Raw genomic sequence first — 72,089 nt, 5'->3', positions numbered from 1 at the left:
AGGACCTCCTTGCACTCCTCACTTGTAAATTATAATTGTGAAGTTTCTCTTTATAGATGTCATAATGAACCTGGAGGTTTGTTTTTCTCCATCTGCGCTCAGCTTTCCTACACTCTCTTTTTTCTTTTTTCACCAGTGTGGAGTTTCTCCATGGAGACTTTTTCCTTCCAGAGATAACCTTCACCTTAATGGGAGCAATAGTGTCCATTACATTTAACATTTTAGCATTGAAGCTATTGACGAGCTTATTGACTGAACCTCTGGACAGGTCAGGTGTTAATGGGAAGACCTGGTTAAAGATGTCACTACTGTATTCAGTTATATACCGGTTTGTGATCACTGCTGTTGATATATTTGTGTGTGCTGAAATTTTACCTTCAAAGAAAACACAGTAATTATCAGACAGTCCCACATCCAGTAGCGGTTTTAGATACGGGCGACACGGGCGGTTGCCCGGGGCGGCATCATGGTGGGGGGCAGCATCACGGGTATCGGCAAAAAAAAAAAAATGCTCCCACCCCCATTCTCTGCGGCCTGCTGGAGCGGGAGGGCTAGTAGGAGGAGTTGGCCGTCCGACTGCGGTCTGGGGTGTGGGGCCTCCCTGCTGCTGCGGAGTCGGGGTGGTCTGCCTCTCCCCACCGCAGGGAAAAGGGTAACACCACCTGGGTCTGGGTGCAATTCCCCCCTCCAGGGGCAAGGGTACCTAGACCCGGTTTGTAGAGTACGCTTGGGGAGTGTGATTGTGTGTACAGCGTCTCTTTATGTCTGTCTCCACGTTGGTTGAGTGTGGAGTGAGTGCATATGAGAGCATGAGGGTGGGAATGGATGTTTGTGTCTGTGTGTGCCTGTATGTCTGTGTCTATATGTCAGGTTGGGTATCAGACGCCACCTCTCTGGGGACACCTCAGGCCCTCCAAGGTTTGGAGGCCTATCTCCACCCACCACCACTTCCCCTGCCGGTGGCGGACTCCCTCAGGTGTCGGTGTGTTGGTGGTTCTTTGTGTCTGGGGGTGGGCGTCCGGGTACACACCGGCTCACTCCTTGGCGGCCGCTTGTCGGGGCCTGGAGCCTGGGGCTCGCTCGGGCCCCTTTGGAGGTGGGGTGCCCCCGGCCTCTCGGCCTGGGGCTCGGTCACTCAGGCACAGCTGGGGGCCGGCGGAGCTCACGGGCGCGTCACTGCAACTCCCCCTGACTTCTGCTCCGCGGCTGCTGGGCGAGCCCTCATCTGGGACTCTCCTCAGCTCTTACTGGAACAGTGGCGCGGCTGCCCCTCTGTTGGTCTTCCATGGTCTCTTGTGTTCTGGGGGCCTCTGGATGTCTGGAGTTTTGATCTCCTCCATACCTGCTTCACACCCTGGAGGACGGGGCTGTGGCCCCCCCACACTCCCTAGCAGATCATTACATGGAGAAACCTTTGGAATGCAAGCATGCTGATCCACACAGGTATGCACACATGGGTATTCACAGACGCGGACTAAAGCTTTCTTGGCTGCTGCCTCAAAGCACACTGTGCGCTGTCTATCTTGCGTGCTGCACAATATCGTTTATTATTTAGTAAATATTGATATCTATGACTAGCTAGTTTATTGTGATGGTGCTTTGTTTTCTCTATTATTATGTTGCTCTTTGTTGTTTGCTGTCTCCTCTGTTTGTTTTTTTTGTTTGTTTGTTTTTTTTTCTCCATACAGGTGACCCAGGAGTTCTTTTTTTTTTCTCTCTCTCTTCCCCCCCCTTCTCACCGTCTCTTCTCCCCTTTGGTTTTCTTTCTTTCTCTCCCCCTCTTTCTCTCATTCATTCCCCCTGTCCTATTTATTAAAAAAAAAAAAAAAAAAAAATGACAAAGGATGAACTGAAGCTCTGCCATCATGTAATGTCGCATACTGTTGTTTCTGATGTCATTTAAAAAAAAAAAAAAAAAAAAAAAAAAAAAAAATGCTCGTAATCATGCTGCCCCGACGTCATGCCAGCGCATATTGGGAATGGCATAGGCACCGATCGGTTTTCTATCACCCATTTGCTGGGTGTAAGGGCGCCCTCCGTTTGCGAGGTGCGCCTGCTGCTTGCGGCACAGGCAGGAGAGGGCGGGGCGGCGGGAGATTCACTGACCGGCTGGAGCGGCATCTAAAAACCAACTCGCAAAATAAAACAAAATAAAAACAAACCAACAAACACAAAAACACCAGACATTATGATACAGACTTATAATTTGCACCGATGTTTTTTCTCTCCGCTACATACAGTCCATCATATAGAGAGACAAGACGACGAGGCTCCAGTTACAGCATACAATATATATAAGAAGAGTAAGAAAATAAATATACACTTTAGGACTAGGGGTAAAGGGATCAATAACAATTTATAATTTACAGTTTGCTTTAAAGTCTCACACACAACCCGTCGAAAGGGGAGGGGGGCGGCTGCTTCCAAATAGAGCACATTTCATTCATAATGATGTAAATCCAAACCCATCATGTATTCATGATTTGAATCCTGGGTTGTGTGAAATCTCAGAAATAAACCCTAGACAAAGTGAGTCTGTGAACTAAGGTGTAGGTGTATTAGATTATGTTGTGGTGATCCTTGGGTTGAGGGATGGGTATTCATACTGGAGTGCAAATAAAACCAGTGGAAGATGGACTCTGGCCTCACTGATAAAACTGTAGTTAGGAGGGGTCGTCTCGATGAGAACAGCTCCACTGTTACTTTGTTCCAACCAAGTTTCAGGTAAAAACATAAAATCAAGGCTGTGCTCAGTGATTAAATCACTTAATAAAGCCAACTTAAGCGTTTTAGAGGTATTATTTGCCCCCTCGTGTTTGGGAGCAGCCTGTGGCACACAAGGTATGTTTACTATATTTAAAGATCTTTTAGAGTGCAGCTCTCTGTGTTTTGACAAGGCCACATGTCTCCTTCTGTCACCTAAAAGTAATTTTAAAAAAGAAATTTTAAAACCTTCTTGTAAACAGGGTCCCAGCTTCTCCTGGGAAAAGTCACCACTGCCATAATCCTCGCAGCCCGGACCCTCCAGACATCACACATCAGACTGCGGAGACAGAGCATGAAGGTGGTAAGGAGGAGCTAAAGGGGGCGGGGCCGGGCAATGGAACTCCGATTGCTCTGTTGGGGGCGGGGCTCGATGGTGAACCTTTGGCTGCTCTAGTGGGATTGGGCCGGGGGGTAGATCTGAGCCCAGCATTGACCCACTCCATCATCTCCTCAGTGAATTTCAGGTGTGGGGAGGAGGGAGAAAGGGAGGGGGAGAAGGGTGATGGCCTGTCTAGCGACTTTTAGGAAAACCAATAGCGATTTTCCTTACTGAGGAGATGGCAACACTGAGCACAAGGCTCGCGTGCGGAGTGAAGCGGAAAAAAAGTGCGAGAGAGAGGGTGAGAGAAAGAAAAAAAAAAAACACCACCGCTCCTGTTGTGTGGTGTTAGTTAAGCAGGCATTACACACACACGCAGGTAGGAACAGAGGATTACCGGCGATAACTCCTTTCTTTATTTTTATTTTTCTTCTTCAAAAACAACAACCAGAACAACATACTCACTAGCGCCCTCTAGCGCTTCTGGTAAATGCATCTACAGAACAAATGCAATAGTATGTGTGGACACAACATCTCCCCCTTTGAACAAGGATTTCTTATATGAACCTGACTTCATCATTCTGATGTATGTCACCTAATACACGTTTAACATATTTCACATTACTCAGTAACATTCACTTTCCCATGACAAAGTCTTGGGTCCAGCAAGGTGGGTTCCTCATCCTGGTGGGCCTAAGCCTACTATCGGACTCAGAGTTAGATGCTAGATCAGTTCCTGGTTTATGACAGTCCATTCTTGTGTCAGAATCAGTACCTGTGTTCAGCTCTGACAGAGCCGATAAGTGTGAGGCGTTCCAGGTCCGTCCATCATCCAGCAAATAAGTGTTTGGTCCTTTCCTTGTCATGACAGTCCTTGGTTTGGAAAACTTTAACTCGCCTTTCTTTACCTTCCACGGCTTCCTAACCCGTACCTTGTCACCAGGCTGAAAGTTGAATGGTTTGGCGTGTCTGCGAGCATCAGTGTATTCTTTCATGTTCATTTGCTTATTCTTAACTCTTTCGCACATGGTATGCCTCTCTGTCTGAGGAACAGGCATATCCATTACCTGTAACTTTGTTCTCATTCGTAGTCCATGGAGCAGTTCTGAAGGGGAAACTCCAGTTGTTGAATGAGGGGTTGCTCTGTAGTCCATCAGGTAAGTTCTCAGGAACGATTTCCAGGGTTGTCCTTGAATCGAGGCAGTCTATAGGCAGTCTTTAACGCATCTATTGAATCTCTCAACTTCCCCATTAGCTCTTGGGTAATACACTGAGGATCTCAGGTGTTGGATTCCCCTGCTTTTCAGGAAGTCAGCGAACTCAGCAGAGAGAAATTGAGAGCCATTGTCACTTATCAATGTCTTTGGATTCCCTTCACGAGAGAAAACTACAGAAAGGAACTGAATGATAGTAGCTGCATCAGCTCGGGAAGCAAAAGCTTCTTCAGGCCACTTACTAAAGTAGTCTACCAATGTGATGGCAAATCTACAGTCAGAAGGGGCTATTTCAAAAGGGATGTCCACAGACACCTTTTCCCAAGCAGCAGCTGGTAAGGGAATGGGTTGGAGTGGAGCATCATGGGTGACAGTGGACTTGTTATTCTGTCTGCACGTTGCACAGTTCTCTATCAGTGTCTCTATGTGACAATCCATTTTGGGCCACCAGTACAATTTCCTCAGGCGTTGTTTGGTACGTACAATGCCTTGGTGAGTTTCATGAGCTATATCAGTGAGTTTTTTCTGCAACGACTCAGGCACTAGCAATCGATGTGTACCTCTGACAATGCACTCGTTCAAGACCGCGAGTTCATGGCGGATTGGGAAGTACGGCTGTAAGTCAGGTTCCAGTGACGTCTTCCTTGTAGGCCAGCCTTTCTGTATCTGCACACAGAGCTTTGTGAATACTGGACAGGCTTTGCACTCTGACTGGAAGTCATCCTCAGACACAGCACTCAGATCAGTGAGGATGGCTGCAACTGACTCCACATCCTCTGCACATGCCATGTCTGTCTCGGAAAGTGGGAGCCTAGAAAGACAATCAGCAACATGGTTCAATGACCCAGTTCTATATTCCACTTCATAGTCAAACTCCAACAGGCGAGCTGACCATCTGGCTATGCGTAGACCAGCTCTGTTATTGCCCTTAGTAGTCAGCAGTGTTGTAAGTGCTTGGTGATCTGTTCGTAGGAGAAATTTTCTGCCCCAGAGCCATGTGCGCCATTTTTCAGCAGCCCAGACGCAAGCTAGAGCTTCCTTCTCAACGATTGAGTATTTCCTCTCTGCATCAGACAAGCTGCGAGATGCAAATGCAACAGTATGTTCTGCATCATTACCGTCAAGTTGAGTCAAAACAGCACCTACACCGTAGTCTGAGGCATCTGTCGAGACTATGGTTGGCTTACTGGGGTCGAACATCACCAGGGCAGAGCTGTGCACGATTAACTGCTTGACTTGATCAAACTTGAGCTGCTTTGTTCCAGTGGAATGAACAGTCCTTACGCAGAAGAGCTCTCATAGGTTCAACAACAGTCACGTAATTTGGCACAAACTTGCTGTACCATGCACTCAAGCCAAGAAATGAGCGCAGAGTTGCAGGATCAGTAGGGGGCGGAGCCTGCAGGATAGCAGTGACATGAGAGTCATCTGGCAGCAGACCTTCTGGACCGATCTTTTGACCCAAAAAGCTCAGAGTAGTTTGATGGAGTTGACATTTGTCAACATTAAGTTTCAGTCCTGCATTGTTGATTCTGTGTAACACAGCACGCAGGTTGGCCTCATGTTCAGCTTCTGAAGTTCCATATATGATGACATCATCAAGATAGCATTGCACCCCTTTCTGGCCACGTAGGAGTTGTGTCATCATCTTTTGGAAGACTGCAGGTGCTGAACTCAACCCATAGGGAACTCTGCAGTACTGGTACAGTCCTTCATGTGTAATGAAAGTGTAACCAATATGTCTACTCACCAAAGAATGAGTGAAGCAATATGGATAACAGCAGAGGACAATTTATTTAGGGTCTGATGGCAATTTACCATCGGTGTCCAGCACTTTAAAGGATTGGATGGACTGGAGCACATCTGTCCTTAACTTCTTCCTCCTAGCGTTTTTCCCGCTCGGTTGCAGGGTCCGCTTTTCTCCACTTGGGTCGGTCAAGGGCGTCGGTCAGATCGGCTTCGATCTTCTTCACGTCGTCCTTGATTCGGTCCATCCATCTCCGCTTTGGTCTGCCTCTAGGTCGACGTCCTTGGGGGCTGAGCTGCAGTGCTGTTCTCACCACTGAGTTCTCATCGCTCCGTACCACATGTCCGTACCACCGCAGCCTCGCTTCTTGCATCTTATCTGTGATTGGTGCGATTCCCATCCTCTTTCTAATGTCGGTGTTCATGACGTGGTCCCATTGTGTTAGGCCTAGGCACCATCGCAGCATCCGCATTTCCATCGTGTGAAGGGCTTGTTCGTGCTTTGCGGTGGCTGGCCAGCACTCGGATCCATAGAGGGCGACGGGGCGCACTACACTCTTGTAGATCTTTGACTTGAGGCGATTGGGCATTCTTCGGTCACACAGGACGCCAGTGACTTGGCGCCATTTCATCCACGCTGCGTTGATCCTGGCTCGTACATCTAGTAGGATATCGCCGTCATTGCTGATCATCGATCCGAGGTATTTGAAATGAGGTACTTTCGCCAGATCTTCTCCATCGACGCTGATCGTGCCGTCGGTCTGGGGGCCAGCCTCTAAGTATTCGGTCTTGTTGGTGTTGAGCCTCAGGCCGAAGTCAGCTAGGCGAGTCTTCCACTGCTGCGTTTGGTATTGCAGTTCTATTCGCGATTCATCGGCCAGGAAGACATCGTCGGCGTAGAGAAGTGTCCAGGGATGGGGTGACTGGAGATCCACCGTCGCAGTGTCCATGCAAAGGATGAAGAGCAGCGGGGAGAGTGCCGAGCCTTGGTGGACGCCCACATTGATGTTAAAGGGCGGCGATGTTCCCACTGGGCTTCTGACCACACTGGTGACTTGTCGGTAGAGGAGCTTTGTCCAGTTGACGTAGGCTTCAGGAACTCCATGTGATCGCAGGGAGTGCCAGATGAGGTCGTGTGGGACACGGTCAAACGCCTTTTCCAAGTTGAGGAAGGCCATGTGGATGGTCTTGGACTTCTCTCGGTGCTTCTCCAAAAGCAGGCGGGCAGCATGGATGGCGTCCGTCGTGCCACGCCCCCTGATGAAGCCACATTGGTTGGGCGTTAAGTTGACGATTTCTCGCATCCTGGCGTCGATGATCCGTTCGAAAACCTTCATGGTATGGCTTAGGAGTCGGATCGGGCGGTAGTTGGAGCATTCAGCCACATCGCCTTTCCCTTTCCAGATGGGCACCGTTATGCTGGTTGACCAGGCTGCTGGGATGGTCCCGTCTCTGATGATGCTATTGAACAGGCTGGCGAGGACTAAGGCGCCTTGGCGCCTGAGCAGCTTCCAGACTTTGGCTGGTATGTCGTCTGGTCCGGTCGCTTTACCATTCTTCATATTTTTAACGACTGTTTCCACTTCCTTGATGGTGATTGGCGGGACAGGTCCTGGGACGGGCGGGGCACTGTGGATTGGCTGGTGAGGGAACTCCATGTTGCAGATATCGGAGAAATACTCGCTCCAGCGATTGAGGATGGCGGGCGGGTCGCGGAGGGTTTGATGGTTGGCATCCTTGATGTGTTTGACCTGGCCAATATCCTGTGTTGCTCGATGGCGGCTGCTGGCAAGGCGGTAGATTTTGTTCGCTCCTCCGGGCGTGTCCAACTCTTCATACAGTTGGTCATAGTGCGATGCCTTTGCCGCTGCTACCGCCTTTGCGGCCGATCGTAGGGCCCTGTATTGCTGGTAGTCGCCATCGCTGCGGGATTGAAGCCACACTTTGAGTGCCGACTTCTTTTCCTTGATGGTTTGCTGCACGCTATCATTCCACCACCATACTTGCTTGTCGATGAAGTGCTTCCCTGGCTTCGTCGCCCCAAGGGTGTTGCCTGCTGCGTCACGTATTTGACTGGCGATGTTCTCCCAAGCCTTGTCCACTGGCTCATTGGAGTCCACGTCGAGGTGTTCAAGGGCGTCCATAAGCTGCTGTTTGCACTCAGGGAGGCGCCACCACTTGATCTTCTCCACCGTCGTGGTTGGTGTTCTTCGTCGTCGTTGGCCAAGGTTGAGTCGGAGATCCATCACAAGTAGCCGATGTTGAGGGCCAATATTGGTTGATGGTATGACTTTTACGTTCGTGACTAGGCTGAGATGGGGTCTTCGGACTAGCCAGTAGTCGATTTGGGTGTCTCTGCCGCCGCTGGAGTACGTGATGAGGTGTGCCGGCTTCTTTTTGAAGAAGGTGTTGGTCACGGCAAGATCGTGGGCCTCTGCGTAGTCCAGTACCCGGCAACCGTCGTCGTTTCTGGTCCCAAATCCTTGGCCGCCATGGAATCGGTGATATCCGTCTCTCCCCTTGCCTACATGTCCATTTAGGTCGCCGCCTACCGCCACGTGTTCCTCAGGGCTAATCGTTTGCAGGTGGTCGTCGAGGGCGCGCCAGAATTCTGTCTTCTCCTCGTCGGGGCAGTTGGTCTGTGGTGCATAGCAGGAGATAATCCGTAGGACGGTCGGGTCGGCGTCGATCTTCACTGACATGATGCGATCCGATATGCGGGTAACTTCGACCACGTTGTCCCGGAGCTTTTGACTCACCACTATGCCCACTCCATTCTGGGCCCGGTTGCCATTGTAGAAAAGCTTGAAGCCTTCTCCAATGTCCCGTGCCTTCGCTCCCTTCCACTTGGTTTCTTGAATGCACGTGATGTCGATGCGGCGGGTCTTGAGGGCGTCAGCCAATTCTCGACTTCTTCCGGTCATTGTTCCGATGTTCAGGGTTCCAAGGCGGATTTGGGCTTGCTTCTTCAGCCCACTCCCTCCATGAGCAGGTAGCCTTTGTCCACTTCTCACGTCGTTCAGGCGGGGACGACGCGCGTCGCCTGCGGGGGACGCCCTAGCTTTTTGAGACGTCATTGCATGGGATGTGACTGTGGAATACATCGACCGGCGCGTCACTCCACCTGACGTCGAGGACCCTCACCGTTAGCCAACTTCCCGAGGGTCGTTGTTTCCAGCTGGCACCGCGAGGAGGTGGTGATGGGATTTTGCCAGCCTATCTGTCCTTAACATACCCTCTTAAACATCAGCTTGACACTAATACATCAAAGGAAACTTAACAGACTCTAAGTGCAAATGTTTCAACCTGAACAACTTAAAACTTCTCTGGGATACAATGTGAACAAAGACAAGAAGAAGAAAAATATTTCCATCAATAGTCACTTCTCCTAACCAGGAGACAAGTGAATATATTATGTAAAGAGTCCTTTTTCTCAGTCCTGGGGTTGTAACACCACAACCTCCTCAGTCCATAATCAGAGAGTGTCTATTTGACAATAACCAAAATGTCTTTGGATAGTCTTTGTGAATGCAAAAAGAAAAAAAACAATGATGTTAGCTGGCCAGCAAAATAAAGAGACTGTATGGCACTGAGTGCGGGCGTGTGTGTGAGTACTTCGGTCCAAATAATCGAAGTCCGGATGGATGAATGGATGGCAGCCGCTTGTCCTTTAATGGCATCAGCGAGGCAGCACAGCAGTAAGGCAGCACAGCAGTAAGGCAGCACAGCAGTAAGGCGTCTGGCAGGAGAACGAACAATAGTCCTTTTTAAGGCTACTGCAGAAGGAGATATTCCCCGCTAGCTCACCCAAGCTTGCTCTCTGGCACAGCTACAAGCCACGTGAGCTCATAGCCCCTACAGTGACATACGAACTTGGCTACCAACGTCCGCTTAGCATGGCGGCTAATTGTCGAGCTTGCAAGCTTAGCCTCGATTAGCGATTAGCACCTTAATAACCATTACTACACATCACATCATAGCAAACACATGATAACACATGGAATAGTATAATATACATACGAAACAGAGTTTTACCTGGCAGGAGAACGAACAATAGTCTTTTTTTAAGGCTACTGCAGAAGGAGATAATCCCCGCTCGCTCACCCAAGCTTGCTCTCTGGCACAGCTACAAGCCACGTGAGCTCATAGCCCCTCCCGCTAGGATGTACTACCACAGTCGACTGTCGTAAAGCAGCCGCAAACCAATAGCAATAAAAAAAAACAACTCAAAATCATTGAAGAACATTTTATAACACCCAATATAGATATATACATATATACTGAATATCACACAATATCAGATAACCAAATTAACACTGGGTTACATCAGCAGTGAGCCCTCTACTCTCTTCATGTAGTTTCAGCTGATGGTAGGCGGATTTAAGATCCAGGGTGGAGAACATGACAGCCCCACGCAGCTCAGACAGTATGTCCTCTATCTGTCATGGTCGCTGTGTGGCAGGCAGGATGAGGACCCAAAATGCAAACTCACGGACTCAGGGGATAAACTCAAAATGCAGCTTTATTGCTGACAGGTGACAAACGAAAGCAGTGATACCAAAGCAATACAAAACTAAACTACACTGGGAAAAGCTAATTGTAACATATACCAGAAGACACGGGGAGAACCACACACAGCATGAGGGAGAACGCGACGCCGAACAGAGGGAGACGCAGACAGAAATACACAGAGGGTTAACGAGGAAAGTGGGAACACACGGGGAACACAGCTGACACAGATAACCATAACGAGACAGGGCAGGGTGAACATAACACTGACGGGAGACGGGCAGAGTCAAACAGGAAGTACACAGACATAACAGGCTGGGGAAAACATGGAATAAAACACGAAAGGGGACAAGGGCTCATGAATACATAGAGAGGCACACAGGGGGTGAGAGTCACAAAGGGAAAGCACACAGGGAACCACATAACAGGGCAACTCAGGAAACAGAACCTAAACAGGGAACTGAATACAAAAATACAAGAGAACTAAGAATACTGGGCCAACACGGCCCAGGACCATGACACTATCAGTGGCAAGGGATGACTGTCAACGACCACCGCTTTGTTAGGTTCTCTCAAATCAAATCATGCATATGCCACCAGTCTTCCTTCTAGTGACTACAATCGGGGAGACCCATTCAGATGTATCGATTTTCTCTATGATGCCATGTTCCTCAAGGTTCTTGAGTTCTGCGGAAACAGCATCACGGACTGACAGGGGTAAGCGTCGAAGTTTCTGCTGTATTGGCTTCACTTTATGTACGAAGTCCTTTGCACATCCAAATGCAACTGGAGACACACATTCCTGTTTACATTGAGTGGGCAGAGCAGAGGTTTGCTGAAGTGTAGCACAGACCTTGGGACTGTCAAGAACTAATTGTCCCCCTTTTATGTGTAGCTGGAGGGCAGTCACCAAGTCCATTCCCAGTATGGGTGTTCCTGTTCTCACAATGTAGAGATCTGTGGAGGCACTCCTGCCATTGTAAGTAATATCAGCTCTAAGACACCCTAATACATCCAGTTTCTCTTTTGAATATAACAGCTGGATTACTTAACTTAACTGAGCCAAAATTTGTGCTGTAAATATGTTCAGGCAGTATGGAAACACCAGACCCTGTGTCTACTAGTAGCTTAACAGTACATGCCTGTGCAGTATTTGGTACAGTGACAGTAACAGTGCACATCAGTTTAGCCGGATCACCACTGACACAATTGTCAACAGTTAAAACACACATTTCAGGCACAGTCACTTCATTAACAGGCTTATGAGAAGATTTACACACTCTCGAAAAATGTCCGATTTTCCCACACGTATTACATTTGCAGTCTTTTGCAACAGGCTTTGTTTCACCAACAGCAATGGCCTTTGCATCAGCTATTGCAGCCTCTGTACGCCTAGCAATTTCCAAAGCTCGATCGAGCATCAAATCCTCCTTCATTAGCAGTCTTTCACGTATACGAGCATTATTTGTCTTCTCTACAAGTTGATCCCGCAACATTTCATTCTCCATATCCCCGAACTTACATTGTTTCACGAGCTAACGCAGTGCTGCAACGTAGTGATCTGTAGACTCACCGACAGCTTGGGCTCGTTGCCTGAAACGGTATCTCTCAGCGACAACATTGACTTTAGGATGAGATATAGGAGAGGTGGAGGAAGATCTCAGCCTGGGCGTCTATTGTCTTGTGTAGTCTGGAAGATGAGTGGATGACGGGGTGGGTGCAGTTTTCTCTGTGGTGGGGTCGGGTGGGCTGTCCCGGGCTCTGTGGGGCCAGGCGGCGCTGCCGAACTGGGTCCCGGTCCGGATGGGCCTGGGCCCCCCTTACCTGGCGGGGTGCAGAGTATGGGGGTGCCTACTGGGGTCATCGGGGGAGCTGGCGCCAGGGAGGGGTCACTTGCCCCTTCCTTCCTTCCTTCCCTCCCCATCTCCAGCTGCCTCCCTCTTCCCGCTCCACCACAATCACCCACACATGCAGGGCCTTGGGGTAAAGGTGTGTCACCAGGGTGCAGGGGAGGCTACCCCCCCTCTGTCCCCTTCTGGCTGCCTGTGCCTCAATTTTATCCCACAACTTAGACATTCACATTACTCACACTCTCATAACACATACATATAGGACCTTGGGGGTGGGCACGCTACATGGAATCCAAAAGACCATCAGGGTGTACACCCCACCCCTGGCATCGTTGCCCACCTCTCAATTTTAAATACACGTAGACATTGAGGGCTAGCAGGAGGGACCATGCGCTTACCTGCTGCTGTCTGGCAGGTAGCTCCAAGCCCTCCTGGGTTTTAAATGCACCTTAGAACACACATGCATCAACACTACATATGAGCGGGCGGAGGGAGGTTTGGAGTCTTCATACACTCCCGTTCTCTGCAGCCTGTTGGAGCAGGGGGTCTGGGAGGAGGAGTCGGCCATCCGATTGGGGTCTGGAATGTGGGGCCTCCCTGCTGCTGCCGAGTTGGGGCAGTCTGCTTCTCTCCACCCCAGGGAAAAGGGTAACACTACCTGGGTCTGGGTGCAGTTTCCCCCTCCAGGGGCAAGGGTACCTAGACCTAGGGTATAGAGTACGCTTGGGGAGTGTGATTGTGTGTACAGTGTCTCTTTGTGTCTGTCTCCACGTTGGGTGAGTGATGAGTAATTGCATATGAGAGCATGAGGGTGGGAATGGATGTCTGTATCTGTGTGTGCCTGTATGTCTGTGTCTATATGTCAGGTTGGGTATCAGACGCCACCTCTCTAGGGACATCTCAGGCCCTCCAAGGTATGGAGGCCTATCTCCCCCACCACTTCCCCTGCCAGTGGCAGACGCCCTCAGACATCGGTGCGTTGGTGGTTCTTTGTGTCCGGGGATGGACGTCCAGGTACACACCGGCTCACTCCTTGGCGGCCGCTTATCGGGGCCTGGAGCCTGGGGCTCACTCGGGCCACTTCGGGGGTGGGGTGCCCTCAGCCTCTCGGCCTGGGGCTCGGTCACTCTGGCACAGCTGGCTGCCGGCGGAGCTCACGGGCACGTCACTGCAACTCCCCCTGGCTTCTGCTCCGCGGCTGCTGAGTGAGCCCTCATCTGGGACTCTCCTCAGCTCTTTCTGGGACAGTGGCGCGGCTGCCCCTCTGTTGGTCTTCCTTGGTCTGTTGTGTTCTGGGGGCCTCTGGATGTCTGGAGTTTTGATCTCCTCCATACCTGCTTCATGCCCTGGAGGACGGGGCTGTGGCTCCCCCACCCTCTAGCAGATTATTACATGAAGGGACCTTTTAAATTAAAGCGCGCTCATGCTCACAGGTGTACACACGGGTGCTCACACACACAAACTACACCCTTTTTGGCTCCTACCTCAAAGCACACTGTGCACTGTCGATCTTACGTGCTGCACAATAATATTCAATATTTAGTATTTACTGTTATATTCACATAGATCATCACGATGATGTTTACTATGTTGCTCTTTTGTTTTCTTCTGCTTGTTTTCTCTTTTTTCTTTCTCAACAGGTGATCAAGGTGATTGATATATGTATTTTTTGTCTGCTTATTTTGTTGGTTTTTGTTTTTTGCCCTTTATCCCCATCCCTCTTCCCCGCTGTTTTTCTTTCCCTCTTTCTTTCTCCCCTTTCTTTTCCCTAGTCAAATCTGTCCCATATTTACCAAGTGAAAATAAAATAAAATAAACAATAAAAGGTGAATCAAATAGACCATTACGACAAGGCTGGGATGGTCCATTTGGTAAAGTAAATCCGTTGGGCATCTTTCTTCGCCTTTAGACAATAATTCTGATGGCAAAAGAGCCAAACAGGACAGGCAAAAAAAAACCCCAAAAAAACCCCAGCTCCCAATAAGGAGCCGTCTCGCGTCGTTCACTTCAAAGAGTCGGCCATTTCGTTCGCGACCGACACATCACTACACTGCATTTTGTATTTCCCCAAGTCGTCTTTGCCTAATATTACATGTTGTTTGATCCAAAACATTTAATTATGACAAATATGCACATAAATAAAGACAGGGGCAAGTTCTGATTCACAACACTGCCTCTGGAAGGGGAGATTGGGTAAGCAGCCTGGCTCAGGCTCTGGGTAGGTCTGATGTTCCTCCATCCTGAAAGGATGTACTGTAATCTGCCTGCATACCTAGCCTGCCTCCTATATCCTGTGTGAGGTGCTTCAGGCATGCTCAGACAGGACAGGCATTGTGATTGTGTCTCTCAGTTGTTTAGGACTGTCTCTGGATCCACTTGGAATTGAGAAAGGGAAGTTTTTGCAGTTCCACTTATACAACTGCTGGACTGAGTAAGTGGGTGTTGTAGGCTAAGAAGCTATGGCTTATTTGAAATACCCTTAAGTACAAACAAGCTAGCTGGGTAATGCAGTCACTAGGATGGCTTTTCCAGTGGACTAATTTTTATGTTTACTGTCACTCATAGTTAATGAGTGAAAGCAAACAATATAATTTCTTTCTGTTACACATATGCTGTTACAGTGCTGCAAGCAAGGCCAATGTTTCAAATCAAGAGATCAGCTTAGGGTGTAAATGTGTACAGTTAGTTCCATAAATATTTGGACATAACTTTTTTCTAATTGTGGCTCTACACACTACGACAATGAATATTAAATTAAAACTAACTCAGATGCAGTTGAAATGTAGACTTACAGCTCAGTGGGCTGAACAAAAAGACTGGATAAAAGTGTAAGGAACTAAAGTGATTATTAACACAATCCCTTCATTTAATGGGCTCAAAAGTAATCAGATAAATTAAATAATTGAAACTAAAATGCTCATTACTAATACTTGCTTGAACACCCTTTGTTGACAATGACAGCATGAAGTCCTGAACTCATGGACATCACCAGATGCTGGGTTTCCTCCTTTTTAATGCTCTGCCAGGCTTTACTGCAGCAGCTTTCAGTTGCAGTTTATTTGTGGTTTATAAGTGATGTGGTACACTTTGGATAATGAGCTATTCCCCACCTTCTCCATACTTCTTTCTTGCCATCATTCTCATAGAGGTTGATCATCATTTTGTCTTTCCAAAGAATGTTTTTCCAGAACTGTGTTGGCTCTTTTGGATGTTTTTTTTTTTTTTTTTTTTTTTTTTTTTTTGCAAAGTCCAATCTAGCCTTTCTGTCTTTGAGGCTTATGAATGACTTGCCTCTTGCAGTGAATCCTCTGTATTTACTTTAATCCAGTCTTGTTTTTATGGTAGACTTGGATATAGATACATCTTCCACCTGGAGAGTGTTGTGAAGAGGTTTCTGTTTATCATGGAAATGATTCTGCGATTATCCAAAACTGCTGTCTGTTAGGATGCCTGGGTCGTTGACCCATGGTTTTTGAGTTTATTATATTATTTATATTTCTAGTCTTTGGTTTCTTTGAGTTCTGTCTGATGGTTTATGTCTCTGTCTTTTCTAGTTGCTCTGTCTCCCCTGTCAGCTGTATTCCCTTGTCTAGTTCGCGTCTCTGTGTATCCTTAGTTGCTATATCCCCGTGTCCAGTCAGTATCTGTGTCTGCCCTAGTCCCACGTCTCTTTTCCCTCTGTTGCAGTGCGTGCGAATCTGTGTCTTTAGTTCAGTCTGTGTCATGTTTCCTGTTTTATTTTGAAAGTCCATGTCTGATGTTAATGTATCTGGTTTCGCTTCCCCTTGTCTTGTTAGGCCTGATTTGCCCCAGCTGTGTTTCCCTCCTGTTACCCATTCCCTGATTGCTCCCTCTGTGTATTTAAGCCCTGTGTTTCTCTGTGTCTGGGTTTTGAGTTTACGACTGTCTCTGGAGTCTGCACCTTGGGTCCTATTCCTGTCTACACACAGCCGTCACTTAACAGAAGATCGCGACCAGAACATGGACCCCGCAGACTCTTTTTCCTCGGAGTACAACACTGAGATGGAGCGGCTGGTGAGCCTGCAAGGAAGCGACGCCACCGTCACTCCTCTCCTCGGTCATCCGTCCAGCAACCTGCCTCCGCTGGAGGGTCCGAGGGACTGCTTCAGCCGTCTGTTCCCGCTGGAGGGTCCGAGGAACCGCTCCAGCCGTCTCCTGTCTCCGCTGGAGGGTCCAAGGGGCCCGTTCAGCCTCCCGCCCGGCAGGCCCCCTGAACTCTTTTCTGGGCTCTTGGGCCGTCAGCCTCCGGGCCGCCCCCTTGAACTGTTTTTCCTGGCCCCCTGCGCCTGTCGTGAGCCTGTGTTTTGTTATGTTGCTTTCCGGGCTCCGGTGTTTGCACTTTTTTTTGTTTCTGGCTCCTTGTTTGGTTTGTCTGGGTTGTGATCTACCGTTTACCTAGCTGTGTGTTCTGTCAGTCCTCCGGTTTAAGTTTATTTTGATTTTTTCCAGTTATGTTATATTTTGAGTATTACATTAAAGCTGTTTTGAGTTCACGACTGTCTCTGGAGTCTGCACCTTGGGTTCTATTCCTGTCTACACACAGCCGTCACTTAACACTGTCTTCCATGGATGTCCAGGTGTTTTCAGGTTGCTGAGTTCACCAGTGCTTTCTTACTTTCTCAAGGTGTATCAAATGTAGATTTTGCTTCTCCTGATATTGTAGCAATTTCTCGGATGGGTTTTTTCTGTTTTTGCAGCGTAAGAAGAGCTGGTATCTCTTCTGAGTTCTAAATTAAGCACATACCAATAACCTTTTTGTCTTTGTTTTAATGTAAATGGGAGCAGGATTTGCAAAATGAGCATCGTGCTTTAGTCATTGCTGCTTGGGGTAAGGACAAGCTCACATATACCCTTATACATCAATATTTTCCCCTCTTGGTATACCAACATGGAAATAATAATCTGGACTAAGTGCTAAAATGCAACCTAACCTTGTTTAATGATTGGCTGGGTATGTGGTGGATGTCATGAGGCTAAAAGCCACTAAGTCCATGCCAGTGTTTCCTGAGAACATGTTATTTTTTTTAATCATATACTTGTTTTTGAAACCACGTGTTTCTGAAAGCAGAATCAGAGGTATAAGGCACATCTCTATCAGTTTTCAGACTACAAGCCAACACCTGTTTCTGTAAATGTAGCAAGTAGATGCCATGACTAAGACTTTCTGTGTACTACTCAATATTTTTGTTTGACAAAAGGTAACAAAAATCTCAGTTATTTCAGACTACATCTGTTGATATTGAGATTGGCTCTCATAACATCTGGTTTTCTGGTTTCCATATGATTTCCTTAATTATAACCACAACTGTTTAACTTTTACAATTTTTTTTAACCAAATCTAACAACCTTTATTGGAAGGAAAAGAATAACAAACAAACTTCTGCTGAGCATAGTCAACCAAGAAATGCAATATTTCTTTCATATATTTGCAAGAAACAACACTGACCATATATTTAAGAAAACTGCTGTGTTCTTAAAAAAACTAAATTGTGCAAGCAGATTCACTTCCTCTGCAGGAACATTGCTGTGCTTATCAGTAGTGTTATATTTTGATAAAATTCCTGTTCATATCTGCCAGGGTGTCTCCAAACATCGTCATGTTAAATGATCTGGGTAGAACTTGAGTCTGCACAGACAAGTAAAATGTAATCAGGATATTCACTTTTCGCTGCAGACAGTTTTTCTATTTGCATTTTCAATTGCATTTTGATGCCAGGTCTCTCTTGGAAATGAGATTTTTAATCTCAATGAGATTTCTTTTACCTGGATAAATAAAGGATTAATAAATTGTGTGTATCCTGGTAAATTAATCTTTTAGCTATTTAACTTTTATTCAATGAGAAGTTAATTAAGTTGATTTTTTATGTCACTGTAAAAACAAAAATCACTGGCAACCTTTCGGCATGTTGTCCTTACAGGTGCACCACAAATGACAGAGGCGATGGGCTAAGCTTGGGGCTGCTGATTACAGTTTTTCTCGATTGCTAAAACACATTTCTTGAAACTACGCCTCATATCCTCACAACAGTAAACACAAATCCATAACATCTCACTCAATTTCCCAAACATCCTATTTCCAGGTCAAAATGAAGCTCTACACCCAAAACTATTCACTCCTGCTGAAAAACCAAACTTTGCCCTCAGACATCAAACACAAGCCCTCAAAAACACACACACTACAACAGAGTTTTGCACACTGGTACAATTAATTCAAAACAATAGTTCCAAAACAAATAGGTTGCTTATGGTTCTCCCCTTCAAAACCCTTGTCACATGATAAACACAAAAGACGCAACCAATGTATGTACAGTGGCACATTGTCATTCATGTACTATACAGTACAACACACACCAGAAACATTATCCCACCTCAGCATCTTGTCTTTGGTCTGGGTCAGGCCAGAGAATCTCATCCACATCACAGGCTATATTGGCCCCAGCCAGGCAGCGGGGGTAAAATCCTCTTGCATGCCTGATCCACCCCTGGCATGCATCTACTGATATGTCTAGGCAGGCCTCTTCCATGGCCTGAAGGAGGTGAACACGGACATAAGGTTCTCGGTCATACACTTTCCACCGCCATGCCGAAAATAACTCCTCTATCGGGTTTAGAAAGGGAGAGTATGCAGGCAGAAAGATATTAGAAAACCTTGGGTTATTGGTAAACCAGTCACGAACCAGAGCAGCGCGATGGAAGCTGACGTTATCCCACACAACAACGTAGTGAGGCTGCTCTGGCTGTGCTGGTTCCCTGTAGTCCAGCTGGAACATATGTTGTCTTAAACCATCAAGAAAAGCAAGGAGAAGCATAGTGTTATAGGGTCCTAGTACGGCATGGCGGTGGAGTACCCCTCGTTGGCTGATGGCTGCGCACATAGTGACATTCCCCCCACGCTGACCAGGGACATTTACAATAGCCCGATGGCCAATTATGTTCCACCCCCTTTTCCTTCTTTTGGTCAGGTTAAAACCTGCCTCATCCACAAAGATTATTTCATGGGGAACAGGCCGTCCTTCAATCTCAAAGATTCTCTGCAAAACACATAACACAGTAGAGTCAATCGGTACCCTGAACCACAGTTCAAGAGTGCTGAAATGGCAGCATAAACTGCCATGCTGTGATGGTACACAATACTTTATACAGTATCAAAACTCATACCTGAACATATTCCACACGTTGGTTCTTCACTCTGTCAGAGTTTCGTTCGAAAGGGGCTCGGTATGCCTGTTTCATCCGGAATTGATTCTTTCGGAGGATGCGGCCAATTGTGGAGAGGCTGATGGCATTTATGCCTCGAAAAAGATGATCATCCTCAATCACTCTCCTTTGAATCTCTTGCAGGCGGATTACATTATTTGCAATTACCATGTTTACAAGTTCCCTCTCTTGCTCCTCCGACAAAAGCCTTAACCTGCCTCCACCAGGTGGTCGTCTCTGTGTCCTACAAAAATAGAAGCACTCATTACTGTAACTGTCACACATTCATTTTACAGGCAAATAATGGAAACATACTGAAACTCAAGACACATAAGTTCAGTAACTTAAACGTTACTGTACAAAGCAGTCTTACTGCAAGTACACCTACCTGTTTTCCTCCCTGAAGGCTCTGATGATGGAGGCAACAGTGAAGCGACTCAAATTTGGTTGTACTCGTTGCCCAGCCTCCCTCATAGTCATCCCATGGACAAGGACATGGTCAACTAAAGTGGCTCGAATTTCATCCGAGACTGACTGTCTTCTTGCCCTTGCTCTTCCCCTTCCTTGTCGCCGTCGTTCTCCACCTCCACCTCCTTCACCGCGTCCTCCTCCTCTTCCACCACGTCCTCCTCCTTCACCACGTCCTCCTCCTTCACCACGTCCTCTTCCTTTGCATCTCTTTGGATCCATTGTTTCAAACCTGAATGAGCTGACTTTGGCCCTTTTATCTATCCATCGCAGGTTCTGATTGGTGTGTGCTAAATTTTGACTCCTAGTGTTTCCACCTGGTTAATTGTGTGCTAATTGAGCTCAAGCTATGCTGACTTAAGTTAACATTATTGCATGCTAGTGCTTTCTAAATGACTACATGGTGTAAGCACTGTAAAATGTAGGGATTTATGTGTAGAGTTTTGCAGTAACAGTTCACCAAATTTGAGTCATGTGTCAAAGCAGGGAATAGTGTTTATAGTTCAGGGAAATGGGTGAGCTTTTTGAACAATAGCGTTACGGTTTTGAAATTTTAGTTTAGAGGCCTGGTTATAGTGTTTAAGCAATCGAGAAAAACTGTAAAACCAAATAACAGAACTTTAATCTTTTGCTTTATGCTTACTGCAGTTTTATAATCAGCCTTTTTTCTGCTTTGTTTCCAGTTTTCAAGCTCCAGTTTAAAGTTGAGTTTTTTCTATTAGTGCATGTCTGAGGAGGCTGTCCCGTACACACAAGGGCTTGGCTACAGGGCAGCTCTTTGTGTGTTACTTCCCCTTACATTCTCTGTCTGCGGAGTTTATCAGAGCACGCAAACCTGTACATCATTACATTCTGAGCTACAACCTCACTGCTTCACCTCCTGTGAGACACTCTCTAAAAAGTGAAAATGGGGAAAATTAATGGATGCATCAAGTGCATTTTTATTTTCTTCAATGTGCTGTTTATGGTAAGTCAAAACGTTCTTTCTAATTTAATTTTAAACTTTAAAAAATATTTTTGTGTTTTGTTCAGTTTTCCAGGACGATTTTACGTACGTTATGTTATAGAGTAGAACAGAATAGAGTTTATTTCAAATATGTAAATATAACTAAAATAACAAGAAAAAACTTTGTAAAAAACAAAAACAAACAAAGTAAAGCCATGAAGTTGCTGTGAATAGCTCCTACTCCTACATGCTAAAAAAAAGGATGAACTAGGAAAAAATACCTTCAGCTTTAACTAAAATTGTTGTACTATACTAAAAAAAACAAAAACAAAATATGATCATCAAATTTGATCATATTAATGAAGACATGCTTCAATGTTCAAAATATTTTTCCAAAACAGCAATCAAATACAAATGTGGTTAACTGCTCAGCTCAGTAATTTCCAGTAAAAAGCCCCCCCCCCAACACACACAAAGCAGAAGAAAACAGGGTCATATTTCACTCCACCAGCCAACCACCAAGCAGCTTCTCCTCTCCTTTGTTAATTATTTTTTTTAGCTTACCCTAATGGAAAAAAGGCAGGGTGGGGGAAAACAAGGTGGAGTTTGAAGAAGCTGTTTTTGCTTTGATTAGCCTTTTAACGTCTTTGTAGTAAGAGAACTAAAAATGATTTTAAAAAATACAAAAAAACAATGAGCTTGTGCAGTCAAACAGAATAAAATGAGAAATGTGGTTTAAAAGATAATTAATTTTCAATTTTTAACACAGAGGTTTTTCTTTTTATTCATACTTATTGATTTTATTTCCATCCATTTACACAAAACATGCAAACAAACAAACATTTACTTGTAATAATGTTTTGAAAAAACAGTTTTTAAAATCAAATTACATAAAACAAAAATCTTATATTAAATTACTTTTAGAATAATAATAGCCTGCGTCTGGAACAGTTTCAGATCCATGTTTCTTGGGTGTTTTCACCAGCCAGGAAACATGCCTAGGCCTGAGGAAGTCTCTGATCAGGTTTTTAGCTTTGTCGCCCTCAGGTTGTGCAGTGTAGAAGTGACAAAAGCTCTTAACGGTTGCATGCAGGATTACACATCTCAGGAAGAGAGATTGTGTAACCTAAAATGGCTGACATGCTTTAAAGGTGTAAAATGGCTGAAGCGCTGAAATGTGGCAGGTTTTCCCTGGCTGAACCATGCAAGTTTCAGTTTTAAAATAAGATAATCACTTTTTATTATTAATTATGTCTTAGTGCACTGTTTTCAAAGCCTTTATTGTAAATGTTTTTTTAGCACACTTAGTCCACCATACTTGGAGCTTTAATTTTGTTAAACACAAACTGAACACTGTGATTCGGTTTCCACAGATCCTGGGATGTGTGCTGATTTACTTGGCAGTAAGGGCGACTGCCATGGCTGTGCAGGTAAACATCAACTACATCTCTGTTGACACAGAATAAAAGAAAGGCGAATGATATTTTTTAGCCAAAAATACCTTCAGTGGAATTGGGATTTCCACAGTGATGCTTTGATTATTCAACGTGTTGATTTTATTAGGCTCATACATACGGAGCTTAGAAAGAAAGCCAAGCGGAAATATCATGATTATATGTCACCCTTCAACAAAGAACTAAAATCACAAGGACCACACTATTTAAATTTCTTTAGTCTGCCTACAGACACTTTTGGACTAATCAGTATCATAAGTCTGTTTTCACTGATATTAGTTCATGTGTCCAGCTTTGATACCACTCTCAACTCCCTGCCGTTGACTGTCATAACGTAGCATAGGTAATAGAGAACAGCTACTCCTCTTGTGGTTAACCTATGAAAGCCCAACCATAAAAACAACTCTCCCACTCCAGATGTTTTTTCTTCTGTTCTTACATAAACCATGTGGCCGTCTTCCTGTCAAAGTCTGGAATAATAAATCAGGTCTGGCTTTAAGCCAGAATAATTCCCCCCTTGCTTAGTATCTATTTTCGGTAAACACTCACTGCAAGTTGTGTTTTTAATTTGCCTTCATCAGGTGATACAATAATCAAGTGTTTATCTGTGTTGACTTAATCATGAACCACTCTTAAAGTCATGACAGGTTATGGTTGGATCTTTGTTCTGTACTGATAAGAAAGAGTTCTATAAAAACAGAGTTCAGTAATGCTTTGAAACAAACACTCAAAAGACAAAAGCAGCTGGTTTGCATTGAGCCCCGAACCAGATTTAGTCAGGACATGATGTGTATACAATAATTCTCTAAAAGCACGCACGTGAAATGGAAAACACTCATTTTGAAATGTTTAGATTCAGCCGACGTGAAGGACTCGGCGTGTTTATATAGAATCAGGCAGCTGTCCAGATGTAGTGGAGGCTCTCATTTCTGCTCTTAACACAGAACAGATGCTGCCTGGGGGAAGTTAACGCTCTCACAACTCATTTTCTCTGTAACAGTAATTACAGCTTGGCTCTGACAAAATTGTCAAACCAGAAACACAGAGCTTTTAATGGAGTACATGTTTTGGCTCATTGTTGTCACTAAATGAAATAGTGTTTTTTTGTTTGTTTATCTACAGTTTTTTTCTCTTTTTTCTCCAGTTCATTTCCAGGTTTTACAGTCATATCCTGTAGCCTGTGAGTCTGGCAGTCATCTGGGGGATAACAGTCTCCACGATGTTCATTGTTAATGAGTTGAAATTTGATATCCATATATATGCTCCAGTATGAACCAGTTTGTGTTTTTGCCCTACACAATGTATTTCAACTTTCTGTTATTGTGTAACAAAAGAGTAGTTTTAATATCAATAACCATTTTTAAGTTATATATTTTACATAAACAGTTTTCTATAAACTGCCATGTGCAGAATGAAATCACATTGCTGCTGGAAGGACTGGAGCAGCAGAAAAGTGCTCAGTGCATTATGGAAAGCAGCATAACTGAGAGATGGCTCACGGTCACCTCATGCACCATAATTATAATCTTAATCAGAAAGGAAAGTTTGAGGCTTTAAAGCAGAGAGGATGTCTCCACTGATGTCTTTGCCTGCTGATCTGCTTTTGGTGTGTTCCACAGCGCTCCCAGTGGACAACCCTCACATTTTACGTCATTTTAAAAATGACTAATCCACACACTGCTGTCTTTGCTTCACAGAACGAAGACTGTGACTACAACTTTACAGTTTTATAAATGTCTGTTAACACTGTCTGATTCGACCTGTTCTTTACTAAAACTTCAGTAAATTTGATGTTGTGCTAGTTAAGCCTAACAACTGCAAATTTATTCTAACCCGAGAAGGTACTACAGTGGATGGCCTCTTCACTGAATGTGACTTACTGGATGGTCCTGGCATGGCCTGGTTTAGGTTTTGAAATGCTTGCCTTATGATCTATGGTAGCATGGCTAGATGGCACAGATATTAGACTCAATCTGATGTGAACCAGAGATTCATGTCTAGCATGTTACTGATAACTGTGTTTGCTTTTGCTTATTCCAAGAAGTAAGGATCAATGCAATGTTTGTGTTGTTTCCTGTTCTTTCTCGAGCAGTTGTCAGCATTTGGTATGCCAGGCTTGGGCTGGTCATGGGTTTTTGCCATTGGTGTCCTTGGTGTCTCCTCCCTGGGAATCTACGCTGCCTGCTCTGAGAAAGCCCTCGTCCTCAAAATAGTAAGTACAGGACCCCTGCATCAAACAAGATAATGATGTGATACCTGTTTATTTTTTGTTGCTTTTAATTTCACAATGAACAAAACAAAAACAAAGTGATGATTCTTTTAATGTTCTTAACATTCCTTCATGTACAGTTTGCAGGATTTATGGGCATTGGAATGATCATCATGATGATTTTTGGCATCGTTGTAGCGGTCCAAAGAAACCAGGTGATCTCTTCTCCTCTCTGCCTGTCCAATAATTTTTCTTGATGCAAGTTTTTTTCATCACATTTTCTCTCTTTCTTTGTATTACTTTACATCTGTGTTTCTGTTACAGTTACTACTGTTATCTAGTGGCCTTCCTTTTCTGTCTGTGTCTGAAATAAAAATAAAAAAACCCTTGCCTTTCTCTCAGCAACATAGTTTTAATTATTTATTCCTTTTTTTCTTTCCACCTTAATAACACTATCACACACATTAACAATTGCCTGTATTAATGAATTGTCCTAATTGGACATGACCATAGGACCTAATGGATAGTATGGAAAATATTAGTAATGTTTCTTGTGGGAAATTCATCAGTGAATTAAAAGAAGCCAGTAAATAATTTTAGAAATAGAATTTGTTTTCTTTTCTACTTTAATTATTCTTGTTTTTGGGTATTCATTCATTGCATATTTGAGATTTTTGTCCTTCTCTGTCTGTCTTGTTGATAATATAGCTTCTCATCTGTTTACCGTGATACTAAATATATTCTTTTTTTCTTTGCAGACAAAGACTATCTTCTACAGTACCTCTAGTGAACTAGCAGAGCCCTACATGAAAGAACCATCCTTGAGAGATATGCTTGAAGCCTTACAGCAATCTGTAATGTTCTTTGTACTATTAACCTGATGACAGTAGAATCAAATAGAACAGAATAGCCAATATAGCCAATATAGCCAGAATAGCGAGGATACAGAGGGTCATGTCCAATGTCTGCTCAAGTGTGGTGAAATCCCAAATTTACTTGTACAAGTAGTCAATACAGGACTTGCAGGTAGTGATCTGAATAGCAGTGGTACTGGAAGGGCTCAGAAGTGATCAAGGACCAACCCTGATAGGGGAGATCAACCAAATTTGTTTAATTTGAGACTAAAAGAAAACTAAATGAATGAGATGTAAAATTTGTGGGGGTAGGGCCAAATAAGTGTATACTTCTGTCTATTCCTTTTCAAACAAAAGAATGGAATGATATGACAAAATGATGGCAAATATACACGTTTGAAATAAAAATGAACTGGACTGAACTGAAATTTTAGTCAGATAATATTTTTTTCTTTTTATGCTTGGTGTCAAGTAACTTTTTGACTCCACCTTACACAGAAAACCTTTTATTAATTATTTTTCGACTGAATTGTTTTTTAATAATTACATTATAGTTACTTTATTGACACATTTACATTAGTGCAGAACTTCATTAAGTATTTTCAATTATTTGAAGTCATTCTCTTATGTGTTAACAGATGAAATGCTGTGGAATAGTGAGCGCTAACGACTGGGGTGAGGAAATTCCCAATTCCTGTGAATGCAGTCCTTCAAATCTGGGATATGGAGGATATTCCTCATGCAAAACCAGACCTCAGGTTAGTTTTGTAAAATAAAACTGGATTTTAAGAAAAAAACAAAGAATATCAGGAAATGACTAATTCTGCTATCTACACTAATGGTGAAACAACTAGTAGCTTAGTTTTCCAACATCCAGAAGAAGAAACTACCATCACAACTAGAGATTGACAAGGTACACTGCAAATGCTACGGCAAGGGGAAGCCAGAAAATTAGGTCAGGGGGGAGATATCATCATCTCCACCCTCTGGATTGGGTACCAAGCAAGAAGAACAACTGCTACATTGAAGGCGAGAACAGCTCACCGGGTCGATTACCAAGGCTATGTGAAATACCCTCTGAACAACAAAATATGTGAATACAGCACTGTGGGCAATCCCTACTGTGACCATAACCAAAACCAATCGATCTACTCTCTGGCAGCAGTGATCACTGAGCTCCCTGGCTACAAGATGAACAGCCACAAGGAGCAGTACCCTCCATCGAGAAGGAGACAAGAGGCCAAGATCAAGGTAGCATAGAAGGGAGTTAGCAAAATATCTGAGCTGCAGAAAGCTGTGATGAAGAAGGTGCCTAACAAGTACTGTCCATACCTGATGCCTAGAAAACTGACAAACAAAGACTCACAGCCTTGGCCAGCCACTTGAGGAGGTATACAAGAGAGATGCAAGGCAGGAGAATTAACCAGCTGTTCTCCACAGAACCATCTAAGGCGTGTGGCAGGGGAACAATGTGAGAACAGCACCACCAAGGCTAGAAACAGAGCAATACTGGAAGAGCATATGGAAGAAGGAGACAACACATTACAACAATGCTCAGTGGCTAGTGGGACTAAGAGCAGACCACAGCAACCTCCCTGAACAGGATCCAGTAACTATCACCGTGGCAGACACCCAAAGTCTTGAGCAATTAAGAGTTGTGCCTGGCTCTGACATAATATACACCTCCTGGCTAAAGAAGCTTTTTGCGTGAAATTAGTGTCAGATTGTCACTTTGAAATTACAAGTTGAGTAATTTTGCAGCCATCCATTCCACATTGACAAATGTAACTGTGTTTTGCCCTACAGTAATTTATATTTTATAACATGTATCTGAAAGTTAATAATGAACTGTTTCTATTTGAATACACAATATCCTCTTGTTTTCTTACAGGGAACCAGAGGCCCACAGCAAGTCTTTGCACAGGTATTTAATCCCCCAACCCCTATCAGCTAATCCAAACACTACAGTCTGCCATTCTGATAGATTTCCATGTAATAACTATCTTCCATTCTCTTCTGCAGTCCTGCGGTGACGTCATGTTTTCGGTGGTAGACATTTTCTTCAAGATCGCTTTGGGCTTCTTCTTTGGATTTGCAGTGACAGCAGTAAGCTTCACTGTTGTTTTCATTTATTGTCACAGGTTATCACTGTATATCACTGTGACTCCATTGTTCTTTAAGATCTTATTTTATTTTAAAAAAATCTTGGAAATTAAAACTCTTAGTAGCATTTCTAAGATGCTTTTTCAGACATTTGCTAGAATCTTAGCTTATTTGCATACATGATTACATTTTTGTTGCTAAATACTGTTTAATGTTATTAGTGTTCATTCCTTAGTAATGTTGTTACTGTACCTTCAAGGCTTAGCTTCACTCTATCAAAGAAATGTGAAAAAATAAAAATAAAAACTGAAAAGGGAAAGCCCAAGAAAAACAGACAGTTCAACTGCCAAAACCTTCGGTCATGACTGCATTTCCAGTGGATATTTGCTGGTAATAATTCTTTATGATTAACACAACTATGGGCGCAATAGTATACGTGAGTTATTTGCATGTTGACCCACAAAACTACATTCCAAGTTCCCATGTTAATTTGCTTTTTAAATTTGATTTTCAGATGTGATAAACCCATGTTTTATTTACAATAAAAAACAAAACATTTAAAATATTTAAACTGAGAGGAATGATATTTTCTTTATCCTTTTGCTTTTAAAGGTCAGTTTTTTTGTTGAGCCACACCACTGTCAAGCACTGAGACATGAATCCTTCTCAAGTGTGTCGACTATACATCATTGTGTAGCACATAAATACAGGTAGCACGTTGACCGCTTTATTAGCAACAAAGCTGGTAATTCCTCTTCAGCTTCTGAGTAAAAGCTAGTAATTGCCGTGTTGGAGCTGCAGCATTTACATCATTGTCATCCTCAGCGGGCTTCACCACCAGTGCTGTTGAACTGTAGTTTTTTAATATTATCGCCTACCTTTTTTGTGAACTAACCCCCTGTTCATCTACCTGTCTTTATAGCTACTGGGCCTGCTTATTACCATCTTCATGATCCATCAGGTCCAACGTAATGACACTGGAGGAGGCATTGCCATGAAAGGCTACTGAAGAGAACCACCATGCAGCTATGTCCTCTGATCATCAACCATTGCATTAGGTGACCACAAGAGAACTCTCTGGTCAGGACATCACCTCTTTTTTTTTACTTTGATTTATGAAAAAAAACTAATGTTTGCCTTGAGAGAGAGCAAACAAATGGCAATGTGGCATGCTGCAGGATTTTATTCAGGACAGAAACTGCTGCCTTTCTGTCCAGCTTTCCAATGTACAAAGCATAGCTTAGAAAGCAAAACATTTTTTAAAGCCTTATGTCTCTTATGTGTTATGTGATGGTATGCAGTATTCTACACATCTTATGTAGAGACCTTTTAATGAAAAGAAGTTGAACCTCTAAATCTGACTTTGATAAACCGTGGAGGCTGAAGTTGTTGAGAATAGGAAATTTTTTCTGGTTGCATTAAAAACAATGAAAACTCCAACTAAACTTCACTAGATCAAAACAAAAATCAAAAACAAACATCCAACTGTGTAGTTGAAATTGTTTGGATTGTTTGGCTGTTTTGTCCTTATGTATGACATTCACTGAAGAGGTTAAAGAGTTGTTTAGCTTGAACTGATTTTTTTTGGATTACATTTAAACATGCACTGATTTGTCCCCTGGTTAAGAACAAATAAGTAAATATGAGAAGTGAAAGACTGATTCCTTCTGTTTCTGAGATAGGGTCAATAATCTAAATTATTATTACATTCAAATTGAAGTCAAAACCTCTTTGGGTTAAAATGACCAAGTCAGAATGGCACTTAAGCTGTCACCTGCCTGTGTTTGTAAAGTAAATGATAAAATAGTAAATGGCCTGTATTTGTATAGCGTTTTACTTAGTCCCTAAGGACCCCAAAGTGCTTTACACTACATTCAGTCATCCACCCACTGGTGATGGCAAGCTACATTGTAGCCACAGCTGCCCTGGGGCGCACTGACAGAGGCGAGGCTGCCGGGCACCACCGCGCCCTCTGACCACCACCAGGAGGCAACGGGTGAAATGTCTTGCCCAAGGACAATACGACTGAGACTGTCGGAGCTGGGGCTCAAACCAGCAACCTTACGATTACAAGACGAACTGCCAACTCTTCAGCCACGATCACCCCATAAGAAATATAAAACAATGAATTCATATAAATTTTAAAACTGTGTTGTTGTTGTTTTGTATGTGGGAAGCACTTGAGTCATCATAGTTTAACCCTTTAAGACCTACCATAGAACCAAGTTCGCCAGAGCTTATATTATATTTTTACATGCTGTGGAGCCATTTTTGGGAGCATTTCAAGTTGCTATACATCAATACAACCATTATAGCCCAAACTTTAATAATATGTCTGCATTAGGTGCATAGTAATTACATAAATTGCAAAAAAGTGCAATAAACTAAAAAAAAAATTGAAAATCGTTTTTGTTTTTTTAACATATATTTCTAGTTAGAGAAATTTAAGAGGCTTATCCCTCAAAACTGTAAATACAAAAAAGTTACACAAACTAGTTTCCCACCACAGGAAATTTATTTTGAGTGTCTTCATAGTTTTATTTTTGAAATACACCAATTTTTATATACTGCAGGAAAAACGAAAATAAATATTATAGTGCAAATTTGCAAAATAACAGCATATGCATCAAAATAAACTATTTCCAGCAGTGCAATATGAGTCTTAAGCATCCCAGAAATGACACAGAAAGTCATAAAGTCAAACATAACTTTTTAAAACACATAACAAGTAAAACACAAGCTCATAAGGCCCCTATCGTAAAAAACTACATTTCCGCAAAATGACGTCACTTCCGGTTTCGGGCAGGTCATGCGGTCATGTGATAGTTCGCGCTGATGGACGTAGGAAGTGTTACAAACAGCTGATGGATCGGCGAAGCGTGTTTCTGGAATATCATGTTTTTGTTGCTGCAAGTGATTTTTATGCAGTTTTTGCAAAGCTATATGTGGAAGGAAACTGTGACCTAGGACAAGCTGATGGCATAAGATGTAAGTACAACTCCTCCAGTTTCATATGCAAAAAAAATTATTGCGCTAGCTTACTTGGTTGCAGAGCTACCGGGATTTAAAAATAGTTACGCAAAACAGAGCGTGCCCGCTCCGATCGGCTGTAAAGGGTTAAGGTGAAAACTGTCTTTCTGTGGTTGTTCTACGGTTGAATTGTAAAATCAGATTTGTCCATTTAAGGTACACTTGTGTAACTGGAGCGTATGTGTACTAGAAAATGACTAAAAAATTACTTATCATAATGTCATGTATGGTGATAAAAGCTAAGTGACAAACAGGAAAAATAGATCATCCACTGACAGAAAACTCATCTGTCATTAAAATGGAAAAAAGAAAATGTATTGGCAGCACTTTCTAACAGACAGTTTTGCATTTTGCAGCTCTGTTTCCTGCTCATTATACAGAAACTGCCCCAGAGGTAATTGAGTGGTAATAATTTAGAAATTACCACATTATTCCAGTCCTGTTTTGTCTTTGTTATCCTGCTATTACCATTTTATTACAGAGCTGCATTTCCATATTATTACCCCCCCCCCGTTTTGGGGCTCTTATTATTCTATTACATAAATTTCAGGGTAATATTACTCAACTGTAACTACTGTTGCTGCCATGATATTACTTGTATATTACTTATATTACTTTGGTAATTGCATGGTAGCAACTAAGAAATTACCACATTATTATACTCTTGTTTCTCCCTTGTTACCCTTCTGTCACCACTTTATTACAGAGCTGTAATAGAAAGTGCTACCAATGTATTAAAGTTAAAGATATATTGTTACAGGATTGCTATATGTTCTGCTTTAATATCATTAATAAATAAACTAGAGACTGAAAACACAATGCCTCACTCTCTTCTTTTATAATGTATTTCCTCACCTCTGGCAGTAATCATATCACCCTGGAAATGTTTCAGACAGGAAGTAAATAACACTGAGCAATATACCATCTCTCTCTGGCTTATGGTTTACTATTGTATGCTTGTTGTTTTGATGAGTTTGTAGCCTAAGGAAATACAAGGTTGGCTCTGTAAATTGAATATGGTGTTTGGTTAACATGGATAAATAGTGCAAGCCTAAGAATTTCAGTGAGCTTTAGGTTTAGGCACTGCTGGTGACTCGTCAATAGAGGGCACTAGGGCACGGCCTTCATGAAAAAAAAAATCCATAACAAGCAATTAATAGCAGAAATATGACATAAATTACGAATAAGCATAGTATATAATATAGTATAGTATAGTAAAGTATAAGTATATTCACAGAGAGTTGAGGAATGGCTGCAATCACAGCATACCCTTAGGCTCCCTTCTTGTTTCAGAGATGTTTTTCCCTTTTCACACAAATGACCTCCTTGACTCTCTGCTCAAATCAGCTTTCCTCCCAGTCCAGGCTGTGTACATCCTCATCATTGAAAGAGTGTCCATTGACTGGCCTGTAGGTGTAAATAGACTGCAGAGTCCTGGACTGACAAGTTACCTATTTTGTGTTGTGCCTGCTGCTTAGCCAGAGGTTGTTTGCTTTCCCCGATCTAGAAATCATGGCAATATTCATGACACCGATTGATTTCTGATTCAAGGCAAAAATTCCCTTTTGCTTCACAGGCTGACAAAAGCATATGTGAGCAGGAAGAGTTGTAACAGGACTTTACAAAACAAACAGCTTTTGGAACTAGTGAAAGAGCATGTTAGCAAAGCAGTGGAAAAGACAAAGAACAAAATAAAAAGGACAACAACAAATGCTGACTTCAAAGTCAGTGACAGGGTTTTAAGAGCCAATATAAGTAATCAGCAGAGGAAAGGAGGAAAGCTGGAAGCCAATTATTTAGGCTCATGCGTTATAACAGCTATCCAGGACCAAAGCACCAACCTTCAAGGTTCCAAGGGGGTTATAATTTCATGTAAAGCTACACTGGTGTTTAAAAAAAAAACGTCTGGTGCACTATCATCTTCATTTATGTCACCTCAACCTGAAGGCCCATAACCAGCCACAGCCCTCCCGCAGTTAGTTCCTACAGCCACTTCTGGTCCATCATCACTTGATGCCACCCTCTCTGCCACTACTGCTTCACTATTACTTGATTAAATCATTTAGCCAAGACAAATTCTTGGCATGTGGAAAGATACATTTTGAAGGGAATATTTCTTTATCACTTTTTCTTCTTCACAAAAGTTTATTTTTGGTCATATACCAAAAAGAAAAGGTATGGGTTTTTTTTTTTTTACAGCTTAAAATATTATTAAATATTAAAGGCTTATAGAATATGTTCTCCCCTGCAATTTCACTCTATAAAGAGCTAATATATCCAAAATTTCACCAGTAATAAGTCATTATAAGAAGTGCTTGGAACTAAAAATCAGGAACGAGGGATACTGTTTGTAACTGCAGGCCCACCACCCGCAGGAGGCATTGTAGGGGTTGGGTGCATTGTGAGCCAGGCGGCAGCCAGGAGCAGAGGCCCTGGCGGACTGATCCCTGGCTACTGAGACTGGCAATTGGTACATGGAATGTCACCTCTCTGGTGGGTAAGGAGCACGAGTTAGTGCGTGAGGTTGAGAGGTACCGGCTTGGGCTCTGGAACCAGTCTCCTGTAGAGGGGCTGGACTCTGTCTCAGTCTGGAGTTGCCCCTGGTGAGAGGCGGAGGGCTGGGGTGGGTATCCTAGTATCCTCTCGGCTTATTGCCTGTATGTTGGGATTTCTCCCAGTGGACAAGTGGGTTTGTTCCCTGCACCTTTGGGTCGGGGAACGGGTCCTGACTGTCATCTGCACTTATGCGCTGAGTGGTGGTTCAGAGTACTTAGCCTTCTTGGAGTCCCTGGGTGGGTACCTGGAAGTTGCTCCATATGGGCAGAACTTTGTGCCATCAAAAACTGAATTTGAATAAGTTAAATTAAAATTTGAAGTGCTCAGATTGAATCTGAATTGTAACTTGAATAAATGCTTTTTAAAACTGAATTCGAATTATCCCAAATTATCCTAATTTGAAATTTAATGTGTTGGTTTGAAAATGAATCGTCACCTAATTGAAATTGAATTTTATATTCTGAAACTGAATTCATTTGCTTTGAAACTTTATTTTATCCTTTAAAAATGCAGCTCTCGAATAATTGCATTTTCTTTTTTTCTCTTTTTTTTGTTTGTTTCCCGTTTGGATCTTTAGCCATCAGAATTGTTGTCTTAAGGCCAAGAAAGATGCCAAGCGGATTTATTTTACCACGTGGATCATCATGGCCTTGCCATATTGGTCCATTTGATTGACCTTTATTATAATTATGTATTTATTTTATTTTCGGTTGCAACGGGACAGACATGACTGGGGGATAGGACAGGGAGAAAGAATGAAAGAAAGAGAGGGAGAGAAAGAAAACCAGAGGGAAGAAGAGACGGTGAGAAAGTGGGGAAGAAAGAAAGAGAAACAAACAAAACACCTGGGTCACCTGTATGGAGAAAAAAAAAACAGAAGAGAAAGCAAACAGAAAAAGAGCAACATAATAAATACAGCACCATCACAATAAACTAACTATCAGTAGATACTGAATATTAAACGATATTGTGCAGCACGCAAGATAGACAGCGCACAATGTGCTTTGAGGCAGCAGCCAAGAAAGGTGTAGTCCGCGTCTGTGAACACCCGTGTGTACACCTGTGTGTAGGGCTGCACGATTTTGCATAAAATGAGAATCACGATTTTTTGGCTTAGAATTGAGATCACGATTTTCTTTTCCAGTATAAATATTTATTGCACTTATTAACTGCACATCAACTTCGTAACAGTTGAGACTGAACATAAAAACAATAAATAAACATAAAAAACAAGAAATGTCTCACGTTTTTCTGTTGCCGCAAAATGTTGTACTGCTTGAAATTCTGTCTCCACCGTTGCTCGACGCTGCGTGTATAGAGCAGGTAGTGCCACAATAGAAAAATAGTTGCTGGACGGCACTGTGTAGCGTTTGTCTAGGGTATTGATCATTTTCCTAAATCCCTCGTTTTGCACAGTGTTGATGGGAGCCATATCTTTGGTCAGGAAATAAGTGATAGCCTCCGTAATTTCTTTGTGCCTGCGGGAGTTCGACGGGTCTAGGGAAGCGCTGTATAAGGTTCCCGTTATTGATGTTTGGGTGGTTGACCGGAACGGATTTTCTCCTGTGACTTTCTCGTCATCCCTGATGTGCTCTCCGTTGTTTTTTCCCTGCTACTTTTAGCATCACATGGCACAGCACAGCTTCTGTATCACGTGGTATAAAGCTCCGCCCTTGTTATTTGTTGAGCAGGAAGAGTGAGCGCTTGTTTTCATGCAGAGTACGTCCCGGATCAAAATGCGGTACAATCGTCGTCGTCTTTTTTTTTTTTTTTTTTTTAATCGTCATTTGGAAATGAGATCGCACATAAGTATGAATCAAGATCGTGATTTTCTAACGATTAATCGTGCAGCCCTACCTGTGTGCATACCTGTGTGGATCAGCATGCTTGTATTCCAAAGGTTTCTCCATGTAACGATCTGCTAGGGAGTGTGAGGAGCCATAGCCCCGTCCCCCCAGGGCATGAAGCAGGTATGGAGGAGATCCAGGCCCCCGACATCCAGAGGCCCCAGAGTACGAGGACCCGAGGAGGACCACCAAAAGGGGGGGAACCGTGTCACCCTCCTGGGAAGAGCTGAGTAGAGCCCCAAACGAGAGGTCACCCAGCAGCTACGGAGAAGAGGCCAGAGGGGGTTGCAGTGGCGTGCCCGTGGGCTCTGCCGGTCCACAGGCGCCAGGCCCCGCCAATCGTCCACCAGGAGTGAGCCGGTACATACATGAGCGCCCAGCCCCAGTCGACAAGGACCACCAACACACCAACGTCTGAGGGCATCAGCCACCGGCAGGGAGTGTGGTGAGGGGAGATAGGCCTCCGTACTTTGGAGGGCCTGAGATGTACCCAGAGAGGTTGAGTCTAAGACCCAACCTGACATATAGACACAGACGAACAGGCGCACGCGGACACAAACGTGCATTCCCACCCCATATGCACAACCAAATACTCGGCACTCACCCAACGTGTAGACAGACACAAATAGACACTGCGCAGACAGTCACACTCCCCAAACATACTCTTTATCCCAGGTCCAGGTACCCCCGCCCCCAGAGGGGCAAGCCGCACCTAGACCCAGGAGATGTAACCCTTCTCTCTGGGGTGGAGGCAAGCGGACCACCTCCTTATCTGCAGTAGCAGGGAGGCCCCGCATCCCAGACCCCAATCTGACGGCTAACAGAACCGGGGTGAGTGAAGACCCCAAACCTCCCTACGCCCACTCATATGTAGTGTTGCTGTGTGCTGTTCTAAAGTGCATTTAAAACACAGCAGAGCATGGTTCCTGCTTCCTCTCAGAGAGCAGCCCGGCTCCTCCCGAAAACCCTTAGTGTCTATATGCATTTAAAATTGAGGGTAGGGCACCGGCGCCAGAGGTGGGTTGGAATACACCGACCATCCTCTGGATGCTGTAAACGTGCCCACCCCCAAGGCCCTATATGTATGTGTTATGTGAGAGTGTGAGTAATGTGGATGTCTAGGTTGCAGAATAAAATTGAGGCACAGGCGGCCAGAAGGGGACAGAGGGGGAGTGCCTCCCCTGCACCCTGGTGACATACCTGCACCCCAAGCCCTGCGTGTGTGGGTGGGTGTGGTAGAGCGGGAATAGGGAGGCAGCTGAGGATGGGGAGGGAAGAAAGGGAGGGGCAAGCGGCCCCTCCCTGGGGCCAGCTCCCCCGCTGACCGCAGAAGGCACCCCCACTCTCTGGAACCCGCCAGGGCAAGGGGGCCCACGCCCCTCCGGACCGGGGCCCGCAGCAGCAGCACCGCCCAGCCCAACAGAGTCCGGGGCAGCCCACCCGACTCCACCCCAGAGAAAACTGCACCCATCCCATCATCCATTCATCTCCCAAACTACACAAGACAATACACACCCAGGTTGAGTTCATTCTCCACCTCTCCTATATCTCTCCCCCACCTGCAGAGTGAGCTCCTGTAGAGAGGAGACCACCTGCAAAGATATAATTGCATTTTCACTTCTCACCATTCAGTTTCTGTTCTACAATTTAGTTTCAGTTCCAATATTCAGTTTTTTGGGACTTACATCCTGTTTCGGTTCCAGAGTAATCGAGCGCAGATTAATAGAACTATGTTTGGTAACTTGACTGCATGCGGAGGTGACAATTCAGCTGCCATACAGAATATTTGGTTGGACTGCAAGAAGACTCTGAAGTTTCTCTTTTCTTCTGGCAGGACAGGAACATGGCCTTGTCCTGTGAGCCACCGTAAGGATGTACTTGGAGTGGAACTGGAGTGTAACTGGACTGTCACCGGCCTCAGGCTCTTTCACCTTTTCAAACACAAAGCAGTCATTTAGATAGATTATTAGATATTGTTTACCTACTATAACTGCACAAAGAGAATTTAGAATTATTGACAAGAGTGAACAAGCACTGACAGTGTAATCTACAGCTGTGGCCAAATGTTTCAGAGAATGAGAAGTGTTGGGGTTTTTTTAACAGTTTTTTTTTCTTTACAAAGTTTGCTGCTTCAGTGATAGTTGTATATCATATTATATCACTTCACGTGGCCCTCAGCCGGAAAAGGGAGGAGTGCCTGCTCCGGGTCAGGGATGAGTTCCTGTCCCAAGTGAAGGAATTTAAGTACCTAGGGGTCTTGTTCACAAGTGACGGTAGAAGCGAGCGGGAGATCAACAATGTCAGGGGCTTGATCTGTGACCCAATGTTTCGAGATTATTTTGTATTTTTGATTTTCTTATATTAAGTTGATGATACTAACTTGTGTTATTGTGTTATTATTAGTTAGGATTTAGTTGAGTTTTATTCTGGTTTTTGTTTCATCTATGTCCCCTTGGTTATGTGTCATGTTTCCTGTCCAGTCTGTCATGTGTTTCATGTCTGTGTTATGTCCACGTTGTCAAGCTTGGGAGTCATGTCTACATCTCTCCATGTTTTCTGTTTTATTTTTTAGAGTCTAGTGTTTCCATGTTCAATGTATTTTCTTCTACTTACCCCGTCATGTTCATTTGTGTCAACTGTGTCTCCCCAGGTATTTCCACTTCCCTCATCCCTCAAACTGAGTTCTATGTGCGTGGGTTTTAGATTTTATGTGCAAGTAATCCTCTTGGGCCTGTGAAATTGAATTATCTTTATGTCATGGCACGCAACATAAAACACAATTTAAGCAAATAATTCCATAAGGGGAAAAAGACAGGCAGCACAAGAGGATCTGGTGACAAATACATTTTTAGAGGAGAAAAATAAATAATTATAGTGTACATGTCTTTAAGGGTTTTTTTTGTAAATACATAATTTCAAATAAAATGAACTGAAATTCCATTAAATCACAGGGGAGTTACCCCCTTAGTCATGGGCTGTATAATAAAGTGGTACCCCAAGTCTATTACTACTACTACTGCATTTAGCATCTTTTTCATTTGTATTGTAGCTCAAAAGCAGGTGATGCTGTTTAACTCTGTTCTCTTTTGTGATCCTGAAATTAAAAATTAAAAACTAATTCTACTATCAGGTGAACTGAACTTCAGTTAAGAAGTTATCACCTGCATTCTCTCTGGGTCAGATATAAACCAAGTTTAGGTGTAGTTTATTTTTGTTGTTCTGACTTTTTACAGTCAGTTAAAATAACTTGTACTGCGTACTAGCTAGCATGACGGAATTTTAGGGGTGGGTTTTGATTATCGATTTATCGACCAAAATCGATTCTAGAATCTGCAGGTTTTATCTCTCTCCAAACAATATTGACTGAACCAGCAGCAAATGAAGATCCATACTTTTTGCTTCACATAAACATCGTCATGAATTCCCTCTGACTTTTGCTGTTTTGCTTCCACCACGGTAAAATCATGCTTCATGTACAGCTCTCTCTCTCTCAGTGTACTTCATAAACAGTTTCCCATCCAAAAATCTCGGTTTAGTCTACCGTTGTTTACAGCGCTGTCGGCTGCCTTTTTTTTTTTTTTTTTTTTTTACTTGCTTCCGACTTGAAAGCCTCATTTCTATTATTCAATACTGAACAAATGTAAATTTTTATAAATATGCAAAATTGCAAAACGCTTAGCGGTGTCTCTAATAAAACCTCTGTAATTTTACTCTGCTTCACTTCAGCAGCAGCAACTAATGTTCATACTGTATGGTTTTCTTTCTTTTTTGTTCTACTGCACAATATTTTTAAGCTCATGTGCTATAAAAAGCCAGACCAGGAAAATCTTCTTCATCTTTTTCTGTGTTTTATGTTCAGTTACTTTGACACAAAGCCATCTGCTGTGATGCTTACACCTTACACCAGCTGACACCTCACAAGTGTCAGCTGTTTTTTCATAGATATAAAAATATGGAAATGTACTGATAAGTGTTTAGAATTGTAATATTTCTGACTGTCTGAGGCCAAATTTCCTCGATTCAACTTGAATCGAATTGGAATCTAACCGATTCTGGAAATCAGTGACGATACCTAGCCCTAGTTTCTATACAGCTGGGTGGGTGCTATGACCCTACTGATAGTGAACCTTATTTTATTCATAAGGTTAGTTAGTAGAGTTGCCACCTCTATTGAATACACTGCACTACAGCTCCCTGGATCTACCCCCATCATCATATGTACTGTTTATCGGCCACCTAAGCCAAACAAGGAGTTTTTAAATGAATTTTCTGCTCTTCTCACTCATTTTTCTGTACTTTCTCCAAATCTGATCATTGCTGGTGACTTCAATATTCATATGGACAATAATAAAATCTGTCTTTCCAGAGATTTTACCTCCTGCCTGGAAAGTTTTGGGCTTCTACAGTACATAAAATTTCCTACCCATTCCAAAAGTCATATCCTGGATTTGGTCTGTTGTTCTGGCATTACCCCCACCCATTGTAAAGCCACATTGTTTCCCCAGTCTGATCATATGTTTATTTCTTTTGATGCAAACATAACCGCTTCCAAAACCTGTATCTCTCGTAATATCACTTTTAGGAAAATTAGTAATATCAACCCAGCTGTTTTTTCATCTGCCGCCCATGACCTTCCATCTATCCACTGCTCCTCAACCCCTCATGAACTCGTTTGTCATTATAATGTCAACCTTCATAGCCTTCTTAACATATTTGCTCCCCTTAAACATCGAACTGTCTCATTTTCCCGTTCAGCTCCATGGTTTACCTCCGACCTGCATCACCTTAAAGCTACAGTTTTTTTTAATTGGTTTGGTACTATTTTCATAACTAAAGTGTACATTTTCAAATCTCTCAGTACAAAACTCACATTTGATCACATTTGTAACACCACTAGTCATTCTTTCAAATCTGATGTCATGATTTCATTGTATTTGCACATATTTTCATTCCACTTAATCATTGTTGCAGAACATATGATCATTGTGATATATTCTGAGAACATTTGCTTTAATCACCCAAACAGTAAGATCTTTTTTCAACTTAGTACTTTTACCAATCATTTCATTCAGGAGCAAATAATACAAGGTAAGCGTTTCAAATTGTCCTTGGTGATGAATGAGTGTAACTGAACTGTAAAACTTTACACAGCAAATATTACACTTATGTTCAGGCATAACAAAAAAAATAAAAAATAAAAAAAAAATAAAATTGAAAGCTGACATTGTCCCACATAACAACATAGACGATGTCTTCTCCCTGACAGGCCTGCTCCAGTTCATTTAAAAAAAAAACAAAAAAAAAAACAAAAAAAAAAAAACTATCAGGTGTTCAGTGTTGTATGACCCTAGAACTGGTCTACAGCCTACTACACCATCTTCAGATATAGCTGCACACATTGAGATGTCTCCCCCACGTTGTCCAGGGACTTTGATGGTAGCCCTTTGTCCAATAAGGTTATGTCCTCTGCGTCTAGTTTTTGCCAGATTGAAACCGGCCTCATCAACAAAAATATACTTGTGATGATTCACAGCAGCGTCCAGCTCCATCACCCTCTAAAATGATAATTTATTATTATTTTTTTTTTTACAACTAATAGTTGTCAGTACTGTTAGAGTAATTGCATGCCAGTTTAGTGTTGTACCTGAATATATTCTGAACGCAGTTGTTTCACCCGGACATTGTTCCTCTCAAAAGGAACCAAGTAAATGTGTTTCATGGAAACCTGGTGCTTCTTCAAAAGCCGGGCAATCGTTGGAAGGCTAATTGATGGCATATTGGCAAAGGTGTCATTGCTGTTCTCAATAGCCTGTTTGATTTCAGACAGCTGTATGTCATTCCTTGCCCTGACCATTTCCACCACAGCCAACACCTGCTGGTCAGTCAAAACACGTGGGTGACCACCACCAGGTTGTCTCCTGTTAATTCTGAGGACAATCATATACTGTGAATATTGAAGTATTACAAATTACATTACTGTAAACTGACAATTACATGTTGTTCATCTATACAATAGAGTACTATATTTTAGAAGTGAAGTTGCTATAGCAGACATACCGGTTTTCTTGGCGAAAAGTTCTGATGATAGAGCTGACAGTTGACCTTTGTAAATTAGGCTGTACCAACATGGCAGCCTCAGCCATGGTAAAGCCTCTGTTAACCACATGGTCAACAATGATGGCCCGGACTTCATTAGAGATGATGGTGCGTTGTCTTCTGCCTACATTTCTCTGAAGACCACCTCTCTGTCGAGGAGCACCACCACCTCTTCGATGAAGGTTTCCTCTCCCTACGAGTCTATCCTGCTCCATATTTGAACAGAGCAAAGTCTCAAACACAGTTCTACTTATATGGTAACTAATTGTGATCATCAGGGGGAAACAATTAGCAATTAGTATTTCTAGATTGAAAGCTCTTGCAGCAATGTGTAACTTACAAATGACCAGACAACAATCAGTCAAGTTGAAAATCCGTGGACATAATGAAGGATTCATTGATTAAACATTAAGATCAGTTGAATTAAATGATAGACAAATGTATTAAACTGAATAATAAGAGATGCAAATCAAAAATTTGAGTGATAACATTATGAAAGGCAGTAACTGTGAACAAAACATTTATTTAGATGAAACACTTATTTTGTGTAGTGAAAAGGATATTTTGTCATAATGTGTATTGTACTGACACAATTGAAAATATGCTGAAATGTTTGAAAAAGGTGCACTTTTGATGATCTGTTGTGATATAAGTACTAAGAGTTTTGAAAATGTACCAATTGCTTGTGAAAACTGCGCCAAACCAATAAAAAAAAAAAACTGTAATAGTGGTTGAATGTTATTGATAATTAAAGAGTCGGACTGATATTTAACCAATGTTGTATGAAGCAGAAAGATGTCCCAAAAATCACTTTGGTAGATGTTCAAGTCATTCACTAGAATGCTACTCAAGTAAAATGTAAAAGTACTGTAGTTAATGGCCAGTAATCCAATTAAATAAAATACTAATAGTCTAAAATTAAATGTTGCCTACTGAAAGTAGAAGCATCAGATGTCTTCAAACATTTACCCATCATCATGAAGATAAAGTCCTGTAGGTAAGTGCAATTTAGCTGTTGCTGCTTACCTCCAGTTCTTGTTGTAGAATTGACAGACCGTACTGCCGTTTTCCTAGCCATTTCCTTGTCCATACACGCAGTCGCTTTTTATTTTTAGATCTTTCTGCACACAGAATGGCACACATTGCTAAGGCAGCGCGTTTCTCTTTGGTGAGCATTTTCAAATTTCCCGGATTACAATCTCCCCAGTTCCAGATTCTTCTTCTTCTTATTGTTTATTGGCGGTTGACTTCCGGGTTCTTCTTCCAGAAACAACAACACGCCGTGTTGTGCATGTACGTACAGTGTGAGCACTCAGGTCGCATCAGAGCATCGGGCCGTATAGTGTGAGACCCTGCATCGTGACCTATGAACTTCTAACCCCTGCGAGTCAATCGTACAGTTTGAGCAGGAGCTGAATCGCGCGACTGGAAAAAAAAACGCACAGTGTCTGACCAGCATTAGTGTGTTGTGTTGTGTAGTTGTTCTGTTGTGAAGCCGTTTTGTTTTGTGTGTCAGTGAGGGCACTAATGAATGTCACAAAGGCACATTTGCAATGTAAACACTGTTACTAAGTAGAAAACCAGCGGAGTGATACACCTGTTGTCAGGCCTGCAGGTTTATCCCTGTGCTGTTCTCCTCTGTCTTTTGGTGGACAAACTTTTTTTTACTGGCACATATCTTTTGTGGGGCATCTTAGTGCGACACCTGATTGTTCTCTCACTTTGGTTTTAGTAATATTTTTAAATGGTCATACAAAATGAAAAAAAAACGGCAGGTGTATTGGCTGCATTTTTAGATAAATAGTTGTGTTTACAAAATGTACATTTTATATTTGCATTTCAAGTTATAAAAATTTACTCAACATGTCTTTTTTTTTTAGATTAAAAAAATACTACTAGGATTTTAAGCTCTTTGTGTGATTTCAGATCAGTAATAGTACTGTTAATAGTAATCGTAGTACTAATGCAGTATGTCATTGAAAAAAACCCCAACTAAATTTAGTTGAGCTGAAAAGACACTGTTACAGGAAAAATGTTTCTATGTTTCTTTACCTTCTTTTAAATGTGCAAGCATGCCCTTTTGTCTATGGTTAGATTAGTTTAGAATTATCTTTTAGACTTTCTCAGCAAAGACATACTGTTTTGGGACATATTGTTTTAGATTGTTTTATCTCTCACAGCCTTCTCCCAGCTCTCTGCTGACGAGACTAGCGCCACATATGGAGTTGTTTATTTTATTTGTTTTGTATTTTCTTATCCTGTTCTCACTGTCTTTCCTATAAAAATTACCAAGCCACTGTGCATGGTGTGAGTTGTCCTTAGCAGCTCACCCGTGTACACGTTTGATAAAGAAAGTAACTTTGTCTCATTGTGTCTTTATTTCTCCTGGGTTTTTTACAGAGTTTTCCCCCAACATTTCTTGGTCCTTCGGAGCCGGAGCGCCTCCATCGTGTCCCATCTCCGTGACCAGTCCACGTTGCTCGTCTGTCGACAGCCCACACACTAGGTGTGTGGTCAAAGACCAAGGGCGTTAAATTCGAGTCTTGGCCAACGTTCTTAGAAAGCGACCCACGGTGGTGGGGCCCGATCGAGGTGGACCAGACCCGGCGACACTGACCAGGTAGATACAGACACACTGACACAATCTTGCGTAAAATCGTATTTTAAATTCAGGGAATTTAAAATAGCGAAAGTAGCTCGTCGCGACTGGAAGCTCCCCACTTCTGTGGGTTTAAAGTAGCTCGTCGGCTGGTAGCTTGGAGCTCGTCGACTGGAAGCTCCCCACTCTTGTGGGTTAGGTTTGGAGCTCTGGGTAGCTCCCCCAGCTGGGTCAAGGGAATAAGTAGCTCGTCTACAGAAAGACTGGCAGCTCCCCTTTATTATAAGGGTTCCGATCGCGCGAATAAGTGTGAATGTGAATGTATGCGTGTGTATTGTTTTAATTAACGGAGCAAGCTGAATTTTCACGGTCCAATAAGAGACTGAGCTGCTCCTACTGTGTTTTTCTTTTACTGCTATTCACTGACGTGCTGGTGAGTTGAGAGAACGGTCGAGTTCCGTCTCGTAAAGTTCACACCGCTTTTGGAAATAGTCCGAAAGTAGAAGGGCGTGTGAGCAACCACTCTCGTCTCTAATACCAGCGAAGGTGATAGCAGCTGTATCGTGTATATATTACTTAAACAAAAATAAGTAAATACATAAATAAGATGGGTAATCAAGCAAGTGAAATTAAAACTCACTCCTGCTGACGAGTAGTGGTGAGAAAAGAAAAGTCCAGACGCCGGACAAAAACAGTGTCTGTAAACTGAGAGATTTAAGAAAACAAAATATAAACAGTCAGAAGACCAGAACTCAACTGCCAGTTTAGTAAAACCAGAAGACGAGACACTGCAGTTCCCACAATCCTTTTAGTAAACCATCACTCATTCCTGCAGCCGCATCTGCAGCAACACCCATATCAGGAAGAACATAATAATCCCTTATTAAGTGAAAATTAGAGATCAAAGTAGTTTGAAGTAGTTTAAAAGGGTTGAAAACAGACCCCACTGAGTAGATATAAATATAAAAAGTATGAAATAAAGATGAATAAAGGGAAAATTACAGTAGAAATTATCTTTAGAGTATTTGAAATTAATAATAGCAAGGATAACAACCTGTAAAGTGATATTAACAATGAAACACAGTTGGCATGATGACCATGCCCACAATGTATAAAATGAATATAAAGCAAATAATTCACACGAAAATATTTTAATAAAATAAATAAAGTATATTAAGGCTGTGTCATTGTTCAGCCAAGGACAGTGTGTGAAAAGGTAACTGTCTCCACCCTGGGAAAAGGATGATTCTGCAGGTCATCTGAAGCCCTTGATGGATACAAAATAAAATATAAATAATACATTATAATAGAACTGCCTGGTCCGCCATGCAACAGAGAGAACAAATGTGACCGCAGATTGGATGAATTCAAAATTATCTGTTTGCTGAATAAGATGATCCTAACTAACAAAATGGCTCAGGAGTAGTATAATGGTACACACTAATAAAACATTATAATATGCTATTGCTGTTATATAAGACAAAGAGGATAATATTAACAATGACATAATATTAATATGAAGAGGCACCTTAATCGGTTATGATGTGAGGTGGATAATTGTTAAGCAGTAGTCTGCATCAAGCTTAAGGTTTGCTGAAACTCAGTGTAATGACATGTGAGATGAAGACAATACGGAGAATAACTAAACTAATGAAGTGCATAGAGGCACTTGACCAGCTTGAAACCTATCATCCTAGAATGACACATTGCTGAGATATAGAGCACACCTATAATAACAACCAATAAACAAAACCCTGTAGACAACAGCTACAACTACAGGATTGAGAAGCTGAATTAAATATGTAGACACTGCTAAGCTGATGAGCATGTTACACATTTTCTTTTCTTTTTATTTATTTGTTTCTTTTAGAGCAGAAGCTGCTGTAACACACCCAAAGAAAGACTCTAGGTCTGACCAACCGTCTCAGTCGTGGGCAAAAAGATGTCAGTCAATAAAATTCTAAAAGATAATTTATTGATGAAAAATATATCAAGAGATAAAAGATAAAAAACAGTCCAGTGTCCCACTTATGAATTGTATAAAAACACACAGTCCCAAGGCCAGAGCCAGCTATGCCACACGGCCAAGTTGCACCCCACATGTTGCCTTTAACAGGGTTAGAAGTTGTCCTTGGAGACCCACCACCCTGCAAGCATATAGTCAGTGGTCACTCAAGCCTCTGGAACTCTGCTGCCTTTAGGCTGTGGCATATAATAGGCCCTGGCCTGCACAGAGAGACAAAACAACACAGCAGTGTTTGTAGTGTGGGCTATATGTAGACCAGTGTATCAGTGCAATCAAGTACACCTGCCTCTAATTAGTCCAACCCCATTCCAGCCATTGGCTCACCAAAAATGTGACAACCACAAAACCACTCCCAACCCAGTGCAACTTCACACAATAATATGGAGCTGAATTAACACAGGCACATTAGTCTACCATGTTACAAGCTGCATGCTATTAAAAGCCAACATATGGAGACTTCTGCCTTGTTCGGGTGGCAGCATTTTTCTTTTTCTTTTGTGTCCTGACACGTTTATGTTTTTTGTTTTTGTTTGATTATTTTGTTGGTTTTGGAAACGATTTTAAACGAACTTGTGACAATACTTGAGAATCACAGTGACACATAGTGATTAGGCATATGATTGAAAAATGCCTAGGTTTAGAGCTGTGAGCTATGAGCTGTGAGCAATGCAAAGTTAAATATATATATATATATATATATAAAAATAAGTGGGAAACAACCCTAACTTGAAAGTTTGAAATGTGTGAGATCCATGAATTGTTTGAAAAACTAGAAATTATTCAAAACTGCCTTAAGTGAAAATGTAGTGTTGCATCTATTCTCCCAAACCAAGACAAACAAAAAAGAAGAAGCTTTCTGTAACTTCAAAATAAGGCTGACTGTTGACAATAGACTAAAACACTAATTCGCAGGTGGCTATCAGGAACAGAGAGGCGAGCAAAGTCACAAACACCAAGGCTGCAGACAGCCACGCAGAAACAGCAGATAACATAGAGACAACGCCTGCTAGAACCGTGGAGAGGAAGGTCACTTCCCACGAGATTGTAGGAGTAGAGGACAAATTAGTTGTAAAGTCAGCTTCAGGCCACACAACTGTACAACAATTAACTGCCCTTTTAGAACTAGTACACACAGCAAGTGGCCGCAGGTGCTTTATTAAATGCATATGACCCGTCGTGTCCAGTAAATTTGCTAGGTAGAGACGCTCTGACAAAACTTAAGATAGCAGTCATGCCATTCTTTTCTGGTATTAAACCTGAGTGCATGCTAAATGACACCCGCCACATCCACTTTCCAGAAACCGACCGAGTATCACAACATTCTGAGATTTAAACAAACTCCAGGCCCAGATCCACCTTATGATCAGCAAGTGTGGAAGCTAGGAGAACAGCATTTGACCTTACAGCACAGGCCGAAATTGTGTAGGTTACGCAGTAACCACAGATAGTAAAATAATAGAAGCAAAACCCCTTTCTTCTTCGTGTTCTGCACAGAGCGCTGAGCTGATAGCTGTGATACGCGAAAGTGAAATACACAAAGACAAACTAATAAATATACATACAGACAGCCAGTATGTTTTCTCTGCTGTACATCATTTTGCAAAAAATTTGGCATAACAGAGGAATGATTACACCAACTGGAAACCTGGTTCAGCATGCCAACCTCTTACAACGCCTACTGACTCTTTCATTACTACAGGCAGCAACTTTGCCGACAGAGCAGCAAAATAGGCGGCACAAAACACAAACATCACATTGATGGCAGTAAACACACATCAGATTCCACTGGATGTGTTGAAAAATGAACAAAAGCAGCAAGCACAGCAGAGCAGGCAAAATGGCTAAAACACGGTGCAGTTCTGACAAACGACTTAATGATGTGTTATGGCAAGCCAGTGTTGCCAAAATTCCTCCACAAAATGGCGGCATTAGTGACTCATGGCTGTACGCATTTGTCAACGGGGGGACTGACCAGTATTGTCAACTCTCATTTCTACACTGTAAATTCTACACAATACTCTCATTTCTACACTGTAAATTCTACACTGTAAATTTTGAAACCTCAGCAAAACAATTTGTCAGAACATGCATGACGTGTCAAAAATATAATGCTCAGGGTAACCTGCGACCACAAAGAGGCCGTTTTCCAACTCCGCCTCATCCTTTTCACACAATTCATATGGATTTTATTGAACTAAGCGAATGTCAAGGGTCAAAATACGCCCTAGTGGTTATAGACGTGTTCTCAAAGTGGCCGGAAATCTATCCAGTGAAAAAGGCAGATGCAATTTCAGTAGCAAAGTGCCTGTGCAATCACTTCATACCCACATATGGCATCCCAGCTTTGATACGGTCAGACAACGGCACTCATTTTGTAAATGATGTCATCACTAAGGTCTCTGAAGCACTCGGTTTCAGCATAAAACACCACTGTGCTTATCACCCTCAGAGCGCAGGCCTTGTAGAGAGAACTAACGGCACTATAAAACAAAGGCTCAGGAAATGCATGGCAGAAACAGGAAGGCCGTGGCCTGAATGTTTGGGTTTAGTGAAGATGTGGATGCGCTTAACACAAGGCTCCCATAAACTAACTCCATTTGAAATCATTCATGGCAGGCCGTTTCCACTGCCTATTACCAGTCAACCAATAGACAAAGCAATCAGAGAAAACACATTAGCAGAATGGATGTCTAAGCTGTTAGAAAACAAAGAGATCATTGTACATAATCAACAACCTGATGATGTTTCTCCAGTGTCTTGCAGACTAAAGCCCGGTGACTGGGTTCTGATCAAGGTGCTCCAAAGGAAAAACTGGAGCACACCCAGGTGGGAGGGGCCATACCATGTCCTCCTCACTACACCGACCGCTTGCAAAATTGCGGAACGACCATCCTGGGTCCATCAGAGTCACTGCAGGCGAGTCAGTGAAGCCATCTAAACACAGCTGACGGCAGGCTTGCCTACTTGTTGTGATCTCGCCCGGTGGAGGGGTCAGCTTTCCTGGCCGGGGGGTCTACTCGCGACAGGAGGGTGTGTTCCGTCGTCATGAGGTGGTGGCTCTTATCAACTGCAGCGGCCCTGACCATGGCCGGGCTCCTCACCTTTGCTTCCGTGAGGGACAACAAGTCACGTTATATGGAGAAAAGGCAGACACTGTATGACAAAGTACACCAAGTTTCCCCATGGCTATGCCACTAATTTCTGGTGGCAGTTTATGAACACTACAGCTTACTTGAATAATAAAACTGACTGCTATGCAAATACATATACACTTTCTGCCCACCAAGGAACGAGAGGAAGTGTATGGACTGTTCACTCAACGAAACCTGTGCCAGTAACGCGACACTGATGAGCCTCAACTGTCGCTCCAACTACAGCTACCGAATGATACTACAAACAAAGACTCATTACCAGACAGGATGTGCACGGACGGCACCAAGCAGTAAAGGAACCAGAGTTTCGCATCTGAGGAGGAGTGAAATTCTTACAGAGCTTGATCCCCGGCATTGGAGTTGCCGAGGTGCGGGATCACGTGGAAATCAACCGATATGCTCTGCTACGACACATCAACTTGACTAAGACCCTGGGAACCGCCTTAGCAGGAGAACAGCAGGCCATCAGAACGATGGTGCTGCAGAACAGACTGACACTAGACCTGCTAACAGCATCACAAGGAGGAGTTTGCAAGCTGATCGGGGAAACATGTTGCACTTTTATCCCTGATGGATACGAAACTGGAGGAGACATTTATGAAGCTTTGCAGAATTTGACCGCTCTGCAAAAATATGTCACTGACCACACACCTGGAGCAGCTACAGCACAAGGCTGGCTTGACTGGCTGTTCAGCGGTTCATGGCTGGCTGCTGTAGCAAAGCCATTTTTTCTTCTAGGTCTCATCATGATAGCACTGCTCATATTAGTGTTGTGTGTGTTGCCATGCCTAAGAGTAATGATTTCAAAGATGATAACAACTACAATGACTGCTTATGTTGCCGTGCCTGAAGAAGAACAACATCCCGTTGCAATTCTGTTAGAGGAGAACTTGTACTAGCTGCTAATAAATGACGTGGTGATTAAAAATGACTTGTCAAGTGATCATGCACTGATTAAAACATTAGTAGGTTATGCAAGTTTTCATGCTTTTATTTTTTTGACGTCTTGAGTTTTAAACATAAAGTTTGTCATTTTAAATATAAAGTTTTCATGCTATTATTTTTTTTGAAGTCTTGAGTTTTAAACATAAAGTTTTTCATTTTAAATATAAGGTTTTCATCCTTGTATTTTTTGAAGTTTTCATTTTACATATTAGGTTTTCATCATTTTTAAATATAAAGTTTTCATTTTACTTTTCATCCTTTATTTTTTGTAGTTTTAGTTTTATTATTTTTTCTTGTTTATTCCACTTCTTATTTCATTTACTATGATTTTCATTTACTATGTTTTTCTTTGTATTATTTTCTTTTGTTTTATTCTTTAGACCAAATGACTTCCATTTCTGCTATGCTGACATTTTGAGAATTTAAAAATTGCTTAAGATACTTAATAAATAACCTTCACAGACAATTGTTGTATACATTTAAAATAAGTTAAAACAGGAGGGAATGTTACAGGAAAAATGTTTCTATGTTTCTTTACCTTCTTTTAAATGTGCAAGCATGCCCTTTTGTCTATGGTTAGATTAGTTTAGAATTATCTTTTAGACTTTCTCAGCAAAGACATACTGTTTTGGGACATATTGTTTTAGATTGTTTTATCTCTCACAGCCTTCTCCCAGCTCTCTGCTGACGAGACTAGCGCCACATATGGAGTTGTTTATTTTATTTGTTTTGTATTTTCTTATCCTGTTCTCACTGTCTTTCCTATAAAAATTACCAAGCCACTGTGCATGGTGTGAGTTGTCCTTAGCAGCTCACCCGTGTACACGTTTGATAAAGAAAGTAACTTTGTCTCATTGTGTCTTTATTTCTCCTGGGTTTTTTACAGAGTTTTCCCCCAACAGACACCAAACAAGGCAAGGGGAAAAAATGAAATGAAACAATTTGAGGGTGAAATACAAATGTAAACTCAAAAGGAGTCAAAAAATTTCAGACCTCAGTGGGTTAATCCAAGAAATCATGAAAAATTAGGTTTAGATTTTTGTTCATGACAGTGCAGATTTCTGACATTTTGTGTAATTTAAGCTGTAACAATGTGATTGTTTTCTAACAAAAAACAGTGTGACACTTAAGTTAGACTTGCGTTTGTAAATGAACCGCCCAAGTTGTGTAGCTTTCTGGACTTTATACTTATTGGGCTACATATTTATTTATTATACAGTACATAACATAAAAACTCACATGTTTTATGTAACTAAAGTGTGTAATTATGTGGGCTCCAGACAATAATTAAGTGTTAGACTTTATTTATATGAAAAACATGTATACTTAGTGCATTTGAATTAGTTTAACCACATATAACCACCTGCATATGTGTTTGAAAAAAAGGCTTTGATTTTGCCACCCCATTTGATTTCTTTGCCACCCTCATGCCACCCTAAGAAAATTTATCTAGATCCACCCCTGAGAGGAGGTCGCAGCATGTGTTTTCAATTTTAAGTGGTATTGTGTAAAAGATGACAACAGTGTTAGTTGTGTTTAACTTCTGTAGCCTGTGTGCATCATTCTGGGTACGAGTGCACCACACTGGCAAATGAGTTTTGGGGTTGAGAATGTGTTTAGAGTTTTGGTAAATGAGTGATTCAGATTCGCAAATTGTGTCCCAACAAGATGAATAGTGTAGTACGTAGCAATTCAGCTTTTTTTTTTTTTTTTTTTTTTTTACCAGGAACATTAATGACTGTGTGTCATAATTTAGCTGCTGATTCTTTTACAAGCAAAAGAGCACAAGACTAAAGAAACATTTGGTCATGCACTTGTTTCCCTAACAAAAGAGGAATATGTATGGTTTCAACGCTTTGTGTACTGCTGCAGATAACCTGGTGAATCATCACAATTCATTTTTGCCAACACCAATAGAGGGCCTTATTCTAAGATGCTGACATTATTTCAAAATGCATGGAGGAAGTTTGGCATCCCAGGAAAACCAGCTTCTCTCTGATTAGGAAAATGTGAAAAGGAGGACCTAACAGCAAGCAAGCATCACTGACACAGACAGCAGCAAAGATGAAAGTAACAATGAAGTTACTTTATTGACCTGACAGTAGGAAGCACATCTGGAAAACACTCACATATGAAGACTGGCCGGGGAAAAGCGGAAGCGAGGGCAGAAGAAGACACAACAGGTGATGAAGATACACCAGGGATGGGGACTACAGAGAGTAGTGAAGAGGAAGATTGTGACGATAATTGTGAACACATTGGCCTTACAGCAGAAGGTATATTGGGATCCACTAAAGACAAAGAAAATGCTGCAGAAAAAGGAAAAGCCATGGAGAAAGAAGACACAAAGGACACAGAACACTTGTCCTACTGAACTTCTTAAAAAGTATAAATGTTGGAATTCTCCTAAAATTAAAAAATATACAAACAGTCACTACAGATAATGAAGAAGACAAAAATGAAAATGGTCCCCTGGTGAACACAACAGACAAAGAAGGTTCTAGTCACCTGCAGAAAGAAACTACATACAAAATCAAAGCTCTGAGCACAGAGAACAGACAAACATGGATCACAGACAGAGGCTACAACCAAGGAAAAAGACCATTTCAAAGCAGAAGATACAAGACCAAGGATTGAGCACAAAAGACTTAGCTGAAGATGTAAAAAGGCATCATAAAGGCAACAAATAAAGACAAGGCACTGGGCACAGAGGATGCAGCCAAAAATGAACCAGAACCACAGATAGAAACCCCAGCTAAAGAAAAAAAAACTATTTGAGAGCAGAAGATACAACAGAGGATGAAAAGAGAGCACAGACAGCGATTACAGATAAAGACGAAGCATTAAGGGCATATGGCATAGCTAATGAAGGACATGGGCAACACAGAGAGACTAGAGAACCAGACAACGCTTTGAACGCACAGGACACAGGCAAAGATGAGCATGAACAAAACAGAGACTGCAGATAAAAATAAAGACAGTTTGAGAGCAGAAGGAACGGCTTGTGGAGCCACAAGTTTGCCTCTCTTTCGTCCACTTTTGTCTCTACGCAATGTTACTTGGCCTCGCCACTCTCCTTCACTGAACACATCTCCTCCCCCTCCCCCATTTCTTCACCTGCAGGCAACGACAAGATGGACACAGCAAATCTCTGTTAACGAGTTGCTGCGCATTGCCCCGTGCGTGGGGCTGGACGGGGGGCTTGATGATTGTGAACCGATTTTATGTGGTACACGGCGCTCAGCAATCTGTCAAAAAATGTTTTAGTACAACTTTGGTAAGCTACGGAGCTGCACCACTTGATTAATTGTCGAAGCATTACGGCTACAGAGGAGCCTCGCAGAGTGATACATACTGTGCCTCAACGTAATATTACCGTACTGTGTTTGCATAAGGACCATAAATGGCACCTGTTCAGCGACGTGGTTACAAAGAGGATTTCAAACTCCAGGCTGTCAGTCACATAGTAGAACTTGGAAACAGAGCAGCTGTGAAATCTGTCTGTCTTTGTTATTATGGTCACCGTATTTTAGTTTACATTTTGACTGCACGATTGTGAGCTTTTTGTTATGCACAAAAACAACATTTTTTCTTTTATTTATGGAGCATTATTATTTAATAAATGCTCATAATTTATTTTTGAGTAAGTTTTTCATGTATATCTCTATGCTGTATGTTAATAAAAGTGCTTGTGTGACATCTGGGACAAAGCTTTGACTAGGAACTCTCTTTTTGTTCTCACCTTATGGCTTAAAAAAATAATAATAATTGAGATATATATCGTATATCACCATCCAGCTAAAAATATCGAGATATGAATTTTGGGTCATATCGCCCAGCCCTACTACCACACACTCCAGTTGTTGGTACTTCCTGGCTTGTGTAGCCACTAGGTACCAAAAGCTCAACACTTTGCCTAGCATCCTGGAGCACTTCTGTTGTGTTTTGTACGCGCTTCGGAGTTTTTAATGTGTTGTGGAGTTTTTACGTGTTTTGGAGTTTGTACGTGCGCCGGGGTTTTTACATGTTTCGGAATTTGTACGTGCTTTGTCTCAAGGGGCCACTGTAAATTAGTGATGGGATTTCTGGCTCTTTTTAGAGAACCGGCTCTTTCGGTTCGGCTCACTAAAAAGAGCCGGCTCTTCAGGTTGTTTTGTCACTTTAAATTTATTTAATTATTTAATTTAATATAAAATTATGCACAAAAGGAATTACAAATGTTTAAAAAAGTGGTTGTATTTATATATGTTTATATACAAATATATGCGGTGGCCCCTAGAGACAAAACACGTACAAACTCCAAAAAGCACATACAAACAAAACACATTTCTAGCATGAACTGAACTTCCAAAACAGAGCTACCTAGATCACTTAAATTACACAATTGAAAGCATATGTGTATTGTTTGTGTATTTATACACAAGCATTCATATATAGTCAAATAATAAAAAAATTTTTTTTAAAAAGTTCATTTCCCTGTTATTACCACACACCAAATCCGATCGTTGCTACTTGCTGGCTTGTGTAGCCACTAGGTAACAAAAGTTCAACACTGCCCCTAGCATCCTGGAGCACTTCTGTTGTCTTTTGTTTGTGTTTTGAGTTTTTATGTGCTTCTGAGTTTTTACGTGTTTTGGAGTTTGTACGTGCTTCGGAGTTTGCGCGCGTTTTGGAGTTTTTACGTGTTTTGGAGTTTGTACGTGCTTCAGAGTTTGTGCGCGTTTTGGAGTTTTTACGTGTTTTGGAGTGTGTACGTGCTTCGGAGTTTTTACGTGTTTTGGAGTTTGTACGTGCTTTGTCTGTAGGGGCCACCGTAAATATACTTTTATTTATTCACTCCACATAAAATGTAATAAATAAATCATATAATACAAAAATCAACTATTCACATTTCAACTTTTAACTATTTAAATTTTCAGCTTTTTCCTTTTACAAATTTGAAGTGAAACAACACAAAACACTGCAAACCACAACACAATTAAATATAAATTATGAAAACAAAAAGAAGATGCATATTCTCTGTCACAAGGGCGTAGTTTTGGCATAGACGGAAGGGACATGTCCCCACCAATAATTTGATCTCGTCGAGTAAAGAAAAACAAAACTGATAGAAAGAAAAAAAAAAACGATCGGTAAGCATCTCATTCACCTAGTGGTGCAGAAAGAGTTAAATAGTGGGGATAGTTACAAAGCATTCTTCGTTATGAATTAGCATACATGTTTTTATTGAACATTTGAAGAACTAGCAAAAAAAAAAAAAAAAAAAAAAAAAACTCTTGTAGAGGACATAAAGTCAGAGATAGAAATGACAAGGAGCAGGTGCATCTAGTACAGGTAGAGCTGCTGCAAAAATCCACAGAGCTCAGCAGCCAGCGCAACAGATTTTGGATCCTTTGCTTTTAGTTAGCATTAGCAGCACATCCTGCGTCCGATGTGAAAGGACCTTTATGCTGCGCACTGTGACTCACAGCAGTGGTCCCGGGTCATAATGGTATTTCTAGCCACTGATATACCACAACTTTGTCCTTTCAACATCTGCTGAAAGTTAGGGGACCTTTCTTCTATCGGATATTTATATAGAGATCCTCCAGCTTCAAACTGTATTACCCTTCAAGGACCTGCAGTTCAAAAAAAGAGCCCCTCCGACAGCCAAACCCATCTGTTCTCTGATTGGATAGAGAAAAATAGGGTCAAAATTCGTACTTGTAACTTGCAGAGTTTCACACGTATTTTTTACACACACACAAATTTTTACACATACAAATCCTGATTTACAAGTACAAAATATTTATGACCACAATTTGAGCTCATATGCGCTGCGAGGATCTGCAAGGAGGAGAGGAGGATGGCAGCAAAAAGGAAGAACCTGGATATAAGAAAGTATTTTTTGAAAAAACCTGTAAGTCACTAAAAGTCAAATTCACTCATAAAATGTGTCCGTCATAATAGCGTTACTGTCATGATCTGCGGAGGCAGACCGTGCAGAAATGTGTGTGGTGGACCCAGGTGCGAACACAAGCGAAGATACAGGAGTGGATTAAACAAAAGCGAGCCTTTTATTATGGCTGATGAAAAGGAACAAACCAGAGTGAGGGCAGCATAAGAGTATAACTCAACAGAAACCTAAACTGGACATAAACTATGGAAAGGCTATGGCTGGAGATACGGAACACAGGGGGTGGGAACACAGACGACGCGACACAGACTACATGAAACACAGAGACTAAATACACATGAGGGATGATCAGGGGAAGTGGTCACACATGGGAGCACAGCTGACACACATGAACCATAACGACAGGACAGGTGAAACTGAATACACTGACATTGAATACAGACTTTCAAAGTAAAACAGGAAACATGGAGATTAGACATGAACTAAACATAACCACGCAGACGTGACACATGAACCAGGGAGACTTAGTACAGGGGAAGATGACATAAACAACTAAGGAACAAGACTAAACAGCAATCTAGAAATTAACTAGGTGCACTAAGCTAAGGCACAACAGAAGTACAAAAGATACATAAACTCAAACACTGGGTCGCTTGACCCAGGACCATGACAGTTACAGGCAATACCAGGCCATTCATGTGAACCGTCCCGCTTTTTCCGTGAGAATCCCGAATTTCAGTGCCCCTCCCGAAAATTTCCCGGAGCCACCATTCTCCGGAATTTCTCCCGTTTCTCCACCCAGACAACAAAATTGAAAAACCATATCCCAGATTGGCCCAGCCAATTCCAGTTTCCAACAATGGCTACTACTACTGCTGCTACTTAGATTTAGTATTACTCTTCTTACTCTTTCTGGGTTGCAAAATAAACTTTTAACATATTTTCAGGCGAGAATGTAGCTGTGTCAACTTCAAATATCTGAGCTGACGAGAAAAGCAAACTCACGGCGCATCGTTTTAGGCTTTGGCCACATCAGTCTAAAATTTTATGTACAGTAACCATGAATAACGTGTTGCCATGTCCACCAGGAGAGACTGGACAATATAGATGTAAAACAAATATGCCAGCAGTTCATCTCAGTTAACAAGAGGGGAAGGCATGTGTATGGCTCCTTCACATAGTGGACATTGGTTGTTGTGTGGGGCACCAGTAGTCCATGTGTGTTGCTGTAACAGTAGTTCACAGCATTCGTACACCTTTTTCAGGAAAAAATTCAAGCACTTTTTAAGCACTTTCAAGGTCCATGTTCAAGTTTTTCCAGCACTGTCATAATTTACATATTTATACAAAAACGCACATACTCATAATGATTTCACTTTTTTGTAAAAATGAGAAATAATAGAATTTGTCTTTCAGGTAGGCATTGTATTAAAGTATTGTGGAAATCTATGGGCTCAAAATGTGGTCATAACTATTTTGTACTTGTAAAAAAGATTTGTATATGTAAAAAAGATTTGTACTTGTAAAAAAGATTTGTGTGCGTAAAAAAGATTTGTGTGTGCGTAAAGAAGATTTGTATGTGTAAAAAAGATTTGTGTGTGCGTAAAAAAGATTTGTGTGTGCGTAAAAAAGATTTGTATGTGTAAAAAAGATTTGTGTGTGCGTAAAAAAGATTTGTATGTGTAAAAAAGATTCGTGTGTGGACTTAGAAAAAAAACCCCTGCAAGTTACAAGTACGGATTTTGACCCTATTTTTCTTCCTTTCATCTGATTGGTCAATGTCATGTCAATCACAAATGTAACAATCCAATCAGAGAACAGATGGGTTTGGCTGTCAGAGGGGCGCTTTTTTGAACTGCAGGTCTTTGAAGGGAATAAATGCCCTTTTACATGCCAACCCAGCATTTTCCTTCATCACCAAGAAGGAAAACAGTCTGTGGTCGTCCGAGTTTGGTGATTTTTGTGTCACAGGTCTATGTGTTTAATACAGGGACTTCCACAGCCTTTTCAACAGCGCTGCGGACCGCGGGGTGGGGGCAGGCAGTGTTTTGGAAATGACAGTCTTCATTACAAAGCTTTCTTCGTTATGAATTAGCATACATGTTTTTATTGAACATTTGAAGAACCAGCAAAAAAACCAAACTCTTGTAGAGGACATAAAGTCAGAGATAGAAAAGACAAGGAGCAGGTGCATCTAATACAGGTAGAGCTGCTGCAAAAACCCACAGAGCCCAGCAGCCACCGTAACAAATTCTGGATCCTTTGCTTTTAGTTAGCAGTTAGCATTAGCAGCACATCCTGCGTCCGATGTGAAAGGACTTTTATGCTGCGCACTGTGACTCACAGCAATGGTCCTGGGTCAGCTCTGACTTTGTGTTAAACTAATCCTAAAGTAATAATGGTATTTCTAACCACTGATATACCACAACTTTTTCCTTTCAACAGCTACTGAAAGTTAGGGGACCTAGCTGCTATCGGATATTTATATAGCGATCCCCCAGCTTCAAACTGTATCACCCTTCAAGGACCTGCAGTTCAAAAAAGCGCCCCTCTGACAGCCAAACCCATCTGTTCTCTGATTGGATTGTTACATTTGTGATTGACATGACATTGACCAATCAGATGAAAGGAAGAAATATAGGGTCAAAATCCGAACTTGTAACTTGCAGGGGGTCCACACACAAATCTTTTTTACACATGCAAATCTTTTTTACGCACACACAAATCTTTTTTACACATACAAATCTTTTTTACGCACACACAAATTCTTTTTACACATACAAATCTTTTTTACAAGTACAAAATATTTATGACCACATTTTGAGCCTATAGAAATCATACAAAGAGTTAATGCAAAAACAATTCGAAATAGTGCAAAAATACATGGTGGAACTCTGGTAGGGGGGAAAACTGCATTTTAAGGGCCTATTTAGTAAGTAAGTAAAACTTTATTTATATAGCACCTTTCAAGATAGAAATCACAAATTGCTTCACAGAAGCTAAAACCTAAAAATAAAAATCAACTAAAATAAGTTTAAAAAGATGGGTTTTTAGTTGTTTTTTAAAAGCGACCACTGAGTTCACAGATCTCAGGCTCCACAATCTGGGAGGCCACAGTTCCAAAAGCTTTGTCGCCTTTTGTTTTCAGCCTCGTGTGCTGGACAGCAAACAAGCCCTGGCCACATGACCTCAGGGACCTGCTGGGAATGTATGGATGCAAAAGTTCACTTATATATGTTGGTGCTTGTCCATGCAGGGCCCTGAAAGTAAAGGTCAAAACCTTAAACTGGATCCTGAATTTAACGGGGAGCCAGTGCAGCTGAATCAGCAGGGGTGTGACATGGGAAAACTTGGAGGACTTGGTCAGAAGCTTTGCAGCAGCGTTCTGAACAACTTGCAGACGCTCCAAAGAGGCTTTACATAAACAAGTAAACAAAGAATTACAGTAGTCCAGACGAGATGAAACAAATGCATGAATGACAATTTCTAATTCGGAGCGCGATACAATGGGACTCAGCTTAGCAATGTTTCTCAAATGATAAAAACAGGAGTGAACCAAAGATTTTACATGGGCATCCAAAGTCAGAGCTGAGTCATTAAGGAGTGTCTTTCAGTTCCTTGAGTTTGTCAGTTAGCTGTTTCTCCAAAACCTCCAGAGTTTTAACCTTTTCTTTTGCAGCTCTTCGAAGCCCATTGGACTTTGAGATACAGCACAATTTTCCTTCCGACTCAGCTTTTTCTGCATTCAGATCAGCAGACTTTAGGAGAACCTGCATATCCTCCTCCATTCTTTTCTTTTATCTCTGTTATCTCCTCCATGAGTCCTTTGTGTAGCCTACATTGTGCAAACCTCCAACATGGTCAATAATAACCCGCTGAGCAATCAGTGAATGCTGTTTAAGGTTCTCAACCATCACCCTCCTTGTTAACGGAAAAACCTCTCTCAATAGAGGCTTGACCATGTGAGAGAACCAAGACAAGTTTTACTACCTTCCACAGGTGGTGAAAGTCTGGTTTGTTGGATAAATGTTCATTGTAAAATTCATCTACCTTCCACTTAGTGGGTTGAAGTTCCTGAAAGAATCTGATGCTAAATCATGCTGTGGTCATAAAAATGGCCAAACTCCCTCAGAATTTTATTTTATTTAAACTTTCTGAATCCTTTATCATCTGCAACTGAAAATAGCTGTGGATTATTAACTACTGTGGAAATATCGTGATAAAATATGGGTAAAACATGCATGTGCAGTGCCTTTGTTTTCATGCGCACATGGCCAAAAAAGCATGGGTAACGGAGAATGAGAAGGGAGAAAGTGGATCATTGAGTGAAACTGATGAACCAGAATTGGTTTGTAAAAATGGTGCAACTTCAGTGATGTGGAACTGGTTTGGTGTTTGTCCGTCAGATACCCACCAAAGCACTTTTTTTTTTAGAACAGGCAAGCGGGCTGTCGTTATTGCCGTATTTGTCGGACTAAGGTGCTCGTAAATCTGGGAGTAATCTGGGTCCTAAACTCTGTCTCTTCAGGTCCCAAAGTCAAACGAACACTGCAGCATCACTGAGAGTTAAAAACTGTCTAAATTCTTTCATCTTTAATAAAACGATCAGCATTGCTGCTTTACCAGGTGTAACTATGAAGTTTAACATCTAGGCATCCATGAAAACAGAATTTATTACATTTAACGAAGTTAGAAGGAAGTTAGCTCGCTAGTTTCGCTAGTTACCTGAGCATGATATAGCATGTTCTGACTGAGAGATTTCTTAAAAAATTCAAACGTACAGCCCTGCTATCATTTCCAACATAAATGAAGACAGGAAACTAAACAGATGTGACGTTTGTAGGGTTACAGAAGTTGGGCTAGCTGGTATATAATGATGTGCTACGTAGCACATCATTATATACATCATAATATACATCATATAATAGCCATATCGCGCCATCGGCCCCTCTGGCCAACACCAGTAGGCAAGTAGTGTAAAGTGTCTTGCCCAGGGACACAACGACCAGGACAGAGAGCCCAGGGATCAAACCGGCGACCTTCCGGTTACAGATGCGATTCCCAACCCCCTGAGCCGGGTCGCCTACATCATTATATACCAGCTAGTGACACAGCTATGTTAGCATAACATAAACAGTGAAGCTGGAGGATGAATGCTAACTTTTTTTTCCACTCGATAAAAGTTAACGTGAAGGTTCCTGATGGTTAGAGACAAATGCAATCGCATGGCAGGATGCTGTTGTTGAGGGTGTGGCTTTGTGTCCTTTTTCATCTGTTCATGATAGAGTGATTCAGCTTTACCCACAAACACGCTTTTGTGCGTCAAAGCGAGTTCTTATGCCAGGACAGCTGCCTCCTGCAAAGTGGCAACTTTTTGTTCATTCAGGTACAGCACTGTACGGTCAGGAACACAGTTTTTTTTTTTTATTCCTCCAACAATACCAGTTCACGCAGTGCGTTAAACTCTGAAACTTTGCTTGCTTGACACCACCTATCAAATAGTATCCCTTTTTTCCTTGCAAACTCAAGGAATGTTTGAGCAGTGGATTTCCTCAGGGTCCTGAAAAACTGCCTGTAAGCTTCAGGCCCCAACTCATAGGCTCTGAGTATAGCGCTTTTGACATTGTCATACACAAGACTGTCCTCGATTGTGAGAGCTGCACATACTTCCTGTGCTTTACCAATTAATTTGCACTGAAGCAAAAGGGACCAAACCTCCTTGGGCCAATGTAAAGCCATAGCAATGCGCTCAAACGCATTAAAATAGGCCTCCACCTCAGTCTCCCTGAATGGTGGAACTAGGGCAATGTTTTTGCCTACATCAGGTGCAGGAGCAGGGGGAGAATTATCTGAAAGATTACTATTGTTATCTTCATCCTTCACTGAAGGTGGAGCAGAAGGCTCAGGAGACAATTTGTTAGCTTGCAACTCCAGTTGACGCAACCTAATAGATGTCTCAGCTTCTAGCTGCCGACACTTTAGCTTGAACTCAAGCTCATCCTTACGTTCCCTTTCTTTGGCCTCAAGTTCAAGACGAGCTAAACGTACCTTTAAGCGCGCACTAACACTGGGATTACTGGATTCAACAGAGAAGGGCTCAAACCGTGGAAGAGAGGCTGGTGGCTTTCCCCCACCTGGTTTGTCCCCGCCCCCTCCTCAGCACAAACCTCAGGCTGATCAGAGGTGTCGAGGAGTGACGCGGCATCCCCCGAGTCCACATCTAAAGGGAACACACCTTTCCCAACCAACCTTCTGACAACAAGAGACTTGCTCTTCTTCATGGACTTAGCCACAGGGATTTCATAATGCGCGGCAACAGCACATAAATCCTCCTTCCCACATGCATCAAGCTGGTCTAATGCAGGCCTAGCTATAAAATCACCCAGGATAAACTGTGCCATATCCAAAATTAATCCCGGACGAGCCCCCACTTATGTTACGCCCCACTTAAAAACGAAGTGTTGACTGGGGTGAGGGGTAACACAAAGTGAAAGAGAAAACATGAGCTACCGGACAATAGATGTCATTAAACAAGATTTATTGCCCAAAACTACTACAGTAAAAATAAACACAGGGAAGCTCTTTTCTTCAGGGTCTCCAAGGCCAAAACAACAAACAAAACACCCCCTTTAGCTAAAAATCAAACCAAGTACTCACTAACCGAAACAAAATACAATGGCTGAGCTCCCTGTCTAACCAAAACAGGAGAAAACAGTTGAAACGAAAATGGCAGAGAACCCCTACCTGCTTCCACAACGACGAACTAATTAACACAGTAATGGCACACCTTTGCTTACAATAAAAGAAAGAAAACCAAAGTTTCACAGAGTTCAAGTTTACTCGTTCACTCACTCACTCACTCACTCACTCACTCACTCACTCACTCACTCTCTCTCTCTCTCTCTAAGGCCTGCTGCCCAAAACACTATAGCTCACAGCAGTTTAGGTGTGGCAGTTTAGTATGGCAGACTATATGCCGTGGATGACGAGCTGGAACACACCTCAGCTGTGGCTCATGAGGCAGACCTGCAACACAAGAAAAAGGAGAAAAAAAACTCTTCCACAGAGGGAGAGCCACTAGAGGTCAGCGACCGTAACACTGTAAACGGACCAACCTTCAGTTAGGAGAACAACTAAGATAATCCATCCACAATACGAGGTCAGTCATTAATATACTGCAACAACATGGGAATAGAGCAGCTGTGATAGAATACAGCATTAATGAATCAATGGTACAGAAGTGGAGGAAGCAAGAAGAATGAGTTGAATAAAGTTTGATTTATCTGACAGCTTTGTTTCGCTTAATGTGTCTTATAATCCCGTGCACCTTATGGTCCGAAATATACATATTTGACTTTTTTATTTGGCACACTGCAGTTTAATGTTGCAAAGCACCTCTTTTTAACTTCAGTGGATATTATACTAGGTTATGCTCAGGATATGTCAGCCCATTTCTACTGGAAATGTTTTTTGGTTAAACTTTCAGCAAGGAATTTGCATTTGCACTGTTAAATTTTTATATATCTTTAATGCACATAAAAAACAGCTGCTTATTTAAGTGAAAATAAATGGATGGGGTTTTTTTTTGTGCTAGTAAAGTTGTGGAGTTGTATTTTGTCTTGCATCAATTATATCGTCAGTTATATCATTATCGCAAATTTTCAAATCTATATTGTGATAAATATTTTTGGCCATATCGCCCTGCTCTACTAGCGAGCTTGACTTTGGGACCTGAAGAATTCAGAGTTTTGGACCCAGATTACACCACGAGGCTCCTGACTACGGCAGCTATAATGCTCCAATGATCCATCAGTCGGTGCGGCTTCGTAGCTTACCAAAGTCATACTAAAACATTTTTGACAGATTTTTGAGTGCCGTGTAGCACATAAAATCGGTTCGAGGTCAGTAAACACAACCAGAATTCATACATAAGGCGCAAGGACAATTTTTGAGAAAATTAAAGGATTTTAAGTGCGCCTTATAGTGTGTAAAATATGGTATATGGTTTTCCTTTGATCTTAGCAAATATCTACGCCCCTGACTGGGACAATCGCAGTTTTTTCACTAATGTCTTTTCGCGTCTCCCCAATATGTCATCACACAATATCATCTTTGCGGGAGACCTAAACTGCTCATAATGTGCTATGGACCTCAGTTCACACATAAGTACGCTTAGTCAAAAGTCACCAGGCATCATTCAGAGCTTTCTTGATAATTATGGGCTAGCTGATGTTTGGAGATTTCGTTATCCTGCTTCACATCAATACACTTTTTTTTTTTCCATAAAACGTATACTCGTATAGACTATTTTTGGGGGGAATAAAAAAAAAACTTATCCCTTTAGTTACAGAATGTGATTTCAGATCATTCTCCTGTTGTTTTTTCAATGCGTATTCCTGATGCCTGCTCTGGAGATTAAACTCCATGTTGATAGCGAATGAAGAGTTCGTCAGTTACAAAAGGTCATAATGAGATTTTTTTTTTTCTCGCTATCAATCAGACCCCAGAGATGTCATCATCAGTCATTTGGGAATCTCTAGAAGCATCTGTGAAGCATCAAATAATTTCATTTTGTGCCAAACAGAATAAAAGTGCCCCTCTCAGTTAGCTGAGGAAATTACATGCTGTGTATAGCCACTCTCCTGAGCCTGTATTATATACACAGCAGTTAAAATCCCAAAATGAATACAATCTCACAAAACAGGCTGAGTATCTGATTTCAAAGTTGCGCAGCTATGCTTTTGAACATGGAGAAAAAACAGGCAAGTTGTTAGCTCACCAGCTATACGACAAAGAACAGCTAACCAACTATCCTTGAGATCCACAATGAACAGGGAATAAGGTCCACAGGTAACCAAGATTTAAATAGGTTTTTAAAAATACTATCAGACTTTATACAGCTCCTCCCAGGCAAACGATGACATAGCGCTAGAAAACCTTTTTGAGAGACTTGATATTCCCTCTTTGGGAGAAGATGCGATTGCTAGTGTGGAGGAACCTATCTCTAAATTTGAAATTGAAACGGCCATACGGAGCATGCAGTCTGGAAAATTTACTGGCTCCGATGGGTATCTGATTTTTTTCATAAAGTTTTCTGACCAACTGAATTCACTGTTAAAATCAACTTTTGACAAATCCTTCCTCTCACAATCCTTGCCTCCAACAATGAATCAAGCAGTGATCTGTTTAAGTGTAAAACAGGAAAAATACCATTTACAGTGGGGCAAAAAAGTATTTAGTCAGCCACCGATTGTACAAGTTCCCCCACTTAAAATGATGGCAGAGGTCAGTAATTTGCACCAGAGGTACACTTCAACTGTGAGAGACAGAATGTGAAAAAAAAAAAAAAAAAAAAAAAAATCCATGAATCCACATGGTAGGATTTGTAAAGAATTTATTCGTAAATCAGGGTGGAAAATAAGTATTTGGTCAATAACAAAAATACAACTCAATACTTTGTAACATAACCTTTGTTGGCAATAACAGAGGTCAAACGTTTACTATAGGTCTTTACCAGGTTTGCACACACAGTAGCTGGTATTTTGGCCCATTCCTCCATGCAGATCTTCTCGAGAGCAGTGATGTTTTGGGGCTGTCGCCGAGCAACACGGACTTTCAACTCCCGCCACAGATTTTCTATGGGGTTGAGGTCTGGAGACTGGCTAGGCCACTCCAGGACTTTCAAATGCTTCTTACGGAGCCACTCCTTTGTTGCCCGGGCGGTGTGTTTTGGATCATTGTCATGTTGGAAGACCCAGCCTCGTTTCATCTTCAAAGTTCTCACTGATGGAAGGAGGTTTTGGCTCAAAATCTCACGATACATGGCCCCATTCATTCTGTCCTTAACACGGATCAGTCGTCCTGTCCCCTTGGCAGAAAAACAGCCCCATAGCATGATGTTTCCACCCCCATGCTTCACAGTAGGTATGGTGTTCTTGGGATGCAACTCAGTATTCTTCTTCCTCCAAACACGACGAGTTGAGTTTATACCAAAAAGTTCTACTTTGGTTTCATCTGACCACATGACATTCTCCCAATCCTCTGCTGTATCATCCATGTGCTCTCTGGCAAACTTCAGACGGGCCTGGACATGCACTGGCTTCAGCAGCGGAACACGTCTGGCACTGCGGGATTTGATTCCCTGCCGTTGTAGTTACTTTACTGATGGTGACCTTTGTTACTTTGGTCCCAGCTCTCTGCAGGTCATTCACCAGGTCCCCCGTGTGGTTCTGGGATCTTTGCTCACCGTTCTCGTGATCATTTTGACCCCACGGGATGAGATCTTGCGTGGAGCCCCAGATCAAGGGAGATTATCAGTGGTCTTGTATGTCTTCCATTTTCTAAAGATTGCTCCCACAGTTGATTTTTTCACACCAAGCTGCTTGCCTATTGTAGATTCACTCTTCCCAGTCTGGTGCAGGTCTACAATACTTTTCCTGGTGTCCTTCGAAAGCTCTTTGGTCTTGGCCATGGCGGAGTTTGGAGTCTGACTGTTTGAGGCTGTGGACAGGTGTCTTTTATACAGATGATGAGTTCAAACAGGTGCCATTCATACAGGTAACGAGTGGGGGACAGAAAAGCTTCTTACAGAAGACGTTACAGCTCTGTGAGAGCCAGAGATTTTCCTTGTTTGAGGTGACCAAATACTTATTTTCCACCCTAATTTACGAATAAATTCTTTACAAATCCTACCATGTGAATTCATGGATTTTTTTTTCACATTCTGTCTCTCACAGTTGCAGTGTACCTCTGGTGCAAATTACTGACCTCTGTCATCATTTTAAGTGGGGGAACTTGTACAATCGGTGGCTGACTAAATACTTTTTTGCCCCACTGTAGATTGTAGTTCATGTTGTCCAATATCAACACAGACACCAAGATCCTGGCTCAAGTGTTGGCCCGTCGCTTACACAAGTATTTGTCCTCCATTATTTCACCAGACCAGATGGGCTTTAATAGGCATTCTTTTTTTTTAACAGTAGAGGTCTATTAAATATAATTTATACCAATGTTAAAAGTACATTGGAAACGCTTAAAAAAATTGGCTTTTATGTTCCCCTCTAGCAGCCCTCCGGACTAACAATAATCTGTCCCCCATGACAGGGATGCCCTCTGTCTCCTCTTCTTTTTGCTGTTTCAATTGAACCACTAGCTATTGCTCTGAGACAATGTGTTGGTGTTGAGGCAAAACATTGAGAGGGTATCGAACATGATGTCTCTCTTTATGCTGACAACATGCTTTTATTTATTTCCAACCCATTGAATAGCCTCCACAAACTTTTGGATATACTTATAATAATAATAATAATAATAATAATAATAATAATAATAATAATAATACATTTTATTTATAGACATCTTTAAGACCCTCAAGGTCACCTTAATGCATACTTGAGGAATTTGGGACAATTTCTGGATATAAAGAGAATTTTGGGGAGAGCCAGGCAATGCCTATCGGTATGACAACTGGGGAATTTATTGTCTATTTTAGCCCCATTTAAACCCAGCTATAACAACTTTAAGTACATCTGGGTGACACAAAAAGACTTGTATAAAACTATCTGCCTTTATAGTCGAAGCTTAAAGAGGATTTTGGAAAACTGGAGTTTTGCTTCTTTCGCTGGGTGGTAGAATAAATATCATCAAGATGAGCATATTTCCTAAATTTTAGTATTTTTTTCAATGTTTTTAACAAAGTCTTTTTTTAACAATCTGAACAGTCACATTTCTTCCTTTATTTGGACCAAAAAGCCACCTAAGCTGAAACAGAGTTTATTAAAAAGACCGTGGAGGGCAGGAGGCAAGTTTTTTGTTGTATTACTCACTTATACTGGGTAAAAGATCATGATAATCTTTTTTCATGGGTAAAACTGGAACAGTGAATCGATGCTCCCTGTTTTGGTTACTGGCTGGGCCGTGGTTGCATTGTTTTGGATGGGTTGGGGGGGCTGTTTACTAATACTGCTGTAATTGGTGTCAAATATAATTTTTTGTTCGACAAAAAAAAAGTAAAACCCTCATATTATCTTATAGGTGATGTGTCTAAACAGTTTGATAGGATCCAGAGGTGACTGCCATTGGAAAGAGTTATTTTTTAAACACAGGCTTGAAAAAGTCTTCAAATATTTTGTTTTCAGTTATTTAAAAGTTATTAAAACTAAATTGAAATTGTTATAATTGCTATAAATTCAACAAAAAGTGATGTGTTACCCCAGAATGGTTCAGACAGCAACATTGTTTTCTTAGCCTTATAATCACACTGACAGTTTTTTTATTACTACAATTCAGGATTACTAGTAACAAAAAAGTATATCATTATCTTTATCTACATGTAAATTAAAAAAAATAAAAGTCTGTGTCCAGTCAAACACGTCTCTGTGAAAGCTTCAATCCAACAGGCTCCAAAATCCTTCTGCTCATTTCCTCGCCGGGTTCTTGATGCTCTTGTACCATCTCTCCGTCATCCTCCTCGCTCCGTCTTTGCACTCACAGGCTTTTGTGCAACATTAACACTCACATGTGGAAAACCAAAGTTTTACTGAGCAGAAGATGATCATCAGTGACGCTGTCTTTAAAATACTCTTGTTAGAAATGTTCGACTTTAATGTGAAACATTGAGAGTTTTTTCTCTTGTTGTGTTTGTTTGAAGCTACTTGCTGTTGGCTTCAGCTGTTTGGAGTTTCCATTTTCCAAACTTCTACATTCTGAACCTTCTTCAGCTCGGAACAGATTATGAAACACTGAATGATTTCAAGCTCACACTTTGTCTAATAAACTTACATCTTTCCTTCTTTATACAGATTGAGTGTCTGTGGTTTGTCAAAGATCAGCTGTGATTATCTGGCAGAGGGGCTGAAGTCCAACCTCTCCCATCTGAGAGAGCTGGACCTGTATAACAACAACCTCCTGGATTCAGGAGTGAAGCATCTGTGTGGTTTTCTGGAGAGTCCAGGATGTAGACTTGAAACTGTGAGGTCAGTCAGCATGTTTTAGTTGTGCTGAGATGAATATATTATGTGAAAGTTGTGCTGACACTAAACCGCAGACATCAGGCTGATATTATACTGATCCACACTGAGGACCTTCATGGTAAAGTCTGTTTTCTTCTTCTCTGGTTTAGTCCATTGACTGTAGCAGAACAATGTTCACATTTTAAACAGTGATACTCAATGTATGGCCTGCGGCCAACACGTGGCCTGCCCACCTTTCTCAATTCAGAGAGAGGGGAACCTGATTAACTGTGTATCGTTCTTCCTCACAGTTCTAAGTATCAGACACAACAATGAATAATCCATAGCTGACTCTCTTTAGCAGGTCAAAGGTCACGGCACACAGCAGACAGTCAGAAATATTCTAATTCTGATCATTTATCAGTTCTGACACTGTGAGACTTGATCAGAGATGTGATCATCACAGCAGAGGCCTTTGTGTCAAAGTAACTGAGTATCAAACAGAAACAGATTTTCATGTTCTGGCTTTTTATAGTAGATAACCTTCAAAATATTCTGCAGTCAATCAAAAACTGAAGAAAACCACGAATCAACATGTGAACATGACCTGATGCTGCTGAAGTGAAGCAAAGTTACAGAGGGTTTGATTACAGACACAGCTGAGAGTTTGTAATCTGTGATCATTTTAAAAAGTTTACATTGAACAGCAGAAATGAGGCTTTACTGTCAGAGGCCGACAGCACTGAACACAACAGCAGACTGGTGGGTAATAAACAGTGAATGATGCAGAAACAGATTTTTGAAGGTAAACTTCTGGAGTACACTGAGAGAGAGAGAGATGTGCAGGCAGTAACAGCCAAAGTCAGAGAAAATGTCACGGTTCTGGGTCAGTGTTGACCCAGCATTTTCAGTTTTATGTTTTGGTTTATTTTTGCATCATGGATTATTTTCTGGAGCTTTGTTTATTATTTTTATAGATCTGTTTCAGTTATTCTTGGTGAGGAATTAGTTCTTAGGTTGGGTCTCGTGTTTAGTTTAGGTTTATTCTGCCCGTGTAAAGTCCGTGTTTCTTAGTCTGCATCTTTGTTTCTTGTTTCCTGTTTTACTTTGAAGGTTCATGTTCATGTCTGATGTCTGTGTTTCTAGCTTTGCTCCCCCTGTCTCATTAGGTCTCATTCCTCCCAGCTGTATTCCCCTTCTGTGTCTTACTCCCTCATTATCCCTCTGTGTATTTAAGCCTTGCGTTTCACTGTGTTAGTTGCTGGTTCGTCTGTGTGTCTACCCCTGTATTTCTGCTGTATGTGCTGCCATGGGCCAAGGGTTCACGTGTCAGGTTTTCAAGTTTCTCATTGCAGGTTTTTGTTGTTATTTTGTAGTTATTCCTAGCTTAGGTTTTTGTTAGCATAGCTCCCTGCAGTGCTCCGCTTTGGTTTTTATTTTGCCTTTCATTGTTAATAAATTTTCTCACAGCTACGCTATTGTCCGTGCTTGCGTTTGGGTCCAAATCCTCCTCCTCCAGATGCAGATCGTTACAGAGAATTAGTGAGCATATTTATCAAACGTGAAGAAGAGTTTTGATCTTTTGCTGCTGGTTCAGTCAGTTTTGGTTGGAGAGAGATGAAACCTGCAGCTTCAGGATCTGTGAGCTGTTGACTTTCAGCCTCGACGGCGTGTCCGTGTATGTGGCGTCGAGTGAAAGTTCCACGCTCTGTGTTTCCATCTTTGTGTGTTTAGCTGCTCTCATTTACTGTTTTAGCTGTTTGCTGGTTGTTGAAATAGTTTGAACTTTAACCTGGGATTCTGGCAAAATACATCTATATTAAAAATCGATTAATTCAAATTAAAACAATTTAAATGGGAAAATTAATTTTTTACACCTGCCTCTGCTGCTGGGTAATGTCAGCTGGTCTATGTGCAGCTGGCTGTGAGGCTCAGGGAGCGTCTACAAAGTGTAACCCTGAAAGACCATCATCCATAAATATTAATAACTGGACTCTCATACAGCGAGACTAAAATGCCTTTAAATATCAGGTTATCCTGCTGATCCAAGTCCAACACTGAGTTTGTAAAAACATGTTTGTCAATCATTTTATTTGGTTTATGAGGAAAATGATTCAATAACTTTTGAATCATAATTCGCTGTGGAACTCTCAAACTCTTCATTCCACCTTAAAGTCTTTCTGACACTGAAATCCATACCAAAATGGCCGTTTGCTTTACAGACAGCAGTCCAACACAAACATACACACATCATCCAAAACACAGTCCAACATCCAAATCTCCTCCACTACCAGCATGAATGATGGGAAAGAGAAGGAGGAACACTCTGACATTCAGGGTTAGAATGAGTTTCATAAAGCAGACTGTGAAGATCAAAGCTGCATTAGAAAGCTTACATGAATGAATGAGTGGACAGAAGTGGACAGAGATCACCTGAAACACTTCAAAGGCTTTAAATCATCACATTTCTCTTTATTCTTTATCAACTCTGTTAGTTTCTATCATTTTCTGTGGAATGAACCTAAGCAGCATTTCATTGGACTGTGGGAGAACATCCAACCTCCACAGAAAGGCCCAGCTGACCAACAAGCTTCAACCTACAACCTTCTTGCTTTAAGGCACTAGTGCTAACCACTTTTCCCCATTTCAGCCCAAATCCTGCATTTTCCTGTTTCTGACTCCAGGCCAGCTCCACTAACACTTTCTCATCAGATACTGCCACCTAGTGGAAGATGTCTTAGTTCCATTTGAAGCTTCAGATTACAGTTAGCTCCTTTACAAAGCGGTGGAAGTGGTGGGCCCACAGCACCATCATCACTGAGTGCCATAGGACACTTAACCTTTGCTTCCATATGCTGGGAACTTCCTGTTGTTCCAAGGAGGACTGGAAAATGTGTGAAAATCTCCCAGTCAGTTCCTCACAGCACACTTCAATCATTTCCCTCCCAAAGCATCAGGACCAGGGCCTTTTCTCTCTTTGATCCCACTAAGAGATTTCCACACAAACACCTTATCAGTGGGACTCTCAGAGCTACCAGCCCTTTGCTAAAATCACAAAGCTCTTCATTGAAATCAATGATATCAAAGCTGGAATCAAATGAGTCCAAGTCTTCTGCTGATTTAGCATCACATTCATCTTTGGTCCTTGTTCTGCATCCCCACCATGGACTTCATTCCTTTCCAAGCCAGCCTTGAGTGTCCTTTATTCAGCTCATCCTCTGCTTTACTTTTAGACCTGATTTTAGCTGCTTTATCTCCCTTTCAACAAGTTTATGTGCCTCAGTCTTTTTCTTCTCTCCCTCATAACAAGACAGCTTCTTCTGCCTGAGAACATGT

The 72,089-nt window shown here is 41.9% G+C and overlaps 1 protein-coding gene across 1 annotated transcript; it reads left to right on the top strand.

Annotated features, from left to right (window-relative positions):
• The first annotated feature begins 20,892 nt into the window (after positions 1-20,892).
• LOC147310017 (tetraspanin-8-like) lies at positions 20,893-31,505 on the top strand. Its single transcript, XM_086268869.1, has 9 exons — positions 20,893-21,057; positions 22,410-22,466; positions 24,583-24,702; positions 24,840-24,914; positions 25,458-25,553; positions 26,192-26,311; positions 27,445-27,477; positions 27,576-27,659; positions 28,579-31,505. The coding sequence occupies exons 1-9, from the start codon at positions 20,998-21,000 to the stop codon at positions 28,663-28,665; spliced, it is 732 nt and encodes a 243-aa protein (XP_086124995.1). The 5' UTR covers positions 20,893-20,997; the 3' UTR covers positions 28,666-31,505.
• The last annotated feature ends 40,584 nt before the right edge of the window (positions 31,506-72,089 follow it).

The sequence above is a fragment of the Aulonocara sp. 'chitande type north' Nkhata Bay genome, linkage group LG17, assembly GCF_057382095.1.
Source record: "Aulonocara sp. 'chitande type north' Nkhata Bay isolate Kocher_YH1m ecotype deep benthic linkage group LG17, A_spYH_male_GT1.1, whole genome shotgun sequence".
NCBI classification, from domain to species: domain Eukaryota; kingdom Metazoa; phylum Chordata; class Actinopteri; order Cichliformes; family Cichlidae; genus Aulonocara; species Aulonocara sp. 'chitande type north' Nkhata Bay.
The sequence above is the reverse complement of the archived record's forward strand: the minus strand, read 5'-3'. Positions and strand labels throughout refer to the sequence as shown.

Bases quoted from the DNA above. Each gene is read 5' to 3' on its own strand.
- LOC147310017 (XM_086268869.1), top strand. From the start codon at position 20,998: ATGGGGAAAATTAATGGATGCATCAAGTGCATTTTTATTTTCTTCAAT. The intron at 25,554-26,191 runs GTAATGTTCTTT...ATGTGTTAACAG, and splicing joins TTGAAGCCTTACAGCAATCT to ATGAAATGCTGTGGAATAGT. The intron at 26,312-27,444 runs GTTAGTTTTGTA...GTTTTCTTACAG, and splicing joins CATGCAAAACCAGACCTCAG to GGAACCAGAGGCCCACAGCA.